At 37.5% G+C, this 56,766-nt stretch overlaps 2 protein-coding genes across 2 annotated transcripts; both read right to left on the bottom strand.

Moving 5' to 3' along the window:
- Positions 1 to 4,054: 4,054 nt before the first annotated feature.
- vapal (VAMP (vesicle-associated membrane protein)-associated protein A, like) lies at positions 4,055 to 30,916 on the bottom strand. Its single transcript, XM_041803326.1, has 6 exons — positions 30,744 to 30,916; positions 19,174 to 19,326; positions 16,954 to 17,057; positions 14,240 to 14,320; positions 7,609 to 7,782; positions 4,055 to 5,098 (listed from the first exon to the last, which is right to left on the bottom strand). Exons 1-6 carry the CDS (start codon positions 30,799 to 30,801, stop codon positions 4,937 to 4,939), a joined length of 732 nt encoding a protein of 243 aa, XP_041659260.1. The 5' UTR covers positions 30,802 to 30,916; the 3' UTR covers positions 4,055 to 4,936.
- An 8,385-nt stretch (positions 30,917 to 39,301) lies between these two features.
- On the bottom strand, positions 39,302 to 55,597 carry rab31 (RAB31, member RAS oncogene family). Its single transcript, XM_041804082.1, has 7 exons — positions 55,415 to 55,597; positions 54,387 to 54,466; positions 51,057 to 51,138; positions 48,129 to 48,200; positions 47,611 to 47,717; positions 43,367 to 43,476; positions 39,302 to 42,457 (listed from the first exon to the last, which is right to left on the bottom strand). Exons 1-7 carry the CDS (start codon positions 55,448 to 55,450, stop codon positions 42,360 to 42,362), a joined length of 585 nt encoding a protein of 194 aa, XP_041660016.1. The 5' UTR covers positions 55,451 to 55,597; the 3' UTR covers positions 39,302 to 42,359.
- Between the last annotated feature and the right edge of the window lie 1,169 nt (positions 55,598 to 56,766).

Consider the following 56,766-nt stretch of genomic DNA (forward strand, 5'->3'; position numbering starts at 1 on the left):
CCTCCAAATGTAATCAATTCATCCTTGGGTCAGGGAGAACATTTGTCCACAGTTTGCTAAAACGTGAAAGCTTCTTTAGGTATTGTGTTAACAAGAATTGCCCAGATGAATGGACAGACAACCTGAAAACATAATGCCTTGACCAACATGGAGACGTGAAATTATTGTAGTTAATAACATTTCTGCCCCCATAGTCCAACAGGATTCATGTTGGACTCAACGGCTTTAATTTCTGTTGCCTTGAGTTTAAAAACTTCTGAGCATATCTTTTAAGAAAGTTAAGAAGTTTGATCTTCAGGCCGAATATCCTTGCTCTTTTATTTCCCTGTCTTCTTGACTTCTCTCTTCTGTTCTTTTTTTTTTTGTACTTTTCTTCTGTGAATGGTACGAAAAGCAAACCAACAAAGCAAACACTAAATCTTATCATGCCTCCAGAGAACCAGTGCCATCAGATTGTCTTCAGCAGCAGCATCACATCATCATCTTACCTCTGTAATCTCCTCCAGCTCCTTCCTGTTTATAATCACTGACTGCAGATGTTTGACTAAAGAACATGTACAAATCTTCAGGAAATGTCTTTGTAACTGGATACATGTATAAGATTAAATCTTTGATACTCTTCAGTCTTTATTGTGAATATTATTTTCATATGAGTACATTGTTATTATGGCAGATTCACACATGGTGCACACCAAAAAATGAACAGTGAAAAAGTGAACTCCTTTGTAAATGATTTCACATTGCCTTATTTTTAATGTACTTGGTAAGTATGTTATGAAGGCGGAAAATACAACAGGACTAGAAAAAGTTGGCTTTACTTATATACATGTGTTTTAGAGCAGCAAAGTATGAGAGGAGGCAGCTGTGTGGGTTAAAATAACTGATTCACAACAAAGCATATATAACCTGTGTTGTTCTGCTTTACTGCAGCTGAGAAAGAAATGCTTATAATGTTACAAAACCTCAGTGACCTAGAATAAACTACATACAGTCAAACTTTTACATTCTGAATATAAAGTGTTCACACTGCAAAATTTCACTAAATAAAACCAGATTAACAAACAGAATTGTGGTGATCAAAACAAGTCTGGACCAATGCTGTGCTGGAGCTGCAACTGAAAATGTAAGACATTCTTACTTCTATCAGAGGTTTAACAGGTTTTTGATTTTGATGTTAGTAAAAATCTTAAGTGTATTAAGTCTTGTATAGCTAATAGAGTATAGGAAGTGTTAAATGAAGTCTGAGTGACATAATTTGGTTGCTGAAACCGTCTTTTAAAGCCAATCTGTGATGGCTGCCATATTTAAACACTGTTTCAAACTTTCTTTGGTCAACCTCATAACGTACAAAGAGGTGGAGGTGAGGCGTGCCTTGAACCTCCTGACAAAGACCAACAGACACCATACTGGCTTGTAGTCATATTAGCCATGCCCCTATTTATATTTAGCTCATATCCTTTTCAAATCATGTTTTTATAACATGGATGGTCACATCCAAGTTATAAAACAATCATCCCCTATCCAGTGGGTGCCTGTAAGGCATCAACTTCTACACAAATCAGTTTAAGACCTGGCTGTACTCAAATCAAGTAGCTTTTGTGTATTTGTACTTTTTGGAGTGCTTTCTGTCAAAGAAATGAAACTTGCCAACAGCTTTGATTAAACGACACTCATTAGCAAACAGTGAGGGAATAATCCCACATTAAATACAAAACAGTCGTTGCATTTCACCTAGAGGGGAGCCTGCAGATATTTGTTTGTTATTGCACATCAAGAAATTAACATTTTTACAGTCAGATCCCCTTAGATATCATAAGTAGCTACTCAGTAATTAAAGTTTTAAATGACTTTTTACTTTTATTTCTACCTAAGTCAATTTTAACTTAAGTGTGCTTTTACTAGAGAATGGTAATCTTGTACTCTTTCCACCACTTATTTTTCATCCATGAAGGTTACAGCCTGTTGTATCCCTAAAACTGAATATCAAGATTATGGTATAGTTTGGGGCACAACAAAAAACTGAAAAACCTTTTCATAGGAAACCAGAAAAATAGGCCTTCAAATGAAAGAGTCAATCACATACTACTTATCTAAGGCTCCACATGGTAATTGTTGTAGTTCTTGATATTAATAAAAACAATTTTAAAGGAAATTATTCCAACAGAACTTTTGATCTACGGATGCCTCAAGCAGACATACATGTAAACTTTTATTTTACTCTGTTATATACATACTCTGTTTATTCTCGATTACATGATATTATCCTAAGATATCAGTGTTGGCAGGAATGAAAAATTCTGCCAAATTTAGGCAGTAAAAATCTGCCTATATCAGCTTTAAATATTATATTAACAAATAAGTTAGCAGAGTTTTCAACTGAAGTCTTTTTCTTTATTCATCGTGATTTCTTAAACTTTAAAGTGTTTTAAGGACCAAAGTTTTATGTCTAACTACATTTAAATATTTGTATCGGCTGAAATTAATCTAAAAATATAGGCAAAAATCAAATGTTGTGCATCCCTATTTTTTGACTCGCTCCTTTTTAAGTTTTGTTTTTGATCTTTTATGTCTTATTGGAGAGGACAGTGGATAGAGTCGAAAACAAGGAGGAGAGAAAATAGAGAATGAAATGCTGGGAAGGAGCCACAGCTTGGACGAGAACCTGGGCTGTCTGTTTCAAGGACAACAGCCTCTGTAGGTAATTTGGGCATCCTTAGACTTGTCATGTCTGTCTCCCCCATGTACAAACACTGGTTTCCTGAACATGGTTACTTTCTTGAGATTTTAGTAAAGCTGCTGAAATTGATAAAGGAAATCTATGCAGCATTAAGACACAGTTGGGCTGATCTAGTGAGTAAACAACCAAAAATGACCAATTAACACCAGAAACAGAGGAAAAAGAACATGTAGACATGCATGTCCTTTAATGGACAGACCAATAAGCTCTGAAGTTCATGCTTAAAATTTAAAGGTATAAAAAACAGATATTTCACTTTTACCAAATGCTTTTCAAGCCAATTATAAAAGCAAATTCTTTAAACAAATCCTTACAATTAACAGTCTTACTCAAGTCTACTCTATGAAGGATTTAAAGCTGAAAACTTCTCAGTAAAACGTTTTTCTTCATGTGACATTTCTATACCAACATTTCTGATTATCATTCCATTTATATCTGATGTTGACATTATCCTGTTTCAGGTTTTACAGATTTAAGATGTGACCATCTAATCGCAACTCCTTTATTTTATCATATTTATATCTGTTTAACATTCAGCTTTTGTTGCTGTCGCCGTGTAGTCGCTGTAAAACGTAACATGTTATTCTCCTTCTCTCTCTCCTGCCAAATAGGAAAAAAATATCCAGTGGTCTTTTTTCCCACGCTACTCCGTCCTGCAGGAGTCAGTATGAATCATCTTACTCCACGCTTTAATGAAATGATTGCAGGTTTCACTTCTGGAGAAAATAAGCGTCTTGTAAAGACAGTCCTGTGTTTTTAGACGTCAGTCTGAAACGAATGAAGTTTGGGGCCAAATTACTACAAAGGTTCATGCCATACAGAATGCCTAATGTACCAAAAATGTACTTTAATACCTCAGCAGAACAACCCCCAAAATAAAAAGAAAGCAAGGCTATTCTTTCTCAATGAAACCAGCAGAGCGCCTCTCTCTAATTTAGAAACCACATCAGTTTTAAAGAGGTCCAAACTTCGCTTTGATTGATAAAGTTAATAAAGCATTGAAGAAAACAAATTTAAACAGAGCTTTCTTAATTTTGAGCTCATGATTGAGCGGATGTTTGCGGCATTTTCTTGTTCTTTCTTTGAGTCTTGGCAGCTCAGAACTGACAGCCAAACAATAATAGATGAAATGTCAAGTGTAATTAAAACACGTGGTTAGCTCATATTGTACTTTGTCCTTGCAGACAGGGAAAAAAGTATCTAATATATACTGTTGGCAGCAAAACAGACAGAAAACTTGGCATGGGAAGACAGCAGGCATAAATAATGAATGTTTGAGGGTGTATCATGAATGGGAGAGACAGGAAAAGACGGCTATCGAAACCACATTTTTTCATTTTTATTTTTTCAATGCTTAATACCATGGGACAGGATTTTTAAGAATGGAGACCTTATTTCAGTCAATATTTGCCTCAAGGAATATATGATTTGTATAATAATAATAATAATAATAATAATAATAATAATAGTAATAATCATCATAATCATAATAGTAATAATAATAATAATAATATAAAGTCTGTATTGGTGTGTGAAGAAAAGGAAAAGGACAGAAATGTACAAGAAGGAGGCACCTATAATCCCCAGCTGGACGTGAACATTCCAAGACAAGAAGAAGTAGAAATTACAAACTGAACAAATTTACTTCAGAGGCAATCCAGCAACAGGTAGCAAGGTTGTTATGATGGAAGTCTGTCCTTTTTATGTTTAAAAGGATTTAAAACAACATTTACAAGACACCTAACAATCAATTCAATTCCTATTAAAAACAACAGAGAGAGTGACTGAGAAAGAAAAATCTAATCTTTATGTCTGCCTCTTTGCCCATGGTTCACTCTAGGTGCAACTTCCATTGACTGATAGTATACAACTTTCATTGTCCCGGCATATAATCTGTATAATCCAGCCATCACAAAAAATAAAGAAAACAAAAAAAAGAGAAGGGGGAGCAATCACTTGTGTGTCGCCTTTCTTTTCTCAACTCTCTGTGTGTACTAACCGTGTGAGACTGTAAAAAGGGCGACGCCTTCGAATGATGCTGTACAGATGTGTTCACTGTCGGCCACACTACCAATGATATGGCAAAGTCAACAGAAAGACTTCTCGGTTTTTCCAGGCCTGTTTTTATTCCGGAGTCGAAGGGGGAGAGGGGGGAGCAGGAGGGGGGAGTGGGGATACGGCTGGCATGCATCTCCCAGTCTACAAGATGAACTTCCCTAGGAAGAATCCGATGAAGATGGCTGCTATGACGACAAGGAGGGAGGGCAGGGAGGCGGTGCTGGCTTCTCGGCCGAGGAGGCTGGTTGAGTTTGTTGTCATGTGGTCTGAACGGGGTACCTTTCTCATTCTAAGACCTTCATCCTGGAACAGAGGAGAAGAAACAGACACGGTTATCAAATTAAATTTCACTCAGTTTTATGATTCATATGATTGCAAATATATGATTTATTTCAGTTCATCATGACAAATTAAAGAAAACTACCAAAGGGTTGTCGCCCTCACATGTGCAGTATATTCATCAGATTTAAAGTGCTTATGATGGACTTGCATCACTCATGGTACCTCCTGTTGATGAAGACGCATCAATTATTTTATTCCTGATCCTGATCAGCACAGGCATGGTATTTTCAGACCAAGTATTATCACCCTGTATTTATACAATCTCTCATGGGGGTTTGTCTGGAGGCAGGAACATTTTAACTCCTCGCTGTCAGTGTTTGTAACAGTTTCTGTAATGTGTACGACTCTGGCAGGGCGTTTTCAGCAAAATGCTGATATATAATGTATATTGGTAAATATTACTCTTAAATTGCCATTACTAAGCCATAACCAGGAGTTGAATCCGTCTGAGACTCCCAGCTTCTTTATTATCCATGTGAGGCACCATTACGCATGACGAGGTCATGGTTGTTTCATTATTATTGCCTTTAATCAAACATACTGTCTCTTATTACCTTCGCCAAGGAGGTTATGAGAACGGGTGGGGTTGTTTGTTTGTTCATTTGTTAGCAACCAAACTCAAAAAGTTGTGGATGAATTTTGATGAAATTTTCAGGAAATGTCAGAAATGGCATAAGGAAGAACTGATTAGATTTTGGGACTGATCCGGATCACCATCTGGATCCAGGAATTTTTTAAAGGATTCTGTACTATTGGGAGATAGGGCTAATGGCGGAAGTCTGCGCTGTTCCCACTTTACACCAGGAGATGGCAGACATGAGTAACTTCAAGCCCAGCAGCATTTTGGTTGTGTTTCTATTAAAAGTTTTGGAGTTTATAGAGTTTGAAAGATGCACGCCCATCGAGGAGACAAGTCGGAGCGTAACAGAAAGCCAGCAAATTGTAGCGAGAATACTCACAATGCTGGGAGGAATAGAGGAGTATTCACCCTCTGCCATGACTTCCAGTCGTCCGGTGAGACCATGGGTGCATCTGTTGGCACCCGTAGCAAATCCAATACTTTGCCTCACCGTGTTTCCACCCCATCGGGGAGGGAGTAATCTGCAATTGCCGTGGTGGGGGGCACAAGGGGACGGATCCAGGAATTTTTTAAAAGGATTCTCCACTATTCAGAGATAGATCTAATGGCGGAGGTCTGCGCTCTCTGAGTGCTTTTCTAGTTATGAATATTACACATGGATTGTCAGAATCCATGTGGGACGCGGGCAGAATTTGACACACCTGTTGCAGGTACAGACGGGAGTGGATGGCACGCGCTGCGGGAGTGAGCAGTAATGGTCAGAAATCCAGCGGGTGTAGGATTAAGACAAGAGTCCCATGCAAGGCTCTAGTTTAAATTATGTGCTTGATTGGAAGGTTCCTTATACAAATTCTAACTTTAGCTCTGGGAGAATCTCCTTCATATCAAAGCAAAATAAGTTTTCTAGCTAAAATATCCCTACATGGACCTTGTGAATCTGAATCGAATCGAGTCTTCTATTTTTTATGCATAAACACTGAGCAACAGCCATCCAGACAGAAGCTGTCAAAGTGGAAATTACGGTGGAAGATGCCCCTGCCACTTTTATATTGTTTGTGTGGCAGCTAGAATCAGCTTACAGCTGATCCCCTAGGATTTTATGTTGTAAAACCGTTTTCATATCACAACTGTGAATATAAAGGCTGAAGGATATGACACGATGCCTCCATATGTGCTCTAAAATATTCGTTATTTTATATATCAGCTGAGCTCTACCTTTGACATTTGTTGTTTTCTTTTGGCAGGTGTACTGAAGTGGATATGCCACTTTACCTAGAGGGAGAGATCTTACATCCTTCAAAGCACAAATTAAATATCAGCTCAGCAATAAGAGGAGCTTCTTAGACTTGAGACTGATGATGGGATACTTTTAGGACAAATGTGTTCTTCAAGGTTGCTGGAGAAAAAATTAAATAAATCAAATTTATATTCTGTAGTAAACTTTAAAAGAGAAACTTTTTTTAAAATAATGCTTTATTACGGGCAATGACAGAGTTTTTCAAAAGGGCAGAGTAAGACTGTCGTTGCTTTGTATTGAAGTATAACTGCGTCTAAAACTCTTACTAAAACGTCTTCACATAAAATACACTGTTGGCACTTCTTGTTGTTTGAATACTTGCATAAAACCATTTGAAAAATTATTTCCTTGGTTTGTTTTTAATGTTTTGACCTAATTTTGTTTTTCCTTGAGGAAAAATGTTGCTGTTTTGTGGCATAAATGCGTAAGAGCATGGAAACAGTGTTCCCTTGCCATTTCCCTCTGAGTTGGTTCAGGGTGTGATCGTTTCTTCAGTAAACAGCATGTTCTCTTAGTCTTGATCTCCATACTGTAAGTGTATTAGTACCACAATGTTCAGCAACATCAATAATATAACTGATCAACACCTCTAACCTTTAATTGCCGGTTCTCCTCAGCCAGCTTGTTCATCTCAGCTTGAAGCCTCTTGCACTTCTCCAGAACTTTCTTCATCTCCGAATCGTCTGGTGAGGCAGTGACAGGCACCGGTGATGGTTCGGCCTTTACGGAGTTCATGACCGGGGCCGCTTTGGTTGCCTCCACGTCATTCTGCCCAGCATGGAGAGACAGAAAGAGAGAGAACCACTAAAGTGAGATCCAGCATGCCTTGAGCTAAGTATGGAGGTTAGCCTCTAGACGGGGGACAAAGCCAGAGAAAGGCCGCCTTGTCCGAGGCCCAGACGTACACAGCATCAAAGAGACCAGGGAGGAAATGCATCCCTCCAGAGGGCCTGCTTGATGTGGCTTTGTTTTGTGGGACAGACAACATGACACCATGGAGAAACGGAGGGCTTTGTAATGATAATACAACAACTGTATTTAGAGCTGACTATAAATAAACAGTGATGGAACGGTCACTATCAGAACAATTCAGATTAGGAATGTATGAAGGAACAAACCAAGACCCAAACCATAAAAAACAAGCTTTACAGCAAACATTGTAAGCTCCATCATAACTAAAGCTCATTCAACACAGTGAAGAGGGTGTGAGCCTGGATCAGACATAACTACAGTTCATGAATGCTTTATTTATTTTGATGCCTTAAAAGTAGAAAAGCAGCAGTCTGAAACACTTGCTAAGAAGCAGCCAAAATTAGCCACAAAAATCCATTAGAAATGGAAAACTTGGCATGATATGAAATAATTTGGAATTATTTTTAGTCTGCATCATGTAGCTCAACAGAGCCCAATCACTCAGCTCTGGTTCCAGAAGAAAATTTCTACAGTCAAATCCTACACTGACATTTCATAAAATGGTTATATCTACATGTTAAATCTGGGAACAAAACCAGCCAGCTACCTGAATACTTGTGACTATCAATAATTTGATTTGGCACAAATATGGCTTTCAAATACAGGGGAAAAGACTGGGTTTAAGACTGTAAGATAGTTGTCAGTAGGGGTGGGCAATATGGAAAAAAAAATCATATCACAATTTTTTTTTTATGGCCAGATGACAATCTTGATTTTATCATGATTTTTTTCATTAAATTTTTAAGACAAATTTGCAAGTTAGTGACCAGAAAAAACAACCTTTTCTCTGATTTTTCTGTATTTAGAAAGAATTCCTGCAGCTGAAGCTTTAAACTAGAAGCCTGTTCATACAGTATGCAATTTAACATCACATTTACTTCAGCATTGTTTACAGACTGCCAAATAAAAAAAACATAAATATGACACAAATTTGATGAATTTTTGAGACGTGGTTTTGCAGTTAAGTAGTGACTGTATGTTATTTTAACGCAATTTAGATTTTTATTTAAAAAGGTCATGAATACATTGATTTACTGCTCTAAATAAGGCTGAGATAAGCAGTGACGTAAACATGTGACACGTCTGCTTCTACAATGAAGGAGAGAAGAGGAGGAAAGGCAGGATGATGTGCTGCAGCAGTATGAATGCAGGCCAAAGAAATGCATGTAAATCAATGATTTTACTGTTTAAAACATTTTCTAATAGTGATCCATATCTGGACCTCGCAGACATCACCACCTCCCTCCGTAAAAAAACGCTGATATTATAACGTTTCACCAGTGACTGCATTATCCTGACATTTACTTGCCAGGTGGAAAGGCTTGTAAATAACTCAGAAAATATTAATTGAAAGCAAAACAACGTCGGCTGTAACAGTTACAACAGCAGGCTTTCTGCCTCAGACACACTTTACCCCGCTGACCGCGGCATGCGGACGGCAGACCGGAGGATACTGTCTTTAGAGCTCATCAAAAAAACGTTGATAAGCTTTGTGCAGATTGTGCACATAAATATACTTTTGCACACTGATGGTTCAGAAAAACAAGACGAAGCTTCGTATAAGAGTCAGAAATCATCATGAGAACTAAATCTTAAGTTTCACTTTCACTCACAGCGTGAGTCTCCACTGCATCAGGGAGCAGAAGGGGAGGAGGGAGAGAGCAAAGAGCATGAAGTAGTAGAGCCGATCCTACGATAAAACAGATTAAGCAGATCGCCAATACATTCTATTTCTTCACGATCTGAGATCATCTTATCGCGCGCCCCTAGTTGTAGTTGTCAGTGGGTAAAGCAACTCCACATTCCACATACAGTTGTGATTCCTTTATTGATAATGACATCCTTTCAAACTACCAAAATGAACATGGACCTTCTTTCATTATTTATCTTTATCATGGATTTTATACAGATAATGGTTCAATGTAGCACAGTTTGCATATATACCTTTCAATAATATCACAGTAGGTTAAGTCATAATCAACAGCGGATGTTTGTAATAAACATTTCAATGGTAACAGTGGACCCCACTAATCAGACAGGTCAATCTGACACTGATCAAATCAAATCAAATATATTATTTTATATTGCTGTGATTGACTGGCGACCGGCCTAGGGTATTCTGTCTCTTGCCCAATGACAGCTGGGATAGGCTCCGGCCACCCCCCACCCCCCCTCCATGACCTCCAATGAGATAAGCGGTATAGAAAATGGATGGATGGATGGATGTTGTTCTTACAAATATAAAAATGTAAGTATTTTATACATTTTCTACTCAGTTGTGTTTCTTTATTGCTTGTTTTTCAAAGCTCCAAGTGTTAATAATGCATAAGTTAGATAAACAGATGAGATGCAGATGTAAAATCAACCAGTAACCTTGTTTATAACTGTAATCTAATAGAAATGTATTGGTGTCAACATTTTATGGTACAATAACACTTCAGAAAAAAGTTCATGGTACAGTATTTATAATGGTATCAAAAAAAACGATAAGACAACAACACAAATGAAGACTTGAAAAAAAAAGGTTTGTATTAATTAATTAAACAAAAATTGAAAAAAGTGCCATAGGTGTGCACAAGGCTGAAAACTCTATAATAATACTTTGGCTCCAGCGTGAAAGTGGCTGTAGGTCTTTGGTGATATACAATATTCACTGATGCACCTTTTGATCTACTTTTGATAGTAATGACATAACTGCTAACAATAACATTTATTTTCTGAAGAATATGAATAGGACTTTTACTTCTGGAGCCACACTGTTTTGAGCCAAGGAATAAATCCTTGTAAAATATGTTTCCTATGACAAATTTAGCTTGGAAATATGTTTTATTTTTGTTCAACTTCTGTTTAACCCAGAGAAACTTAATGAAGTAAAAAATTTCTTCTCAAGTGTTATGAGTGTGCTGCCCCATACAAAATGTTTAAATTGAATTTTCCATTTAGACACTTTAGAACTAAACTAGTAACATTCTGGCCAAGAAGGAGGAAAAATAAATGAGCAATCTTACCAGTTTCAACGTCATTTGAAGACTAGAATGAAACAAAAATCCCTTTGTCTAACTTATTCTCCCTTATGTGTCTTTGTTTGGACTTTCAACAGATGAGTAGATCTTTTGTTCTGTTGCAATTAAGCGTGTATTATGCTTTTGGTTATTTTAAAAGCTTCTAATACTTGCCAGTTTTCTAAAAACGATGCTGAACATTACATTAGCTTGCATGATCATCCACTAATTCAGTCTAAATGTGTAGGTTATTTGGCAAGATCCTGATTACTATCTCTCTCCCCTGTGCAGTCTGACCTCATATAAATATGAGGTAAACAGGCATGTAACTGTAAGGGCTTAAAGAGGTCAAAAAACTAGACAGACACTTTACATGTGTGTCCATTGACTAAAAGCATGGAAGCATTGATACCAAGCTATTCTTACACATAACAAAAATGCTGATCCTAAACCCTGTATGCATTCCAGCGTTATAAGATTACACCTTCCTCTATATATCCATCCTACAGGGTGGCATACTTTAAATATTGCACATAATTTTCGTGCTGCACATGCCAAAGCAGAGAGCAGATACTGTGCTGACTCAGTGGTCTACATATCCACACTGTAGCGTCTTAGCATTAAGCTAAATCTGGCAGGCTTTGTGGTGTTTTCGCCTGAACTGAGAGCCTGCAGAGCTATCCAGAAGCACTGCTTACTGTATGTAAATCCTGATTACACTGAGGGATCATTAATACGGGCTCAGTGTTCGTAGAGGCACCCATTTAGGGAGAACCAACCAAGGTAATCCATAACAGAAGCTACAACAAATCTTATTCTTATACAGCTTATAGAGAGCTGGGTTTTTCCACACTCTTTCTGTGCGGGGATAGTTGTGATTGACAAAACAAAGCATGATAATGTTGATACCTTCCTGTGAATTTCTATAGATTGACCGAGTATGCAAACACTTGCATCACACAAACTCGTCATCTTTCAAAGCTCCACTCTCACCTTGAAACTGCTTCACAGCAGCTGCATTTGGTATTCACACGAGACCACTGGGCTTGTTGTAGGCGGCTAACAAAGCTGGTGCTAGCTGCTAAAATGCAAAACCCACTGCAGAGGCATGGACGGCTGTGGTTCTTGTTCTTCAGCAGAATGAAATGCACGCTGAGAATTTATACATCCCACAACAGAGCATTTACAAACAATACAGTGTGAGTTTTCATTGCCCTCGTAGCCTGTAGTTTAAAAGCTATTTTTATTTGAGCTGCTTTGTTTGTTCTAACCATGAAACATGTGAAACACGCTGCCTTTTTGATTATCTTTTTTATGGCTGCTGTGTTTTAGCAACCATCTCCACTCTAAAATTCATCCCTGCATGGAACCTCTGACAAACACAGTACTCCAGAATGATTTGTTCAACTGATGGTAAAAAATGTCAATTAAGACCTACAGCAGTAATTTGGAGGAAAATATTAAAAATTTATTAAGTGAGAAAATGACAATTCGATGCTCATTGTTGGAGGAAGGCATTTTAAAATAAAACTTCTTGTATGTAAACTATTGTACCTGCACTGGACATGACACAATCATCATTTTTGTCACATGGGAACAACACTCTGCAAACAAAATCCACCTCTTTTGTCAATTACGAAAAGAAATAACTGCAGTTTAACTGAGCACCAACATGCCAAAAGGAGCGATGTTATACTGAATATTAGCACCATTGTGAATCAGTCGTAGGCACAAGACGAGACGAGTGTCAGGATAATGGCCCTGTTGATATTCAGTCAAACATGTCAAATATAAGTGTGGTATTGCTTTTAAAACAATAAATAAACAACAGATTTATGTTATTAACCTACAAATGATTTCCACCAACAGCTGCATGGTTTTATTAATTTTTAATTATGTTTTAATCCATCAAATAGTGAGTAAAATAAAAGTCTGGCTGATGTAGAGTGAACATACTATGCTCAGAACATCTAGCTAACATTGTCACCACTTTAACCCATAGCTTTAAATAATTTTCTTTATGTTCCTGTATTTATTCTCTCTTCTTCACATCCTTGTCTCTTTTTCACACTGGTTTTGATTGCATTATAATATGGTGAGATATAACTATAAGCCCTCCTTGGGTTTCCTTCCCCACCTGCACAATTCTGTATTTCGTTTTTACCCTTTCCTTGTGAAAAATGCACCTAAGTATTGAATGATTAAAATGTAACTTATGGGCAAGCTAATACATAAATAAGCTAAACACACATCAGCAACAAAATTAGCTTCATTTCTATTGTAGTGTCCTGACAGCATCTGGGCAATACTGTCCGCAGTCACACCACTCCTATTTTCTTCTCAGTCGCTTACAGTGAGACAAAAAAATGTAGGTGACAAGACATCATAAGCGTTACTAATATCCCTATCTGTGTTTTTTAAATGTACTATGCTCTGACTTGGTCAACATGGAAGCAAAACTATTCAGCCAAAAGCTTTTAATGGCACGTCAACCCAAAGCACTACAGCTCTGTTTATCTGCACTCAAAATAAAAGCAGTAAATGTTACACTATTAACACAGGGAGTCTGCAGTTCATTGGGCAGAGAATTGCATTTTTAACAGATGTAATGTGGACAGCGAGTTTTAGTGCGGCACAATTAATATAATGGCAATCACAATTGAGATGTCTGACTGTGCAATTAAATAAATGCAGTAGTACTTGAAAGGTTTACAAAAATACCTGCAGAAAGTCCTCTCTCTACGATAGTACTACTACTACTACACTTTGTAGATGTAACTTTTTTATTTTTGGCAAAATCTTCAGTTATTTTAAAAGCAGTACTGTACGAACTTCAGGTTTTGTTTTGTTTATGCTACTTAATATTTGTATGTGCCGAGTTTAAAAAATACATACTTCAAGATTATCATTATTCTCTGCTTTTTCCTTGATATCCAAGCGAACAGATTCATGATACCACTTAAGTATTATGGCGTAATTGCAAAATGCAATACTGTCCAGTATATTTGCATTGGCACATTATCAAATTGTGCAGCACAAGCTAGCATGTGATGCTTGCATGCTGTTAGGGTACAGTGTAAGGGGGAGAGATAAACACAGTAAAAAGCTCGAGTAATGTTGTTATATATATATATATATATATATATATATATATATATATCAGCGCTTGTGAAATGCCTCTTGCCCAGTCAGAGAACAGAATGTAGACTGAGTTAGAAAAAGATTATTTTAGGTGCAACAGTGTCTCTTACCACTTTATCGTTTTCAGAAGGCAGTTCGAAGACACATCTCAGCTTGGAATCCATGAGATCCTCAGGTTTTGCATCTTTCCACTGGTGGAGTTACAGAAAAAAGGAGGAATGTTATTCATCCACTCAGACTGAGGACAGCTTGATTTTATCCACACATGCAAACATAACCCACTTTATACTTTTCGCATGCAATGTAGCCTCAAATCCACAGATATGATGTAAACCTAAAACATGCGCAACTTCATTTGGGGATTCACAGGGATACAGTTTTTGCATCCGCTTTAGGGTCTGCAATCATACGCCCATTAAGTTAGATACATTTTTGACACCTGAAGGATTTATTTAGTGATTTCTACACATTCAGCTTTTAATCAGTGCTTGTTAAAAAAATTAATAAAACAGATTCTTCTTTTCATAGCTGAATAATGTCATGAAACTACACTGTCTGATATAAAACAACAACTTAATGCATCTACAGTTTGCCATCACAACTTCATACAGCTACTTCCTGGATTTAGTTTCTGACTAAGGACAAGTCAGTTCATGAACACAGATGCATGGTATGTCGATGTTTTACTGGGTGAGAAAGGTGTTGCTGCCCTCTGGTGGAAAACTGGAGAATACAGGCCTTTTTTATGACAAGGCCATACTGGCAAAATAAAGCAAAGCTTTGCAATGTATTTAAGCAACAAAAGTGTAAACAGGCTTAAAGAGAAACAGACACCAAAGTCCAAGCAAAATCTAGATGTTAAAATTTGAATTCTCTGCCTAAAAAGGTTCTTTATATTCATATTAATATTTTAACTTATTTATAGCCTTTCATACTTGTAATTTTAGGCGTGCAGCATACATTCAGGAACTTCTGAGTTCATCATTTTACTGTTAATACTCTATAACATGAGGCAGTGTTGGACAAAAGTGAATCCAGCTTTTCTAAATTTCCTTAAAAACAATGATGAAAAGTGACACCATTGACACAAATCACCAACAGATACCTGAACACATTGAAATCAGGATAGAAATCAGCTGACCTATTTTCTCTAATAATCTGATAGAAATAACTAACTGAAAGGGATGAGTCTTTGCTTCAGATGACTGTCAGCGCAGTGACTGGTTGGGATGTTTGTTTTGTGGAGGCAGGCTGAGTAACATGGCAAACACCGAGGGACCCACACAGATGAACCAAAGGAAATGGGCTTGTTACACAAGAAAATGTATGAATCTGTTTTATAGTGTTTTACAGGTATGAGAGCAAATGTCTGAATAAAGCGTTTACATAAATGGATCAATACTGCTAATGTGTGGACTCCAAAACACTGAAACTGCACATGCCTCAACAAGTATTGAATTAAGTGCTAACAGTTATAAAGCCAAGGTCAGACTATTATGATATGCGGTGTTCACAACAATATTTTAGGCCATAAAAATCTGCCCATATCAGCTGTAAATATCTGCCATACAAACAAATAAGTTAGTGGAGTTTTAGGCTGGACCAGCAGACCTACGTCAGGTGAACTCTTTTTATTCATCATCATTATTCCTTACACTTTAAAGTGTGTTCTAAGGATTGAAATTTGTTAATGTGTTCATCCTCAAACTTCAAATTGTGTTTTAACACCTGAAGTTTTAAGTCATGACAAAATTTAAATATCAGTATCGATGTCGAGAAAAATCCAATACTGTGCATCCCAAGTCACTTTTTAAGGTTAGGCAACAACAGAGGCATAAACTTGTGCTACGATGTGACCCACAGACATGGCAGGGTATAGGGTGGCAGACATCAACACTAGAGGGAGGAAAGAAAATCAATTCTTAGATGCATTGTGAAAATCGTTAAATTCTGTGATCAAGTATTTAAACCTGAAATGCTACTTCAACTCTACACACAAAGACCAATTACATTTGAACATAAAAATAGAATTTCTAATAACTGTTAACTAATATTATGTGTTTTGTTTTATGCTTCTCATCCACTTGGTGTTGAGTAGTATCGTTTCAGTTTCAAGCACCTTTCTAGTATCGAATATCATGATACTAAACCTGTCATCGGTATCGATGTTAAAATTTTGGTATCACAACAACACTAGTGTAGTCTTACCTTTAACACATTAGAAATAGGTAATATGGCTAAAATCCTTTATTAGGGTTAATGTAATTCTACAATCCTGCAAACTAGACCATGTTACAGTAATTTTAGACGGACTCTGTGAATGAAGTACAGAAACCTACACCTACAATAATATTTCATGACATTTCTCTTAATGGAAATTCCACTTCCCTTACACTGTAAAAGGTGAACTTCCCTTTACTTACTTCTAGAAAAATTAAAGCCTTACAATGAACAGTTGCAGGCCTTTGTAAAATACAAGCCCGGGTTAATCGAGCGCAACTTAAAAAATAGTGTTAATTTCATATAACTTAATGACTATAAAGAATTAGATTGATTTTAAAACTTTGTAACTTTACTATGGTTTTAGTCACTCCAGGCAAATCTAATTTTGACAACCTCAGAGCAGATAAAGCCTCACACCTCCCTAGGGGGTCCCTGACCCCAGGTTAGGAACCAGTGCACAAGATCATGTGAACATCCAGCCCGGATTTGCTCCATTACTTGCTTCAAAAAGCTGCCACTGATGAAAAATCATTGCCAAGTATCTATCCAAGAACCAGTTCTATTGCCCAACTATAAATGAAAGTCAAAGTGGATTACTCACCAATGAATCCATATCCGAAACATTTGGTGGGGCAAAAATTGTCTGCACCATGAATTTGTGTTTACTTTTCTCATTGGGGTCATAGTCAAAGGGCTGTAGCATGACTGTAAAAAAAACAGAAGAACATTGTTAAATCAAATATGCATGATATCTATACCCACACACAGGACTGCCACAATCTTCAGCACAATAAATCCCAGTCTCTGGTTACACCATTACACAAAAATAATCACATTTTCCTGAATTTAATGCTCTAAATATAATTTACACTCATCCATCTTTGTCAGAACGTTTCTCGTTTTTCCCACAGGTTATTTTGCATCTGCAAACTATTTCAAGTAAATGCATTTATAGTGCCTATAAAAAGTATTCACCCCCTTGGATGTTTTACTGATTTTGTAAATCAATCATGGTCAATGTAATCTAGCTTTTTTAATTAAAAAAAACCTTCTTACACATCAAAGTGAAAACAGATTTCTACAAAGTAATGTCAATTAAATAAAATATGTAATGTAAGATAAGTGACTGCATTATTCACCCCATTGAAAGTGACTGACCTGATTCAACAGAGGTCCAGCCAATTGGTCCTAGTAGTCTCACATTTAGTGAAATGGGGATCACCTGAGTGCAGTGAATGTGTTCCAAGTGATTGTAGCATAAAGACACCTGTGTCTGGAAGATCCAGTCACTGGTTAATCACTATTCCTGGCTACCATGACACCATGAGGACAAAAGAACACTCCAAGCAACTCAAAGAAAAGACTATTGAAAGTATAACTCAAGGGAAGGATACAAAAAAATCCCATGGGACTGAACATCCCCCCGGAGGTTCCGTTAAATCCATCATCAAGAAATGGAAGGAATATGGCACATGTGTAAATCTGCCCAGATCAGGCCATCGTCACAAACTAAATGACTGTGCAAGAAGGAGACAAGTGACGGAGACCACCAAGACACTTATGACTATTCTGAAGGAGCTACAAGCTTCAGCAGCTGAGATGGGAGAGATTCTGCATACAAGTAACAGTTCTTCTCCATTCAAAGCTTTATGACAGCCAGAGAAAGCCAGTCAAAAAGAGTTTACTAAAAGGCATGTAGGAGACTCTACGGTCAAATGGAAGAAAGTTCTTTGGTCTGATGAGATCTGATGGGGGTGGGGTGTATAATATCCACTGAAATTAGGGATATTTGAACTTGACAGAGATCCATACTGTTTTCTACAGACACAGTGGACTGTGGACTTTGATATGTGGTCATAAATCAAGTTTCATGACACTTTTATGGACATGATTTCAAGCACGCAAAGCAAAGCCTGAAAGTACAAATCAGTCCCGTTAATCAGTGATGGATGTAAGACTGAAATAATGTCAAAGTTTGTTAATACAAAGCTTTAGAGGTAAAGGTCCTCAAATCATAAGCGTTCACTTTGTTTAATTAAACTAATGCAAATCTAACAATTAAGTCATTTTTTCAAGAAAAATATTTGACGTTTTGAGATCCTGAAAAGTAGTCATTCGCAGATTTTTCTGTTTATGATATTATTGAGGGCTATTTCAAGTTTAGGCTATTGCTAGAATAAAAATGAAGAGGTTGCACATGGCTGCTGGCTGGATATTGTCATTACTTTTTGGCATTTCATAGACTTGCTTTGTAGATGAAATAATTTGAAGATTATTTGTTGGCTAAACAAAAGTAATTTGCAGCCATATTTAGCACTGCAATTTCCTGCTTTATGAAAATGAAACTTTTCTTTACAAGTTGCATCTCAGCTTTGGGTTAACAAAATTCATCTGCTAGCAAATCTACTGGATGCCATCTGCTACTGGCAGTATTACACAGGCCAAGTGAATACTGTAAAAATGTTATGTATGAAAAGAGTGTATGTATGCAAGTAACTGATAAAAGATGGCAAAATGTAATCTTTTCTACATCCAGTGTACTGCATAGGCTATGACTGAAACGCGGCTTGGGGTTGACCTGTTCGGGTAAAAGCTGCTTCCTAAAGTCACAGCTTGCCGTTTCAACACCTCAGCTTCGATTTTGCATGTTGCCTTGTTGACCTACAACCAAATCACGCTCTATCTCCCTGACCTAGTTTCCCTTTAAGACTCCCCACTGGCTTTCAAAACAAAAAAAATGACATTTTTTGAATTTTTGGGCCAAAGGAAATTTTGTCCACCAATCTAAACAAAAAAAAGGAATAAATAAATGAAAACTCACCAGAGATAATGACAGTTGCTCCTGCATCGATGACGCCGCTGTTTGGCCGTACACAGTACCTGCGAGGTGCAGTTGTCTTCACTTTGAAACACACTCTTTTGTCAGAAGGGTTCTTCAATTTGAGGTTCGTGGTAACTACATCTGTGAAAGGACCTGAAAAAGACAGAACACAAAAAAGTGCATTACTATTTCTGCATTTTGGAGCATACTTGTCTTCTGTGCATATGCCAACCACAGCACAACTGCAAAATTACAAACATGATTGAAGGCTGTCCATATTTGTCAAAACCAGACACTAAGAGGTTCAGTCCTCTCCTTCAGCTGTCTTTTTCTGATTAACCACTAAAAGAACATTTTTCTGGCAGCGCATACAGAACAAAGTTCACCACAGAACAACTTTGGGAGAAATAAAAAATGAAATCATCTGCTACTGCCAGAATTTTGAATATGGGGCATGTTCACTATGACAGTGTAAACTGAGAGACCTTGTGGTGTTTTTGTGCAAGAGTTTAAAAAGAAACTTCTGAGGGGACTGGTTGAAAAAACTTCAGACAGCTGCAACTAAATTAGCCCCCATAATTAAGAAGACTAATTGAATAGTGAGTTTCCTGGCTTAAAGCAGAGCTGCAATATAGTTTTACCTCACCTAACCCTAAAACAGGGGGCAGATTAGGAGATAGCAGTCTGTATTTTAATGGATTACCAGTTAGGATGATCAGGATACAAGATTAGGAAAAAAAACAAACCATAAAAACACAGTGATACCCATCAGGGCATGGGGACACAAGAACTACAAGTCCTGTGCACTGAATTTGGGCTGATGTCATTTTTTTATTATCAAGAAATTAAGCCAAGTCATGCACCATGTCAAAAAAGTTGGCAACATTTTGATACCAAACACTGACAACAAATTTGCAAAATTAAGACCGTGCTCTCTATTTAACTCACAGTAGCTTTTGGTTATAAAATGACTAAAGGTCTAATGCTTTATTTTCCACAAACAGAAAAAATTATTGACTGACTTACTGAAGGTTTGGGAACTTTCAAATACAATTCATCATTAAAGTAAAGGAGATTGTGATGTTTAAAATGTGGCATTACTATGATATACAGTAGCATAGGACATTTTGCCAACCTTAATACCATATGTACTCGTGTAAGTAAATAGCAAACTAATTATTAGTTAGTGTAAAAAAAAAAAAAGGACTTTAATGGCTACAGTTTAAATAGCTGGAGGATTACAGAAGATTTTTAGTTACTTTTAAATTGCTGTTTAGACATGCAGCAGCAGACAAAACTACCCCAATTTCACCTTTTTTCCTGGCAGACAGCTAATTTATAGCAGACCGCTAATTTCCCTGTTTTCCAACCATGGTTCGTGTTTTGTTTTCATACAAACTCAAGCCAAGGTGTATCAGGAAATCAACAGTTAGCCCTTCATCTTGTGACAGTGCTTGCTCCAAATTAGGGCCCTTACCATGAGCAGTATCCAGCGTTGTAAAGCCATAATTCGTCTTAAACAAAACTTGAAGCCGAGCCAGAAGTACCCAAAATTTGATTCAGCACAATTAGACTGGGAAAAATATGTCCCATGATACCTGGTTAGACATAAATAGCATTGCCGCGGCTGAGGTCTACTTTGGCCAGATGCACTGCTCAGCTGTCACCCATCAAGAACTTGTTTTAATGCCCAAACTGGCAATATAACCAACAGAATTAATGTCAGTGTCAGAGATATTTGCCAAGCGCGTGTTTATTGTATTACAGACTGTATAAATATTGGACATGATAACTGCAGATGTCCATTAATATGTCAGATGCCATTGCCTTGTGAAGCTTTACCTTGTTATTTTCTTATGGCCAGAATGATTGTATTTTGTAGAAATGGTGGAGGGTAGTGTAGAGCAGTGATTTTCAAATGTTTCTTGTCTAAGGCACACCTGAGATGAAGCCAAAATCAAGAGACAGCATGCTTATATCCACGCAAAATTGCTTTTTGTAGGTATATGCCACTTAAACAGATAGCCATGTGCTTATATTTTCATAGAATAATTTCCACAAAAGAATGTCTACAGGGTTAAGTTTAGCCAGCGACTAAATTAATTACATAGACACCTTGCCGACAGCTTTCAGCACCCCTTTGTCGCTCACAATCAACACTCCTATTGATGTAAATCATCTCTCCTCATTTTAACAGGTGAGTTATTGAAAGTTTCACACCCTGTATGGTTTAACTAGTAAAACAAACATAAAATTTTGGGAGGCAAACAAACACTTCATTTGAGTGAGTGAGGCTGCAGTGTCCCATTCTGGAGGGAGACAAATTCTCAGCCTCGCTTTCCAAGCCCTCTGAGTGACCCAACAATGACCCATTAAAGTGGGCGGTTTACAGTTTACTGAAAGCTTGCACCACAATGTTTAGGGCTAAACAAATGGTGTAAGCCGTCTAATGGGGTTGCTGTGGTTCAGAGGTAGGGTCAGGTCATCTCTCAGTAGGAGGGTTGGGGCTCTATCTCCAGCTTCTGAAGTCACATGTCAAAGTGTCTGCAGGCAAGACAATGAGCCTCAAATTGCTCCCCATGCTGTGTCAGCTACATACTGGAGATGCGGTTGTGTGGTCACTGATTTTGAAAACTAGTGTAGGTTCAATTTAGTTGGTGCTTTTTCATCATTCTTTTGTGTCGCACTCCAAGTATGCCAACATTTTTGCTTACATTTGACTATGAAATCATATCAATTTGTCATGTATAAAAATCTTTTATTTGATTCAGCAGCACATACCAGCGTGAAAACTGATTGGACAAAACAGAAATACAGAAACCTCCAATCTGTTCACTAAATTTGTCTGATGGCCAACTTCTGTAAACATGGCTGATATCTGCCAACGCCAATGTTGAACTGATGCATCTGTGCATCCCTATCTAGTACTGATGGATGCCCTACATAGCACTCTCTGTAGCGCTGTGCTAGTGCGTGAATATGTTGTTGGTGGTTCAGTGTGGTCTGCAGTGTAAAAAGCACTTTGAGTAATCAGAAAACCAGAGAAGTGCCACACAAGCTCAGGTCCTTTTACCAATTACCAGATCAAGGACTAAAGTGCCAAAATAATTATGATTTGAGATCTCATGTATGCAGACGGTCTTGGTTCAAGTTCAGCCTATGGCTCCTTTCCCACACGTCTCTCCCCTGCTCTCTCTCATCCCCGTTTCTGACGCTATTCCTTGTCCACTTCTGTCAATAAAGGCATAATAAACAAAAAAAGCATGTTGAATTATTCATCTCTGAATACACAGAGCCTACATTCGTCTTCCTTCACGCCCAGCCCTAAGAAAGATAACAAGCACTACAGGACCAGACTGGAGTGGCTCCACCCGGCTAAAGCTAACATGTTCCAGTGATGAGTCGGGTGTTGTTTTCAGCACAGGTGCCTCACAAAGACATTCCTACAAACCGGAAAAACCTTTTGTCCCAGGCACAGAGACCGCATCATATGATATTTGTTTGTGTCCAACCTCTTGGCTTTTACTTTGTAGCTTTTTAAAAGGTCAGTGGTAGAAAACTCAAGGTAATCGTGTTGGTTACAGTTATTGTAATAGAAAAATTACACAGTCATGAAAATCTTACATACCATGATTATTGCTGGTCAAGATGGATGCTTCCTTATTTTCTTATTATTGGCAACTATGTCTATGGACAGCAATTTTACAGTGGTCATGCAAGACCACTTTTTGAGTTGATATAATTATATATCAGATGTTTTGAACGAGTGAGAAATGAAGGTATGTAGATATGATTAGCTGTAGTAAATGAAAGGCCCCAGATTGTTATGTCTGATTACAAACATTCATAACCAACTCTGGACATACCTGACACTTATCTGATTAGAGAAAGATTCGATTAGAGTCTTATCAGCATGAATTACAAAAAAAATAGTGTTATAGATTTAGGACAGAAAAAGTTTCCACTGTGATAGCAAATATTTTGGGGGTAATTGTGTGGCTGTAAAAACTACAGAACTTTTCTCTGTGGATTAGCATCAGCTGTGAGCTGTCTGATATAGCAAAGCAAATCACGGGAAGGATATTTCCTTTCTGTAAGTAAAACTTTTAGTCAAAAAGCCAACTAGTCATTTAACTACAATCGGCTACTTTTTTATTTTTGATTAGAATGAAATTTCTGATTAGAAAGTTGTGGGCCATGTTTACAAAAAAATCAATCATCAGTTTTAAATGGGTGCCTGCCTGCCTGCCTGCCTGCCTGTTTGTGTGTCAACCCCGCCCCCTGCATGCCTGAAGCATGTATGTGTCATGTAAAGAGAAAGGCGGATGCAGCTAAGAGAAGACAGAGTTTGATATACTACACTGTGTATCAGTAAAATAGACAAAACAAGAAGAACAGCATTCAACTGCCCACTGCAGCGAGAGGGATCATCATCATTATGAGCTACTTTTGACATACTTTTGAGAACAACTAAAACACTGGTGGCAGTTACACGAAGCCTGCACAACGTTTAACATGTAACCAAAAGCTGCTGCAAGAGAAAGAGAGAGCTCTGTCTTAATAGCACAAATAGCGTTGGAACATTTCTGTACTAAAATGCAGCTAGCATAATTAAATTTTTCCTTTTAGACAGTTTACACGAGTTTGCCTGCATTCTTTGTGATTTGAACAAATTATCCAATATGTGCATAGGACTTGTCTTTTTTTCCACAATATTGTTTATTGAGTTTTATGCCATACAAAGAAGTGCAATCATGGGTTTAACATCAATATAAATGCATAGGACTTGTCTTTTTGTTGCAATAGTATTAAAATAGGCATGGGATTAATCATAAATAGTGTAAACAAATAAAATATACAGACCTGCCGATTCCCATTTTTGTGGCGTGCTGCTTACTAATACTACAAATCCCAGTTTTCATGTTAACTGTAAATATTAGGGAAAAACATCCACACAGAGCATCGTAGTACGAACGAGAAAGTCCAAACTTTTATTCAGCCATTGCTGTAAACTCCTCCACGGACCAAACCACACTACTCTAAGAATAAATAGCTAACAGTAACATAACGTATCTGCTCAGGAATCATTGTTCCTGTCACTCAACATGCTGCTCTTCCCTCATACATCTTTTCCACTCTCATAGCTGTTGTTAGCCATGATGGTAGCTTTCAATCTGGCTTGATAAATGCCAATGCTTCAGTGGTGCCTTGTCCTTCCAAAACTTAATGTGAGCTTTCCTCCAGTCATCAGTTTCATTATTAGCAACCTTAACTTCTCCACACGAGTATCAGCCACTGGGATTTTTCAATAGGTTTTTGGTGGAGATGCAAGATAATTATCAGTACTGATAAATTACTGTCGATATTGCATATATTTTACATATTTCTATTATCCCGATAACAAAATATTAACCAATAAAAGCCATTTTTTTCTTTCTCACAAGACATTCTGAAACAATAGGTGGTGCCACGGTACGTGACCTACTGTAAAGTACCAGAGAAGAAGCAAAAGCAGCCCCAGTGCTAAGAGGCTAACATCATGGTGGAGTTATTCAGTATTTACGGGGAGGATAACACAACAGTGTTTGTAAAATTTGCCCCACAAAGATCCCGAGCGGAAAAAAGTCGAGTTTTAACTCAACGGATCTTACAAGTCACATAAAAGTCATCATCCTAACGACGTTAAAATGAAGCAGCAGTAGCCACTAACCTTAGCCATGGGCATTAGTGTGTGTGCTGATTCAGCAGGCATTGGAAACTGCAGAAAGTTTGCCAGAACCAAAAAGCAAAGCTAATAATGACAAAATCAGGCTCACAGTCTCCTGATCCACCGCTATGATTATTCATGAACGAAATTAAAGTTTAAGATTACGATATCATGACAACCCTGGTCAGATCTGATGCTTTACAGTGCTTGGAGTATTTAAAATATGAAGTCAAGAGTTTAGGCTGTTAGACTAGCCTTCATCCTAGGCATTGTTCTGTAATAGTTTTTAAAAGACTGCATATTGTATATCATATAGGCTAAGGGTTGCACTTTTCCATCTCCAATAGACCCATAGCAGCCTGTAATTATACCTTGACTCTGTTTCTTAAGTCCTCTGAGAAACAAAACAAAACTTTAGGCTAATGCACCAAACATAAGAAATAATCGAGAGCAGCAGCACTCCTCAAGGAGGTAAAAAACCCTGACTCAGGATAGTTATCAAGCCCTTCTCTCACACACAGACCCAATAAACACAAGCAGCCCTAAGACAACTGAACAACTGCATCAGCAAAAAAGGAATACAAGGTTGACTAAGATAAATTCTTCACTATGTAGGTTTTCCTCGCTGTGAGCAATACTAGAACCAAGACAGAAATGGATGAAACACTAGAAAGAAGTTGTGTGCATCAGAGAAACACCCACATATCCTGCATCCACTGCTCAACTCTGAGATGCCACCTTTTGCTCAAGCAGCGTTAGCACCATCTCTCTCATCTCAGTGCATGTATGCTGAGTTAGGGTCCCCCAGGCCAGTCCTATTCTAAAAATACCAGCCAAGGAAAAGGAGGGCTGCCCCCTCTAGCTTGCTGGAGGAATCCCAGCAGAGGCTCTAAAACAGACCAGCTCTCAGATACACGTAGACCGATTTAGCTCGGCCTCGGTGACAGTAAAGGAGCAGTGGTCATCTTCCTGCTCCTCGTATTGCTTCTCAAAGACAGACAGGAACAGTTTCATTTTACACAGTTTTTCACCTGAAATCTTCACAGTTGAGAACCCTTTTTCTTTTCTATTGAAGCATTTTGAAATAGATTTGCTCAATTAAACGGTAATTTTCATGCTGATTCATACTGTAGGTAAACAATTAGTCTGGGTCAAGGCACAAAAACAAACCCTTGCATAACACTTCAGACCCACCCTGCAAGATGCAGTACAGGTGCAGCTTTAAGTCAGCTGCTGATTGTGGTCCAGATAAAATTAACTACAAATAAATTTGCGTCTTACCGAGTTCGATTTAAACCATATCCCATCCCTTAGATTACTCATGCTCTATAGCCAGAGTGATATTAACAGCACTGACTGTTAGTTAGAAATATGATCGATAAATTATCTCCACTCCAGTGCAAGCATCATCTTCAATATAGCCTTGAATCTATTCCAATGTAAAATGGATGTTATATGTTGGCAGAAAATGTAGAACCTGTGACTGTTCAGTAAACAAAATAAGTCCAATTAGAGCAGATTTCTTAATCAGGTTCAGAGAGGAGGTTCGTGATCAGATTATGATCAGGACCATGGCTCCAACATCAGTCAGAACAAAAATATCAATTAAGGGTTCAGTTAAAGGACAAACTTAAAACCCAGGATCATCTAATGACTCTCAATGTGATAAGTTTATCTATTCGTAAAAAACAGGCAGTATTTAAACTATTTTGCATAAGAAGTTAAACCTTATTGCATTACTTACCTGCCACAAACTACTTTTGAGACAATTTCACTCAAAAAAAAAAAAAAAACCCTGTCAATCCTCCAACTTACAGTGACAAAATCTCTTTAAGCACAGCTGTTTTAGTTTTAACTTTCTGGAATTGCAACAACTTGTGCACTTTGCAAACATCTTTTTCAGATTTTTTGCAAAAGAAAAAGTTTCACAGTTTAAGGGAATGATCACGGGTTGTGAGTTCAACATGGGCATTCCTGCTTGTTCCCACCGTGTGGTATTATCAGGTACAGGATCTGAACAGTGTAATGGCATTTTAAAACATGAAAAATCCATCCAACACAGTACACCTCAGCACCATGACATTAGTTAAACATACGTCTCAGTGACTTTTCTCAGTCCAAAGCTACACAGCTGGTCTGGTATTTGAACTGCTGACCTTTCAGACAATCCTGTCAAGTCCAGGCTAAAATCAGTAGTATCAACTCATACCTAGCCCTAACAAACAATCAGTCTTTCAGATAAGAGGACAATGGCCGAAAAGATTCTTGGTTTTCTGACAGTGGTGCATTCAGCAACAATAATACAGTGCCTCATTGACAGTATTGTTTGTAGCAGAGACAGAGACAAAGAAATGGAACAGTTGTAAGAAATAAATGATCCAGCCTTTTGGCTTGTCATGATACCAGAATTTAAACTTTGATGTGATACTAGTAAAAACAATATTGATATTATTTCGGCATAACTGCAACAGAAGTTCTAGGTATCTAATGGTAGATAAGTTCTTGTTCCCTGTTATCCAAAACTGCAGATGAACACCTGCAAACTGTCTAAATTGCAAAAATTCTAATTTTTAACAAAACCATAACTTTTCTGACACTTTTTCAGGGTGACAGCATGCATTAAAATGATAGAGTACATTATCTGCAATGTCTGATAAGTATGAGTACGAGTAATGAGGCTTGGTAATGGCGCGGAAAAGAGATACATGATATTGGACGGATCTTAAAAGGGTAGTTTAGACCTAAAACCCCTGCCCTTAAAACACACATTTTAAAATTTGAGGGGGAACAAATGAACACATTTCAGATCTTAAACGATGGATGATGAACCCACTCTACTGACTTAATTGCTTGTACAGCCAATATTTACAGTGGATAGACAGATTTTTATAGCCAAAATACTGGTTGTAAGTATCGAAATATTCATATCTACCAATATTTCCATTTCAGTGTTTAAACTAATATCACGCCTCTAATGTTGTGCATCCCTTGTGCATATCAGGTACTGGTATTGGGTATCTGCATCCCTAAAAAATACTTTTCTGACACTTTTTCAGGGTGACAGCATGCATTAAAATGATAGAGTACATTATCTGCAATGTCTGATAAGTATGAGTACGAGTAATGAGGCTTGGTAATGGCGCGGAAAAGAGATACATGATATTGGACGGATCTTAAAAGGGTAGTTTAGACCTAAAACCCCTGCCCTTAAAACACACATTTTAAAATTTGAGGGGGAACAAATGAACACATTTCAGATCTTAAACGATGGATGATGAACCCACTCTACTGACTTAATTGCTTGTACAGCCAATATTTACAGTGGATAGACAGATTTTTATAGCCAAAATACTGGTTGTAAGTATCGAAATATTCATATCTACCAATATTTCCATTTCAGTGTTTAAACTAATATCACGCCTCTAATGTTGTGCATCCCTTGTGCATATCAGGTACTGGTATTGGGTATCTGCATCCCTAAAAAATACAAAGTCAAAGTTCTGGTGTGCAGAAGCTTGTCTGCAATTTTTGGTAGATAAATTTCTCTTGAATAAGGTCTAGCAATTAATGAACATTTAAATCAGATCACAATATGGCCAAGAGCAATTTTCAAAATGCAGAAGGTGCAGCATTTCCTTAAGTTGAAAAGTCAAAATAACAATTTAATACAGTTTTTGCAGTGGAGATGTTATGTTCTCGGCATCATACAACATTCAAGCGTCATTATTTTCTGGAATAGTTTGCAAAAAAAGTCCAACTTTCCATATTTAAAATGATAATGTCGCAAAAATGGCGATTCCCTTCAATATAACAAATTATATTAGCCCTCCTCTCAAACACATTTTTCTTTCCAAACAGCCTAAAACTGGCAAATTTAATGCCACTGCAGAGGAGGTCGGTGTTTGTCTGTTCTGTGACTTTGGGTACACTGAGAACAAGATTCTTTTTTTTTTTAATGGTACAATTTATGCTCACTTATGTAATCTAATTTTGAGGAAAATATCTCTGATTAATGCTGACTTTTTGGTGAGCCGGTTATGAAAAACTTGAATTTTGATTCAGAGAGGGAACCTTTTTATAAATCAGATTATATCAGCAAGCTTGGGAGAAAAGACAGAAGCTTTTTTTTTTTTTTAATTCTGAGCTGAATAAGGAACATGCAACTTTGTAATTGCTTGTTATAAATTTAATGTTTGGAACACCTCAGTGGTATTTCTGGTGTCTTAAAAACCCATGAGGTTTGGGAACTATAGGAATTCTTTTTAAATATGGCATTGATATGAAGAGTTACAAGAACACTCAAAAATATAAAGGAGATACAGCTAAAGAAAAACATCACCTTGTAGGAAAACGTTTGGAATCTTTAGACAGAGAATAACGTAGAAAAACTTGAATTTTGCTTCAGAAAAGGAAACTTTTTATAATATCAGATTACATCTACAAGCCTGTTGAAAAGGCAGAATGTTTTTGTTAATACTGAGCTTGAAAAGGGACATGCAACTTTGCACTTGCTTGTGTTAACTTGAAGTTTTGGAACATCTATAGTATTTCTAGTGTCTTAAAACCCACAAATTTGGGCACTTTTTTGTTCATGAAACATAAATAAATTAAAATCAATCAATCAAATAAACAGTATTTTAAAGCTTAGGTAATTCTCAATACTACTGAACAGTACATTTACTTTACTGTTGCTTTAAAATCATGTGGTACAAAAAGTACCCAACATTTTTGGCAACCTCATCTGGCTCAGAATGAATTAAAGTCATTATAAACTGCAGGGACATAATGGCACTGCCTTTGCAGATCTGCACTTAAACTTTTACCTATGTAAGCATAATACAGTTATATTGTTGGCTGATATCTCTGTCACTAGTAATGGCCATTCAGTTACAAAATCAACAGTTGAAATCAGACAAAGTAGCCAGCCTTAACTTGATTAAAGACTATCTAAGGAGATGGGACAACGTTGAGGGGTCTACACAATGCAAAACCAGCCTATTTAGTACAGGAATGTAGCTATCAATGTAGATGCATATCAACTTTTGCATTAGCAAGCTAGCCTAGCTGTGATTAGCCAACGGTTTACTGACACATCATTGAACCTTATCATAGTGACCAGAGCAATCAGCGATATCTTAAGAGTGGATTAGTTTGGTTTCATGTGAACGGGGTGTGTGAACAATGTTGTCCGTCAACATTTTTCACAGAGCATATAATGCTAACTGGTTACTGGAGTTAGCTTGAAGGGATGGACCAAATGTTCCTAAAACTGTGTCTGTAGGTTGTTAAAGTTTCCATTGCCACTGTCAGTTACTTCAAAAGCCTCATACAGGGAACAGTCTGTCAGAGGTGTGTCAGGTTTGATGCTACATTCGTCGCCAAGAAAGTTAATTTCCTTCCCATATTACGTCCGGGTTGTAAGCATTTCAGGGAATAGGCTGAGCCCCAAGGAAACAACAGTTTGCTGTTGCTAACACTACTAGCAACATCATAGTAGGTAGCCCATGTTGCTAATAAAGTCATATCACTGGTAAAAATGCTAAGTTGTATGCTTATTTAAATTCAATTTATAACTACTGACAGCTGCCACAAATTCTTCCACTTCATAGCCGGGAGTTGTCAGGTAGCTGGTCATGAATGGCAGGCGGTCAACATGCACGCCACGCCGGCAATCCACGTCACTCCAGAGCGAGGATTTAGCGGCCCGTCTGTCCCTGGCTAACTTAAAATGGCGGTGAATGCTAGCTAGCTCGCTAGCAATGAAATTCGCTGGAGGGAGTGTGAAACCTTCCCAGTCAGGTAATTCTCCACCACCACAATTAGCAGGATATTTTACACGTCAAGAACTGTTGTGTTCACCTACCTTTAAATCTGAGGTCGGCGGGAGGGTCAAGAATAAGGACCTGATCCAACTTTGACATTTTAGCTGAGGGGATGCACTTGATTTCGGTATCTGGGAGTATAACTGACAAGTGGAAATCCTAGATCCCCTGCTGCCACTACTGAGTCAAATGCTGACTGAGCTCTGAGCACGAGCATGTGGGTACAAATACTTGAACGCGCGAGCGCACAACCCTGTTGCGCGCCCTCGTGGCACTGCAACTGATGTGATTATGGTCCTGTGAACTAGTTGTACCAAGAAGTCTGAGTAAAAAACAAGATGGGATTCCAAGATCTATGGGAACTCTTCATATAAATGACATTGATATTACGAGTAAAAAATACCCCCCAAAAAATAAGAGTAAACGACTCTAGAGCAAAAGAAAATTATCAACTCTTGGGGAACCCTCTCGAAATTGTTACACATTACCTGTCAGGGGCGGTTTTAATAATTTGGCGGCCCCAGGCAAATAATAATATTATTAGCTTCTCCATTTTGGTAACAGTAGTTATAGACAATGAGGATTTTTTTTATGAAGCATCCCTTTGCAGTTAAACATAGCCCATCATATGTACAATTTCTGCACTGAAACATCTATATAATTTTTTAAAAGTACTCATTCCTGTGAGTACTATGTTATATATTTTAAAACTGAAGTCCAACAGTGTCTGAAATATTTTCTAGTTTTCAAAGACAGAAATTCTTAATTTTCATTTTCAAATTCCATTTTGATTACTCTGGGCAACTTATCAATGCTCTATATAATAAGTTTAGTCAAATAAAATAATTTTTAATGTATACCTTACAAATGGTGCACACCTATTTGGAGTCATTTGGAGAACAAGGTCCCAGGCAGTGGTGTAGTTTGGGGTATACCTGGGGTCATCAACTAAACCAGTGCAAGGGCCAGCTTTTGTCTTGAAAGACACTGCGGGGCCCAGCTTTTAACTAAACTAATCTAATATGAAATATTTTGCTCTTATTAACATACTTCTGTATTAGTATTAGTATTTTTTCCGTGTGGAGTTCCTACTGCTCATACTGCAGCCACCTACATAGGCCACATATCTGGGCCTGCCATGGTGTCCATCACTAGGTTTTGTACTAATATGCTGTGTCATGATTGGTTAAAAACACGTGCAGGAAACAGGCCTTTTGTGTTGATTCTCAAGCAGGAAAAACGCATTTCAAGTGGAAAGCTGACGCAGATTTAACCAGGTCTGGATTGCTGAATATGGGTTTATCATGCATCATATTTCCTAAGAATGTCAGGAGAGCTAGTTTCTATAAAATGGATCAAATGTTGAGTCATTCTTGCTTAAATGATCAGGAATATTGATCTGTTTTTGGGGTTGATTTAATAGCTGTGGAGACAGAATACAAAATATACCACTAAAACCCACAAAATCTTTTATCCTCTGCATATTTTCTGTATTTAATCATCTTTTGGGGGCCGGATGGGAAGCTACAGGGGGCCTGATATGGTCCCCGGGGTGCCAGTTGATGATCACTGGAGTATACCCTCTTATTTCTTAGTCTTCATAGAAAATATACCCATGTCTAAATAAAGGGAAGGCCCACATACCTACATGGACCACGACATCACTAGTCCAAGGCAATTGTCTTCTTTCTACCTTGTGGCAGTAGACTTGGCTTGTTCTCTTAAAATTTTGTATCACAAACAAAATCAGAGAATTACATCACACAACATAATCTTTCTCCAACAAAACATGGCTACACAGCTTGACTTTATTATTTCTAAATAAGTCTGTCAAGGCCCCCCCCACCCCCCCACCCACCACAACCACCCACCACAACCACCCACCACAACCACCACAACCACCACCACCAAAAAAAGATAGACACAAAAAAGTGATACATTACTGTCAAAAATCTGTTTAATTGGAAAAAAAAATATCAGAAAATGGGTCCAGACAAGTTTAATACGTTTTTAATCAAAATGTTAGTTAATATAAAGGAAATCTATTTGGACAACCACAGAACAGACAGAGCCTTGCACCGCTAATTCAATAAAGATTCTTACAACAATAACAGAACTTCTGTAAAATATTTCGTAAAAAAATACCTCTTTCACTAAAAGGCGTGTGCAACCCTGAATGTTAATTAGCCAATATTGAAGGTATACATAATCACTTTCAGGTCTCTGTCATACACAAGGAAATTCATTTGGCTAAACATCTAAGAATTATTACCTTTCACTTTTAATTCATTCTTACACTTTACATGAAATGCTGGTAATTTTGAACACACAAAAGATTCTAAATAATTTTTTTTAAATATTACTCATTAAAGATAACTTGAATTATTACAAATAGCATAGAAGAATCCTTGTGCATCAACACAATTATTTCCTTTTTTTCAGCTTTTGTGCTCATCAGAAAAGCTACTTAGGTACCAAAGTTTTCTCTATTTGTGGATAATGGCTCTCACTGTGGTTTGCTAGAGTCACCAAGCCTTAGAAATGGCTTTATAACCCTCTCCATATTGATAGATGGCAATGACTTCTCATCTGTTCTTGAATGTCTTTAGCTTGCAGCATGATGTGTTGCTTTTTGAGATCTTTTAGTCGACTTCACTTTGTCAGACAGGTTCTATTTAAGGGATTTCTTGATCCAACAGGTCTGGCAGTAACCGGGTCTGGGTGTGGCTAATGAAACTGAGCTCAGCTTTCCAAAAAGTGTGTTTAATCATAGCTTATTCATGGTTTCGCTTTTTCCACATAGGGCCAGGTAGATTTGGATGTTTTTCATTAATAAATGAAGTCATCATTTAAAAATTGTATTTTGTATTTACTTGGGTTATTTTTGTCTAATACTATAATTTGTTTGATGATTTGAAACATCAAGTAAGTGTGTAAATATGACATATGTAAATATGTAAGTGTGACAAATATGCAAAAAAAAAAAAGAAAGAAAGAAATCAGAAAGGGGGCAAATACCTTTTCACACCTCTGTACTTACATACTTCAGTTATTCTCAACCATCTAATAAAAGCAACTTTTGTCAGTCATTTCATGTTATTCAGATACCAAATTTTACTAAACAAATCAACATTTTTATTTTATTTTAGATGGGCTGTCTTCTGGGAACTTTAAGGATAAGTATTGAAATAATTTATAACTTTGAATGATTAGCTTTTAGGGATAAAAACTTTGTTTTTTAACATCTACACAGTGTCCAGGCTCCCAGTGTTTCAGCTGCAGGATCACTTTCACATTTGTCCAGATTCCACTCTGTAACACACGATTATCGAGTAAAATCCTGATTTTTCATACAGTTTGAACTATAAATACCCCCTTTTACTGTCTGAGAGACCATTGACCACTGAGGCTATGGTTAAATCCATCTTCGTGGCAAGATGTGCCCCCCCCCCATCCACTCAATGTAAGCTGCTGAAGGAGTAATCCACTGCTGTGAACTGAGGACTGGAATGCAACACTCTTGTGATGTGTACGGCTTTTTAAGAGACTTTATGAAGTTTATGTCTGCAAAATAGAATGATACAATTGTAAAGAATCAAGGGAAAATACATTAAATGTCTATTCAGCATTTCTTATAGGAAGTTAAAGATGATGAAGTCATGAGAGGGTAACAGTTTTCTGAAGATGGAATTTCTTCAAGAGGAGTCAAAATAGAGTAAAGAAATTTTAATTTCTACTAATGTGGACCAACTGTTGCTGCATGTTTTTTGGCTTTTTGGGACTTGATTAAAACCACGTCTATACTGGTGGTTTTCAACTGGTTGATGGGACCCAAAAGCGGATAAGGAATTTGTGCCTGGCAAATAAATTGCGGCAAAAAGCCCATTATGTATGGAAGCCATTGGAAGACATGAACCATACATTTTACTCTATAACACCTTTCTGTGATTATAGGTAAATCTTGGTTGTTTTCTTAAGATTTCGACTTATTTATTATTTCATTTAATAAAACAAAACAATTCATATCAAACGTAAAATCTTCCACTTTGAATGAAAAGGAGCAGAGATCTCTGCTATTTTTTAATTACAGCAACTTTCTCTTTTTTTCAAATCTTTGCTGGATGTTGTCTGACAATAATTTCTTATGAACTTTATACATAATTTGCAGAATACTAATAATAATCAACTAATTCATGAATTTCAACAGTTTTACCTGAATAAATAACGGGTTTGATGGATCCCTATATTGACTTCCACTGATAATTCTTACAGCTCTTTTTTGAAAAATAAAAATTGGTTGAGTAGATGCTTTACATGCAATACCCCAAACTTCAACACAGCAGGTCAGATATGGGACAATTAATGACTTATATAAAAGGTAAAATGCTTTATTATCTAATAAAACCTTTATTTTCTATAACAGAGCAATTGTTTACATATTTTCCCCTTAAAGTAATTTATATGTGATTTCCAGTTCAGCTTTTCATCGATCATAGCACTTAAACATTTTTGTTTCCTTTACTCTATGAATTTCAATACCCCCCAAGTAAATTGAATCATTTATACTTTCCTCTCTGTTACTGACAATCATATGTTTTATCTTGATTCATTTATAATTTATTGACATCAAACCATTGTTTCATTTTTTCAGTTCTTTTTTAACCACCTCTAACACCTGTGTTAAATTAAGAAACGTAGTATGGTCTGCGAACAGATTACACTTGAGCAATTTAGGAAACTTTTACAATATCATTAACATACAAAATTTAAAAGTTACTTATGGAGTTACAGATGGCCTAGCTGTTTGGTCGTGCTCCATGTGTGCAAATGGCACAGGTTCATGTCTGGTTCGTGGCCTGCCATCTCTCTCCCCCACTCTTTCTTCCCTTTTTCTGGCTCTATCCACTGTCTTCATCTCTAATAAAGGCATAAAATACCCCCAAAAATGTATCTTAAAGAAAGAAAAGATCCCAACTTATACATCATGTTATCTTGGGATAACACCACTGGATTTCTCATTTTTTGAGATCCTTTACCAAAATTCACATGCAGAACAGAGTAAAATAAAACATATAAATGCATGTGCTTCCATGGCTTCAGTAATGATAAACCTTGTTCTTTTAAAGATTTATTTTTGGGCTTTATATGCCTTTATTGACAGTGGAGGAAAATGCCACAGGCCAGATTCAAACCCGGCGTACACGGGGCGTGCCTCAAACCACTAGGCCACTAGGCCGTGATAAACTTTTTAAACACATTTGTTGTGTTTTGCTCATTTGTTCAACCATGTTTTGTTCCTTTTAAGGTCCAAACTGCAGAGTGGTTAAACTTTTTCTAGATTTGGATTGTGTTTTCTCATTGAGGACGAGGTGGTGGGTCCTGCATAAAGCTGGACCAGTTGAGAAGCACTGTTCTGCACTGTGCCATCGGTCATTTCCTCTCTGAGTTTAGGTTTCTAGGTGTCAACATAGCTCAGTTGAGATCCAGATCATGTTTTCACAGCGTCAGGAGGTTAATCCAAGCCATGACCTTTTGTTATCGAGTTTCCTCTTTTCTAGCTCATTGGGCTGGATGCCATCCACCAACCTTTGAAAGATAAATCACTGAATGTACAGCCACAATTCCAAAAAAGTTGGAGCACTGTGTAAAATGTAAATGAAAACAGAATTCAACCATTTGCAATCCTCCTAAACCCATATTTCATAGATCATATGTTCATCAGTAGAACATAAATAACATATCAGATGCTGAAACTGAAACAATTCACCACTGGATGAAAAATGTAAGCTCATTTCAAATTTGATGGCAGCCACAGCATCCTCACTTCTTTTAACAACAGTCTGTGAGCATCTGGGAAGTGAGGAAACCAGTTACTAGGGTTTTAGAAGAGGATTGTTGTCCCATTCTTGTCTGATATAGGACTCTAGCTGCTCAACAGTCCTGGGTCATCTTCGCTGTTTCTTTTTGCTAAGAGTGCCAATTGTTTTCTATTGGTGAAAGGTCTAGACTGCTGGCAGGCCAGTTCAGCACCTTGACTCTTCTACTGTGAAGCCATGCTGTTGTGATCGGTGTGGTATGTGGTTTAAACTGTCTTGCTGAACTATGCAAGGCTTTCCCTGAAAGAGACGTTGTCTGGATGGGAGCATATGTTGCTCTAAATCCTCTTTATACTTTTCAGCACTGATAGTGCCTTTCCAGATGTGTAAGCTGCCCTTTTGTCTGGAAAGCAAGACGTCTGTGGAATCCAAAAGATTTCAAATTTTGATTCATCTGTCCACAGAACAGTTTTCCAGTTTACCTCAGTTCATTTTAAATGAGCGTTGGCCCTGAGACGTTTCTAGATTATGTTCTGATATGGCTTCTTCTTTTCATGATACAGCTTTAACTTGCATTTGTGGATGGCACAGTGGACTGTTAGCAGACAATGACTTCTGGAAGTGTTCCCGAGTCCATGCAGTAATTTTCGTTACAGAATCATTATGTACTTTTGATGCAGTGCTGCCTGAGTGTCCGAAGATCACAAGCATCCAATACTGACTTGTGGCCTTGTCCCTTGCGCACAGAGATTTCTCCAGATTCTCAGAGTATTTTGATGATATTATGTACTGTAGATGCTGGGATGGTCAAAGCCTTCACAGTTTTATCATGGGGAATATTTCTTTTTAATTGTTCCACTTTGTAGCTAACTTCTGGCCATCTTTACTTTTGAAAGAGAGCCTCTCTAAAAAGTGCCTTTAATACCCAGTCATGCTACTGACCTGTTACAAATGAACTTAATCAGTTGAAATATGCTCCTCCAGTTGTTTTTTTACATTAGTATCATTTACTTTTCCAGCTTTTTGTTGTCCCATCCCTACTTTTCTGAGATGTGCTGCTGCCACTACATTCAAAATGAGCTTAACTTTTTAATCAAATGATTGTTTATGCTCTATTGTAAATAAAATATGGAAGTAAAAGATTTGCAAATCATTGCATTCGGCTTTGTTTTGCAGCTTACACAGCGCTCCAACTTATTTGGAATTTACTCGTTATCATGGGAAAACTGAGCAAAATAAATTGTATGGTTGCACGTCCTTGTAGGGCCTTTCATATTTCAGAGCACACAGTGGGTGAAATAAAAACAAGAAAAGATCAGGAAATAGAATAATCACTAGTTTATTACATTGATTAATATACAAAGTTAATCTGACCTACAGAGGATACAGGGAAGCATGACTTATGCATACAGTATGTGGATGTTTACAGATATTTTCAAATGTTACTGCATACAACTAGTCTGATCTGAATCAGTCCCATAATTAATGAAATACACTAACAGTAAGCATTTTTACTTCATATTGTACAATGCTTCAGAAAAATATAAAAAAGGCACTTGAGTGGGAAAACCCAAAAGTATTCAATCTCATTTCAAAGTGAGACGTGGCCTGTAACACAATTTCTTTGCTCATATGAGATTATCTTATGTATCAAGGTCATGCCAAATGACATAAGAAAACCTACATTTTTTTTAAAATGTCTATCATCAATGCTGTGACCTACTACACATTTGGCCCACTGAGCCAAACCCACCAAGATTGTAATTCACTTTCAGCTCTCAATCTGAGGTCACAGTTTTATATTTAAGTGGAAGATGGCAGTCATATGTCTGTCATTTGGTTTATGTAAAATATCCTTAGTGATTACATGTGACACACATTTTCCCCCTCAAACTCAGGATTTAGTAAAACATTGGGTGTTTTGAGTAAACAAGACTGAACTTATGAGGGGAATTTTGGGCTACTTTCTGGATAAAACACAGTACATGTTGTACAATGAGACTATAATTGCATTGAAAATAATGACGTAAATGTCATTGTTGTGTAATACATGTTTGTTAAATTCAACTTTTTTCAACAGCTCTCTTTTATTTAACCTCACTTCCCTGAAGTAAAGATGTTATTTTTTTTAAGTAATGAAGATGCAGAACCAACTAGAAATACTGTTACACAGGAAACCGCTGTTAGTCAGCTCTCTTGTCTGTTGTAATGTCTCATAAAAAATTAAGCTGCACTGTAACAACAATTACTCCCAATTAACACTGCTTTAAAGTTTTACAGAAGTGCTAATAAATCATTTGTTAGTGGTCAGATCCAAGGGCACTACTTCAAGAGATAAAGCAGCTTAAAATATACAGTGCCTAACAAATTTATTAGACCACCTGTCATATTTGTCTCAAAGACCATCCAGCATCATGAAGTGCTTTAATGCGGACTCTTTCATTTTCAGTGAGCTCTCCATGTTTTACCATTTTGAACAGGAATGAGGAATTTTAAAATGAATTCGCCTTTTTATACCCAAATTTGAGCCAGCTCACTGGGCTTCTCTGAGAAGTCAGAAATTAATCAAACATAACATTCAACCACTAAAACTAATTTTTTCCGTTCAGGAATGCAAGTAAATAACTATAGTTTGACATATTAATCAAGAAATAATAATGTGCTTTACTATTTTTCAGTTTTTTTGTAAATCAGTAAATTTGAAAATTCTTGGATAACAATAATAATTATATTTTAGCATTAAAAATATCATTTGGGTCAAAGAGCTTCTACATATTGGTGTATTAACCATTGCAGAAACATAAAAAATGATTTTGGTAATTACCAATGCTGTTAATTTGGGGCAGCTGTGGCATAAACCTTACTTTGGGTGGTGGTCTAATAAATTTGTTAAGCACTGTACATCACATTGGTTTACCTAACTTAGCCTAAGGCTTTTTTAATTTGTTATGACTTTCTAATTTTTTGAAGCTAAAACTGATCAGGTTTAAGTTTTGTATAAAATGACTATAACAGCATTATGCCCTAATCAAACAGACAGTCATTGAATATTATCTGATATTTGACGAGTCTGGGAATACATTTCTTGTTTTTCTTCACAAATGTGGTCATAAAGGTGTCTCATAACACATATTTGGAAAATATTTGCCTATTTTGTTATTTAATGTTTTCTAGTGTGTTGTTGTGCTTGCATGTATGGCTGTTCATTCTCTGGCTGTAACTTTGTTAATAATGATACTGCATGTCTTGTCCAGGACACTTTTGAAAAAGAGAAAATTAATCTCAGGTTTTCCTTGTTAAATAAAGTTAAACAGAACAAAAAACTACACAAATGATGTGAGCAGAGTTTCTAAAAATTGGCACCCTGGAAGTTTAAAAAAAAAAGGGAATTTTCAGCAGGGGTGGAAAGTAACTAATGACATTTACTCAAATTACTTTATTTGAGTAATTTTAGGGTACTTGTATTTTTGAGTACATTTTAAAATCAGTCATTTTACGTATACTTCAGTATGTTTTTCTGGGAAATAATTGTACTTGTATTTAAAAAGCATCAAAATGAGGAGGCTGTAGCTTTCTGCCAACAACATGTGAAATTGGCTAGCTGTTTGGCTTTGACTTCACATGATGATCAGGTGCTCTCAGGTGTCACTTTACCTGAACACCCTGGTTGGAGATTCATATGCTTATGTTGTTACTGCCAATAATGAAATAACATATTCTACTCTAATATTTCTCTGTAGCTACTCAGTACTTTTAAGTAAACTTTAAATTAAACACTTTTTACTTTTATTTGAATAGATTTATTGACCTGTAATTTTACTTCTACTCAAATATATTTTAACTAGGGATGCACCAATACCAGCCCTGCAAATGACTGGCGATGAGTCCAGGATGTACCCTGCCTCTCACCCAATGACAGCTGGGATAGGCGCCAGCCCCCGACACCCCCGAACGGGATAAGATAGATTGAGGCGCCAATATCACATTTTCCTAGACCAAGTATTAGCACAAGGGTTTATATTTGAATATTCACCAATACTGAGTACAAAAATGAGTACTTTGCAATACCATAATTGCTCTTATTATTCTGACAGTTTCCATCATTTTTTCATTCTTCTCTGCTTTTGTGATTGTTGTTTCTGTTAAAATGTCACCAAACTGCAGACATGGCTCCATCTTTGACTACATACTCACATAATGAGAGGCTAACTTAATGCTTTAAAATGATGGATCAATATTTTATGAGAACGAGCACTTAGGTCTGTTATCGGCACCAATACCCGATAGTGGTATGGGTATCTGTGGATCCCTCATTTTAACCAAAGTAACTGTACTTTTACTTGAGTACAAGAGTCTTGTACATTTTCCACCTCTGATTTTCGGTGACCCAAAATGTTATTGCATGTGTATAGAAAGTCAAAATGCAATACAAACATCAGTTTTCAAAAATACCTTCCTAAGTGTGAACCGGGCCTCAGAATACTGAAAAAAAAACCTGTATTTCGACCCCTCAAAAGGCAAAGGTAAGTGTTAATAAGTTTTCAGCATTAAGGTTGCAGCTACTCCAACTTTAAAGCAGCTCACACAAATGTTTCTACAGGAGTAGATTTACATCTTTTTCATGTGTTATCAGACCTTCATGAACACATTGGTGAAGAAATGTCTCATTCCCAGAATTTCACAACATTCCCTCACTAATAGCACTGTTAGCAGGATGTAGCTAAAACATTAGTCATACTGCACTTCCTTTTTCCTGAAGATTTTTCATTAACCAAAGAACAAATGACTATGACTTTTAGTTTTCTCAGTCCCAGATGTTTACAGTTCTCCTGCAAAAACACGAGACAGCTAAGACCCATGTGTAGTGTGCAAATTGCTTTCAACTGGAAAAAGGCACCTTAAAAAGCAAATACTGTCAAATCAGGGACTTGGTTATGAAACAGTACAAATGTTTTAAAAAGAAATAAAACTATATGTCTGGCAGTTGTATTCAGTCATTCCCTGTGTTGAAATATGTGACAATACTCTTCAGCATGTAGAAAAACAACTTTTACAAAACACCTTGTAAACATCTCCAGTATTGGTCACAGTGTTTCCGATCAGGGTGTCACACCTAAATTGCGATTTAGGCCTCTCAGCTGTTACATATTCATTATTACAGTTCAACCATTAAACAGCAAATGTGCTTGAAAACACATGATGCAAAGGAATGTAAAGGTGCTGCATTTAAGATAAAGAACTGAATTCTTTTCTTAAGTTTAGACTCAACAACCTTTCATCAAATACTCTAAACATGAGTGATACATACATGTACATAAGAGCTCCATGAGAAGTGTAGCCTTAAAAAATAATAGTAAAAAAACCTACCATTTAATGTGTGCCTTTAAAGAGACAGTGCAATGAAATGTGTTTGCATTCAAACCTGTTTAAAAATGCACATGAGCATATATCAGATCACTAGCTGTTAATGTGTGCTGAATTTTAACGTTTCTAAATTATGGTATAAAACCACACTTTCTTAAAGAGCAATGAATTATACTGCAGACAGAAATCTTGGTGTAGTTCACCAAACCTCCACCTGATGGCAACAAACTGCAGGCTTATGACCTGATCTGGGTTAAGACTACTACACTAAAATGACATTAATGTGCAATGATACACGTGATACTGATGGTACTTTCTTTGTTTCATATTGCAGGTGACCACACGTGCAAGCTAACCTCTGTCTGCCCACTGTTTGCTCTTTTCCCTGCAGTGAGACACTGGGTTCATTGTGGACGGTGTGCTGTGCTGTGGGGTCCCTGGTGCTGAAGGAGGTAATCACATCAGACATGGCCGGTACTAGCAGCATCTCCTGGTAGATGGAGTGGGCTGCCGGGTGAGTTTAAAGGACTCATTGCTTTCCACCTCAGGGTTGTCCAGGGGGGGAATCTGTTTACCTAAAGACACAGCACAGGGTAACTTCCAGACTCCATGGCACATTTAATTTTCACAGCATAATTAAGGTTGTATTATGACTACTTACTTGCATTTGGCAGCACACAGGTTTGACTACAATTCCTAGCAGCAATAAAATTATTTTATGCAGGGGTTCACCAATGAATTGTACTATCAGCAAATAATGTTGCTTGTGCCTATCAGTAACCAATAAGGACCTGCTTTTTTCTTGTTAGTTTAATGCTAATAGGCCAGTATAGGCTATCTTAATGCTGATTTATCTGTGTAGGTTCTCATTCATCCAGGTCATGGTTATCCAAAACATGGTCCAAAGGAGGCAACTGGACTTGACTGAAGTTCATGAGGATGCTTCCCCTCTCCTCCAAAAGGCTTCAATCAAGTCCAGTCACCCCTTTTGGATTGAACTTTGGTTAATGCTGATTCAGAGGACGTTTTTTTTATTGGGCAGAAGAAGTCAGCTGTTGGACAGACTCTAGCATGAGGTTAGAGGGCAACTAGTACTGCGTGTATGTGTGGTCTGCTTTCATGGTCAAACATGCTAATGTTGGCAGTGCAGAAGTCTTGAACAGTATTACACACAGATAATTATGATGAGGTGCTGACAAAACATCAGTGTCTCTGAGTGACAGTTAAAGTACAGTGGTGGATAAGGAAGAAGGGCTGAGGTGGTTTCTGTGGTCGTGTGATTCATAGAAATCTTAAAAGCGAGGGATGAAAATGAGCAATTGTCAGCAATGATCTGCACAAAGGCATACAACTGATCTTTCTGATATTACTCTGGGTAATTCAATAATTTCAATGATTTCCACATCTTTTACTTTACTAAAATCCGGTGCAATAGAGAACATAAAGGAGACACAACATGATGAAAAAGAAGCCATGAAACTTACTGATTTTCTGAAAAAGCTCCTCTACATTGACAGCATTTCTGGCACTAGTCTCGATGAAAATAGCGGCAATTGATTCAGCAAACTCCTTTGCTTCCTTCATTGGAACTTCCCTATAAAAAGAAAGGAAAAAACTCTTCAGTAAGGGGAGGACATTAACTTCTTAACCACAGTCCCATAGCAAATCAAACATTACATCAATGAATTTCACCCATTCCATCTCTGATGAGTTTGCTCTTAAAGGCAGCTGGAGAAGATTAGGACTGGAGGAGGAGCAGAGTATGATCCTATGCTAAGACCATGTCATTTTTCATGAAGAGTCTTTAAACAAACTTTATTGTGTCTCCTGTTTTGTACAAGTGTGGTTTCACCTTTCATAGAGACGACCAAAACAAAACAGATGAAAATTTTTAAACAAAATCTGTTTACGAAACCGTCGCTTTGTTTTTGGATATAACAAGAGGAAAATTTATGAAGGCCAGCAAGGGCAAAAGGAAAAATAACACTCCTTTATTAATGTTGAGGTGCTTCTTAAGCTTTCATATAGTCAAACAAGGACAAATACACAGTATGTTATATAGTGGGTGGGAACTGCATGGTAAGAACCGATAGGCAGTGATGTAGTGGTGCCTGCAGAAGTGGGTATACCATTCACTCATGCCCCACATTTTTAGCAAACACATCCAGCAGATGGTCTGTGTTGTAGGCTGCTCTAGAACATTAGTTACACCTAAAAATGGCCTTTTGTTATTGCACGTTGACACTTGACTTTAACCATTAGCACTTCAAGCAGTAGGGATCCATATGAAATTATAATGAGGGAAGCAAGTTATAGAAAGTAGCACCACTAGTTCTGTCCACAACCAAACAAACAAGTGGTTCTAACAGTCACTTGGGAAGACCACTTGGAAGAGGCCTTTGAAAGGAAACTTGCCAAGCAAGAGGGACTAGTCAGCAGTTGTCAACAAGCCAGATGGAGAGCAAAGCGTCTACCAATAGAGGCCTGATGCAGGGGCTTTAAAGCCTTATCCCTGTCCAGAGCCTTCAGTTTGTTGTGGATCAAAGGAGTGAGGAAGAAAAAAGCCATCTGCAACACCACCGAAGTGGCAGGGAGAGCCTCAAGATGGCTGTGGCTCAAGAGAGGAGAGCCATGGGAGGCAGAGTAGCTAGCTAGCCATCTGGACATAAGCTGGGGCCTGATCAGCCTCAGCTAGGTCCCCAGGATGAGAGTAAATGATGTTCAAAAACCCATAACACCCACTGATTCCAGGAATATCATTTAAGATGTGTCAAGAAGCATTAAAGATGTACTTACACAGTTTTTGCATTGTTGTCCCTAGTTCAGACCAAAGATTTGTGTTGAAACTCATTACTACTGAAAACAGGGACCCCAGTTTAGCTTTAGAGCATGCACCGTTGCATTGTCAGAGGCTATAGTCCTCAACACACTAGCGTAGTATTTTAAGCCTGTGCAGCACTTTGGTTAACTCAGGTTGTTTTAAATATCCTATATAAATAAACTTTGACTTGATATCTATTGAGAATATTTTTTCTTCTGACAAATTTAGCTGCTGCAACCTTGAATTTGTCATGTATTAGCTGGTATGGCACCACATGCCCTGCCGACGCTCACAGCGGATAGAAGGGACAGGAGTGTTTATCAGACTTAAGTTTCCATGTGAAAAGTTCAAGGGAAGGTAGATTCAATCACTTCAGAAATTCACTGCATGATTTTAATTTCACAAAATATCCTGCTTTGAGCAAATATGTGTTAGCAATTTAACCTGATACGCCAGATGGATTTGTTTCACACATCCATCTGGAAAACCTTCAATATACAGCATTTGGGAAAGGGCAGAGCCTTTGAAAAAAACTCAGAGGGTGACTGGATGAGCGTTGTGTCTGTCACATCTTGTCGTTTTTGAAAACAACTCACTGTTGTTCTTTGTTCTTCTTTTAACAAAGAAATGTCGTCAAGTTCTGATAAAACTGGCGCTTTAGCAGCATCCACGCTAATGTCTTCCGCCATAATGGCACCAGCCTCTTGTTGCTGCTGGCTTATGTCACGACTCCGCCACACCGAAAGTACTGCCCCTTATCGCTCATAACCATAAACACAACTGTAGCTTCATTCAAGCCAGGATTTTCATCCTGAGTCTTTCCCTTGTTTTAGGATTTTTGCTGCACCTGTAATGCATACCAGGACAGCCTGTTGTGGAGAGACAGCAAGAGGGTATATTGACAGACATCTGTATTTGTTTTTTTCTGAAGTCACATGATCACGCAAGGTCGCTGGCAGGTCAGCAGGCGTGGGGTCTCCAGTGATCTGACAGTCTGGCTGACTTGTCTAGTGTGTGCGTGCAGATGATTAAAGATGAAAAATCGTTTGAAACTGTCCTTATATCTGTGGTCTCCGACATTTTTAAAATAGTTTAAGATTTAAAAATCGTCTAGTGTGTGGCCAGCCTAAGCAACTAACCAAGGCAACAAAATGTACTAGAGGCAGAGTAAGCCAGGTCATACCTTTCCTATCCTAGGAATTGATGTACATTAGAGGGGACTGAGAAGTGGGATTACTTAAACTCTATGGTGACTAAGAAAATCAATAGATACTGTATACTAGGGGTGCGCGGTATATGCGGTAGACAGTATAAATGATATAAATTTGGCCTACAGTAGAGATTTGGACTCTACCGACCAATCACGATAACACTTGTTAATGACGTCATTGTATCTGCCTCAGTGTGAGTTAGCAGGCAAAAACACCTGTTTTTCCTCACAAAGTCTGACGGCTGTACCGCAACTAAGTCAGTGTGCTGTCTCTGTCAGTCTGCCTGGGGCTGTAACACAAGCTAAGTGCTGCTTTGGCTGGTCTCAGAGCCCAGTGCTGCAGCTCTTCCTCTTACAATGGCATAAACAACCGTTTAAAAGTCTCTTTTAACTTATGACTTTCTTTTCTAAGTCCACAGTGAGTCAAAGATACAGGCTGCGATGTTAAATGAGGTCAGAAAAGCTTCTGCAAACTAGCCGTACTCCCCGGTTCAGCAGCCAAAGCTAAGCTAACTCAATGCTAAACACAATACTTCCGTCAAGCTCTTCAAAATAAAAGTCTGCGGCTGTTATTTTTCTGAAACGCTTTTACTGTCAACGCCTTCACTAGGAAATGTGTTCAAGTCATTATCAGCGTAACACACCTCATCAGGTTAGAGATGAAATGCAAAACTTGGAGTGCAGTTAGACAGAAGTAAACCTAGAGAGACTTGAAAAAAAAAAAACATGTTTTCTGTGTTCCTATACTTAGAGATAAATTGAGTATGCCATCAAAGGCTTGTTTTAAGGGGAGAAGGGGGTCAATAACACTTGAATTTGAATTAAAAAGCATTCTCTATTTTTAATTTTGTAATACCGTGATATAATACCATTATCGTCAAAGGCAAGAATAATACCATGGTATGATTTTTAGGCCATATCGCCCAGGCCTACTGTATACTCCATATACCTGAGTATACCACTGCTGATATCCTTCAATGCATGATACTAGACCACAAAAAGGATACATCACATCTGATCCTGCAATTTAGCCCCAGTTTAACCATATGTCTCATCTCTCCATACTTTACACAGCTGTGAAACATTACCCTACTGTTGTCTTCTTCTTCTTTTATCTTAGTGTCAGCTTTTTATTTGGGCAATTAACTCCTGTTCATGTTACCCAAATTCAGGTCATAAAACCCGCTGTGAGAAGTTATGAAGTAGAGAGCCAACACACCATATTCTTTTATTCAAAATCGATATTTGGCACCTGCAATTTTAAAACTGCATCACACGAGTCAGGACAAGATAGTGCTAGATCAGTGTTTTTCCAACCCGATCATATATCATACTGCATGTTTCTAATCAGTGCAGAACTGGAAGTTGTAAAAATTTAAAGTATTGGATAGGGGATGAGCATTAGGGGACTTTAAAAAACAACCTTTCAGTTGAAGCCTTTAAAGATGATAAAAATCTTTTTCATAGTCAATAAACATCCTAACTTCTTTGTTGAAGCAGTGATTATTTGCTATTTAGAAAGTACTAAAAGGGGTTACTGTTTCATAGTGAAGAGATGCAGATGCACTAGGTTGATGAGATTTAATTTTTCCACTAGTTATTCAATGTAGTCACTTTTCATTGATATAATGCCTATAATGATACTTAGAGGCATTTTATTTATAGTCAAAAAGGACAGAAAAGATGCATTATCTCACCTGATGTCTCCTAAATCATTCTTGTTCCCTGCGATGGCTACAACAATGTCCTCAGGACCGTGCTCTTTCAGCTCCTTCACCCACTTCTTCAGTGTCTGGAATGAGTCCTGGACAGAAAGAATATACAAAGCACTGTCCACACAGGGATCGTATCTTATGGGTAGCATATTTATTACAGCTTGTGTCACATATTATTCATCACATTAGATGGTGTATTTCAGACAAGTTTCCATTAACAGACCAGGAAAGAATGACATTTGTAGGGCATTCAAGAGCAGCATCCCAGAGTGATGAAAAAGTAATTACATTTTACATCAGGCAAACAGCTTCTTCAGTTACACACATTAAACAAAAAATGGATTTACTGAACAAAACAGCAGCTCTTCTGGGACAATGAAGGTGGAGGGTATTGTGAGCCCTTCAGCATTTATGAAGGGAGGCAGAAAGGGTTATTAATTTTTTTTCTGTAAATGTAGATTTGCTTATCTTTATAGGAAAAAATGTTAGATTGCTCTTACCAGTTTAGTAATGTCATAGACTATGACAGCAGCTGCCGATCCTCTGTAGTACATAGGAGCTAATGAGTGGAACTAAAACAGAAAAAATATGAAAAGCGTGAATATGATTAGTCATATAGATTCTCAACTGCAAAGCATCACTTGTGCTTAAAAGTTCTCCATTAGCAGTGTCTGAATATGTAATATGAACAAAATCTGGAACATTAAACTCTCAAAATATATAAGCACATAAAGGACTAGTACACTGTACTGGACTGTGAGTAGACTATTACCATGCATTCTTTAGTGATGAGTGGCCAATGGAAAAGTTCCTTCCTTACAAGTTTCAACTACTCTGACATCACTAGAAGGGTTACTTCAGTTCTTACTGCTTGAAATGTTTAAAGCATTAAAAAAAATGTCTTTTATGAAAAATGTATTTTCAGCCACCGGGCCAAATTTTAGAAATGGAAAAAAAAACCTGTCATTTTTAAAAACATGTCAAATTAGACATCAACACAACAAAAATGAGAGGGGATAAATACTTCCATTATCCATTATCTACACCGCTTATCAAAATTGGGGTTGCAGGGAGCTGGAGACGATCACAGCTTTCATATGGCGAGAGCCGGGGTACACACTGGACTGGTGGCCAGTCCAGCCAAACTGAGCAATTGGGGAGAAGTGTCTTGGTAAGAGAGGTGACCAAGATCCCGATGGTTACTCTGACTGAGCTCCAGATATCTGGTGAAGAGATGTGACAAAGTTCCAAAAGGACATCCATCACTGGGTGTTATGGCAGGGTGGTTGTCCTTCTTGGTCCCTTCTTTTACTAAGGCTCTTCTCTCCTGATTGCTCAGTTTGGCCGGACAAACAGCTCTTGGGAGAGTCCTGGTTGTGCCAAACGTCTTTCATCTGAGAATTATGGAGGCCACTTTGCTCTAGGGGAACCTTCAGTGCAGTACAATTTTTTGTAGCCTTCACAAGATCTGTGCCTTGCAACAACCCTGTCTCTGAGCCCTGCAGGCTGTTCTTTTGACCTCATGACTGGGTTTTTGCTCTGATATGAATTGTCAGCTGTGAGGCTTCTGTAGAGAGGGGTATGCCTCTCTAAATTATGCCGTCAATTTAATTAACCACAAATGGCCTCCAATCAAAGTGTAGAGACATCCTAGCAACGATTCAGAGAGCTGAGAGGCACCAGAGCTAAATTTCAAGTGTTGTTGTAAGGGTCTCAATACTAATGTCAATGTGATATTTTTTCATAACTTTGCAAAAATTCTTCAAATTCTGTTTCACTTTGTCATGATGGGGTACTGGGTGTAGATTAACGAGAATAAACAAAAATGACTGTAGCACCAGGCTGCAACATGACAAATTGTGTGCGTGTGTGTGTGTGTGTGTGGGGGGGGTTAATCACAGTCATAGCACAATTTATATTCAGTGTGGGCCCTTGGGCAAGGTCCTTAATGCCAGGAAAAACTGTCCCAGATCTACAATGCTTTTGCCAAAAACTGTCTGCTAAATGACACTGTAACTTGTATCTTGTAGAAACAAACATCCATCCAGGCTCAGACTCACATCTATGTACAATTTGGAGTCACCAACAGCATGTTTTTGGACTGTGGGAGGACGTTGGAATACCAAGAGAAAACCAAAGCATGGACAGGAAGTATATGCCAACTCCACACAGAAAAGCCCTATCAAACTGGGATTCAAACCAGGAACCTTCTTACTGTGAGGTGACTCAAATAGGGATCAAAATAATCCCAAATATAGTGTAAAATGTACTCTAATTATTGAAGATTTAGCCAGAAGCTTTTGCCAAAAGAAGTCTGAATTAAAAAGAGGACACATTTTGTAGCAGACCTTGATTCCTGTGGTAAAGAATTCCAGAGTGGGATCATAATGACTCAATGCATCATGAGCTAATCTGGAGTTAATTTTAGGTACGGTGAGGAGATCTTTATTCCTTTATTTGATGATCTAAGGAACCTGTCTGGTGTGTATTAAGCCAGCATGGCACACAAGAGGAAGCTAAGCTGTTTGTACATTTATAAAAAAAATAAATAGTTTTTAAAACCTTTTTTTTGTTTTATTGGAACCCAGTCATGAAGACTTAAGCTGCAATGTCTGCTCTATGATAATATGGGAGTGTCTGTTGAATGTGTTGCAACCACACTCACTCATGCGGGGAAATATAAAAATGTACAAAATGAATATAAGTGCACGCTAAAAAGTTTTTCCTGAACCTAGTGTTGTTTTCTATGTATTTGTATCCTAACATAGAGTGTGCATTTAATTCCAAAAGGTATATTTCTTCACTAAAATCGATGCTTGAATGTTTAGTAACTTCCACTGAAAACATGGTCTTGCATTCTCCCTCTCTTTTCCCTACTTTGTACCTTTCCTGCACGTTACCACAAAACCCCTACTGATGGTATATATAACCATCCACTGTAGTCAGCAGAAATGTACCACATTATCCCTGCAAAACATTTCTCCATAGAAACACTGCTGGTCAGAAGTTTACAGAGGAGCTTTAATTTTGAGGGTTTCATGCCATACTTCTCCTCAACAAACACCTAAAAGACCTTAGATGTTTGGTGTTTTTTCTGACTTTTGTTTAAACTGTACGCTCAGGAGTTTTAAGCTTTACATTAGCAATCAAGAGAACACCAAACTCTGGCAACAGAGCTTTAAAGGTAGAACTTCCACTCATTCGAATAGCCAAAGTTTGCTCTCGTTCTTTTTTTTTCATACTGTAAGAATGTCCACTCAGCTCACTATGCTATGAGTGAATCATCCTATTTCACACCTATTAATAACTCTAAGTCATGAGGACTGCTAACAGAGAAATGATTGTGTCACTGAAAGCTTCCTGATACAAAATGTAATGGAAAATTAACTTCTCAACGAATGAGGAATTCCCGTTGTGTGTGTACTCACCCTCTCCTGTCCGGCCGTATCCCAGATCAGAAATTTATGTAGTTCGTTTCCACATGGTACTGTTTTAGTGAGGAATGATGCTCTGTGAATGAACAAAAAATTTTCACAACAAAGTTTTTTAAGTGTGATATTTATCGGCCACAGGAAACAAATGAGTACAAGTAAAGAGGATACACATGACATACACTAAACCCATGCTGCTTTAAGGTACTAATGCAGTGATGGGTTAGGCCACAACAGCATCAGTTACTGCTGTTTCAGTGAATGCACCATGAAACAGTTAAGATGTTCTTATAACTATCAATGAAAATGACCCTTGAGGGAATAACTACAGGACTTTTTTTACACTGTATTATAACTTCACAAAAATTTAATGCCCTAATATGGTAGAGTTTAATAAAACAGATAAGCAAATATCAATGGTATATCTATAAAATTAGGGATGCACCCATACCTATACCAGTATTGGTGATCAGCGTCAATACCACACCTGAGTACTTCTACATGTTCTCAAAAATATTGCAGATGCTGTACCCGGTATCATTTTATAGCATGTTAGACTCTCAACACTTGAATAGGTAAGCAAAGTTGGAGGGGGGCAGTTCCCTGTCTGCTCTGACATTGTCAAACTTTGATGTTCATATCGCTGACTTCAGGCTAAAACCTCCTATCCACAAAATCCCCACTTTTCAGGGAATGAAAAAAAGCTGTATAATGTTAGTTAAAAAAACTGAATGGTCATAGGCAGCACTATTTATTGCTCTAAATTGGTTAAACCTACTGACACATGTAAAGGGTGACTAATAGCACCGATTTATGGAAAATGATGATACATGGTTTTTGCTAACCTAGCACCACTCACTACTCATAGACAGCGTTTGGGAAAGGGCAGAGCCTTTGAAAAAAAAAACTGGAGGGTGACTGGATGAACATTCTGTCTGTCACATCTTAACGGGCCAATCAGAGCAACAAAACACGTGACATAGCCGCCACTGAGCTGCGCCCCCTACCGAAGGAGTAAACTAGAACCATATGTCATGAACCATGGCGACTGTAGACATGTCAGTACACGACTTTTGTTGTTTTTGAAAAGAAAACAACTCACTGCTGTTCTTTGTTCTTCTTTTAACAAAGAAATGTTAAGTTCTGATAGAACTTGCGCTTTGGCAGCATCCACACTAATCTGTTCTGCCATAATTGCACTGGCCTCTTGTTGCTGCTAGCTTACATCACGACTCCACCACACCTGAAAGTACTGCCCCTCATTGCTGATTGGTCCTGTCACTTTCTAACCGGGCCCAAACGTTCAGACAGGGGCTTTGCAAGATGGATTTGCCAGTGAGAAACACGGAAACGGGCGTATCCATCTGCTTTGCAAGGCTAGGTTTTGGTGGACAGCAGCAATATATTCTTTTTAAATCATGGTAAGAAACAAAATGTATGACAGCGTTCAAGAGCCACCAAAAATATTTTTAAACATACAGAGGATCTGTTAATTTTGGGGCAAAAAACCCTGAAAATCTTTGACATTTTTGAGATTACAAATTTGTATATTTACAAGAAAATAAACTCAGAATTTCAGAATTTAAAAGTTTGTTAATTCATGACTAGAAATAAAAAAGGCATTTGTTAGTTTAAAAGTCTTAAATGTTGACATTGACAATGTAAAGTCAAAATTTACAAGAAACCAAACAGTTGTTGGACTGTTTTGACTTTATAATCTTAAAAAAAATGTTTTGCTCACATACATTTACGACTTTCAACATTTTTTTCTGCTGAATCAGAGACTTTTTAAACTTGAGAATTTCAATTTTTTCTTGAAAATTAACAGATTCTCTGTTTATTTTTTCTAGAGTGGCCCTAATACACCGTTGTAATAATAATTTAGTTAATAAATAGATCTTTTGTCAAGAACAAGTGTCTGTGCCTCCTGTGTTGGAATTCTGTCGGTAAAAACAATTAGAATTGATTTTTAAGTTTTCCAAGTGGGTCTTGGGGGGCCTCAGTTTTTCTTAAATATGAGTAGGGGGGCCCTACAGGAAAAGGGTTGGGAACAACTGACCTAGACTATAGTCAAATGTAAATGGCACTACTTTGGGGCTTAATTTGAGCTATTCTGACTGCCTCACGAAGTCACAAGTCAATGCATGTGTTACAAATAACCATTCATGATGCCACTCTGCCAATTATATCCTATTTTTATATCACATTTTTAAAGCAGTGATATCCTTTTCAACAGGAAAAAAATTCTTATTCATAATAGGGCTGGGCAATTAATCACTAATTTGATTAAATTGCAATATGACCTGCTTCAATTTACAAATCACAGAGGTTGCAATATTTTTTCTTAACTTGAAATCTATCAAAATACTATTTTGATCTATTATTTTTTTGCAGCAGCAGAGATTTTATGCACATTATGTGAACATTCAAGTGTCAACACATTGCGGTCCATTTAAATATCAGCATTAATGCTGATGCACCACACTGCTGCAAGCAAAGCTTCACCTCCTCCACCTCAGCCTCCTCCTTTGTAGTTTAAAGATTGTTGCACCCTCTTATTCAGATTCATGATATTACAGATTAATTGCTTCTGAAATAATTTCATTGTTTTTAATGCACATTGTCATAAAAGGTTCTGTTCATATGGGGGTTCTAGGCATGCGCTCCCTGGAAAGTCAAAGCAGCTGCTTGACTAACCCAGAGAGCATCTTTAGAGCAGAGCCTTCTCCACCAAGTAAAACTCTTTATCCACTTCGCAACAAAATGGTTAAATGTATGATGAGCGTATTCCTGAGAATGATTTATTGCTTGAGTTTGTTGAAAAATACACATGAGGAACCTTATAATAATAGAATATTAAATTGCACTCGCAATATTGGGGGACAAAAATTGCAATTAAATTATTTTTGCAAATCGTTCAGCCCCAATTCATAATGCTTAGAAGGGTGCTTCTTAAACAAGTAGCTATGTTGGAGAATATGGGGCATAAATATAGAAGTGAAGTGTGGGATGGCTGTACTATATATGCTGCAAGCCATGTCAGGAGTGAAGGGTCAGAGGACATACTACTAAAGAAACCACATGATGACACTATAAATCACTCAGAGCACTGTTTTCTGCACATTATGTTCTAAAAAAAATTTCAGTTTCTATGGTGTCTGGGAAAAGCATGATAAACTGAATAAGATTTTTGCTGAATCACACTGGAAATACAGTTTGGGCTTTAATAAGAAGTATAGCAATGAGTAAATCATCAAGCCTGATGCTGAACCTTAGTTTGATGAATGTATCTGTTTCTTTTACACCATTTTCTGTGACTGCTCTTACCCTATTGTTGGACTTATGTTGTGGTCAAAATGATCCTGGACGAATCGGCAAACGATGCTAGATTTCCCAACTCCAGTGTCCTATAAACAGAAATATATGAATCAGTCAGTTACAACACTGTGACAACACAGACAGAGTCACTATTGATCACTATTGACAAGGCAAATGTCCGGTCACATGCAGAACTCATAAAAAGGTTCTTGTTAGTTCAAATATTCTACAACCTACTGCAATTTCCCACTGACTAAAGAAGCTGAAACAACAGAACCCAGGGCCTCAATGGCCTCCATGGCTTTCTGGTGATTCAGTCATAATAATAGCTCTTACCATGGTTTAACACCGCTTCAACCATGAAAACGGTCTGGTATGCATCAAACCAGAGGGGTTACAAAAGACTGAGAAGTAAGAACAGCCTTTAGTTAACCTAATTTGCCTGTAAAAGTGCTTGGTGAGCATGTCAGTAGCTCCAAGCAGAATGCACAAGCTTGTCAAACAAATTTTTAGGTCACAAAAAGCTCTAGTTCCGTTTCACTCCACAGATAAACTATATTTTTGCGGTCAAAACGCCCCTTAGTAACTCTGGTACCGTCTGCGTTTTGCTAACGCAGCAGGAAATCTAACGGCTTGTACGTAGCGGTTGACCTGATGATGACGTAATGAACGATAAACTGACACAGCCGTTTCAACATAACTGGACGATAAAATAAGCTGTAATGTTCAGTTTAGCCGGTTGAAATTAGAACACGGAAGACGTACACGACGGTTAAATGTTAAAATATGCTACGCCCACCGGCCCATTAGTTTTTCACTCAACTAGCTATCAACCGTTATTGAATTTTCAAGTTTTCTAACGAAAAGCAACACGATAAAGTGGAAAATTAATCGACATTTGCAAAGTTTCCGTAACAGCTGAAGCGGTTAAGCGTTGTTAGTGTCGTTAATGTTAAAATGTTGTCGTTTAGTTCCAAACCCTGCAGACTGGAGGAATTTTCCCCCAAATAGGATCAACAAAAACATCTGCCACTTACCCCTAAAAGACAAACTTTAAGCTCCCTTATGGCCATGGCAAGTTCTGAAAGTTTTTAAATCATCATCTGTCAGATTTCTCTCAGTGTCTTTGTCTCGTCATGCTTGAAACTATCTTTTTTCCTCTTGTTGGATAAAAGAGAAACCCAGCCCCTGAGACAGACAAGCAGACCATCTCCCTTACAATAAAGTCAAGCTACGCATGGGACGAATTCTGCTTCCGACAGCCACTTTCAAAATAAAATCAGCTCATTCTATTACCCCAATAAAAAAAGACAAAAAATAGGCTAGTTTGAGTAAATAAATCTGGTTTCATTTGAAATATCACGTTAAATATGGTTCCATTAATAATCTTAAATTTTCTTGCATAGTTTTCAATACAAGTTTTTTGTCCATTAATAAAATTAAAACCGCTCTCAACTGGTGACGTAAAATCTAGCATTTAAAAAGTTTAGGAATTAACCGATGTATGTGTATTTGATCATTACCCAATACGAAAATCTTTTCATACATTCGGTTTAAAAAAGTATTTTGGAGCCTAGCTATAACTGAGTATTAATGTATTTACTTTGAAAGTAAAAGATCGATCAATGACCAGTATTATTCGCAGGCACTTGTTTCTTTTACTCCTATAATGAGCGTTAAAATTGAATTCGTAACTTATAAACTGGCAAATTCCCACAAAGCCCGAGTTATTATAAATTGGAAAAAAAACCCTGAAAATCAACTGAAAGGAAATATTACTGACAAGTTGGATTGGTAAAATAAAAGCATACCTTAATTTTGAAACCAATTTTATCTATATCCTGTTTTCTTCCCTCTGTTTTTGCTCTACTTGACTACTTTCCAAATCGGAAACCAATAAAAAAAGTGACAAAAAGACAGTAGAGCGGCTCTTCTGTTTTCTAAGGTACTTACAATTTGGTTACGAACTCAACATTAACATACATTGCCTTTTCAAAATAGATTTTGTTTTTTAATTCCTGCCTCACAGGGCGGGTAGAGAGGAAAGTATTCAAAAAATGTGTAATGGAAAATAGAGGAACTAAATTTAGCCCACACGTCCAGCCAACATAGTTCAGTTATAAGGTAAAACATTCAAACTGTATGTTAGAGAAAGACACATGATGTTTATTTTTTGGGCACTTTATTCTTCACAGCATTATTCTGTCTGCAATGATAAGCTACAAAAGCTTTGAACAATATGAAAATAACCTCATGAGAAGCTTCTGAGCCCAATATAACACTTATCTGTTTCAGTCACAGGATTAATAAGAACATGTTGAATCATGAGTCCTGATGAGATTGCTTTGATTTGCCCGTGACCAAAGCAGGGGCAGTCACACTAGCATAC

The sequence above is a fragment of the Cheilinus undulatus genome, linkage group 13, assembly GCF_018320785.1.
Source record: "Cheilinus undulatus linkage group 13, ASM1832078v1, whole genome shotgun sequence".
Classification (NCBI taxonomy): Eukaryota; Metazoa; Chordata; class Actinopteri; order Labriformes; family Labridae; genus Cheilinus; species Cheilinus undulatus.

Excerpts from the sequence above, each read along its gene's own strand:
- vapal (XM_041803326.1), bottom strand. The coding sequence starts at position 30,801 with ATGTCAAAGTTGGATCAGGTCCTTATTCTTGACCCTCCCGCCGACCTC. Across the intron at positions 19,327-30,743 it reads CGCCGACCTCAGATTTAAAG|GTCCTTTCACAGATGTAGTT; the intron begins GTAGGTGAACAC and ends TGTCTTTTTCAG. Across the intron at positions 17,058-19,173 it reads AGCAACTGTCATTATCTCTG|TCATGCTACAGCCCTTTGAC; the intron begins GTGAGTTTTCAT and ends TTTTTTTTACAG.
- rab31 (XM_041804082.1), bottom strand. The coding sequence starts at position 55,450 with ATGGCCATAAGGGAGCTTAAAGTTTGTCTTTTAGGG. Across the intron at positions 43,477-47,610 it reads AATGATTTAGGAGACATCAG|GGAAGTTCCAATGAAGGAAG; the intron begins GTGAGATAATGC and ends TTCTTTTTATAG. Across the intron at positions 42,458-43,366 it reads GGAGCTTTTTCAGAAAATCA|GTAAACAGATTCCCCCCCTG; the intron begins GTAAGTTTCATG and ends CTGTGTCTTTAG.